Consider the following 72,089-nt stretch of genomic DNA (forward strand, 5'->3'; position numbering starts at 1 on the left):
CTCAGTTGATGTTGGAGCTGTCCAGAAGCACTCTTCTCTTCAACAGATATTAACAAACCTATCATCTCCCCTCCTTCTTAACTCTTCCAGAAATCTCTTCAACCCCTTATTTAATTCTCTGTTTCAATCATTAAATCTGTTTCAATCATTAAATACATAAATCATCATTTCACTTTTTTCTTCTTCTGGCAAAAAGGCCATAAAAGGTTTCCAGTCTTTTAAAAAAGCACATTGTTTTCTCCCTGACCAAACAGGTCAGTTTTGCCATTTCCACTAGTTCTGACATTTTTACAATCCCTTCCTCCATTGTGAGAATTTCAATACCCCTCCATCTTTGTGCATATAATAATCTTGCTGCCATTACCATGTACAAAACTAATCTTCTTTTAATTGTCTTTTCTAATTCAGTATCCATAAGTCCCAATTTGAAAAGTTCTGGTTTCTTTGCAATATTAATCTTTAAAATTCTTTGTATCATTGAATGAATTGTATCCACAATTTCTTGGCTTTTTCACAAATCCACCATGAATGGCAAAATATCCCTTCATGTTTTTCACATTTCCAACATTGACCTGAGGTACCTTTATACATTTTTGATACTTTTTCTGGTGTCATGTACCAACAATACATCATTTTATAAAAAAATTCTCTTCAATCATAACACAATATAAATTTTATGCAATTTACCTACATTCTTTCCCATGTGTCCATCTGTATATTTTAGTCAAAATTGATAGCCCATTTTAACATACAATCCTTAACTTGTTCCCCTTCAGTTTCAAATCTTAACAAAAGTTTATACATTTTTGCAATTACAAGTTCATCATTTGTACTTAACTCATTTTCAAATTCCATTTTATGTTTTTTTCAATTCCAGTTACCCTCTTGTCTATATTAAATATTTTAATTGTGCACATGAAAAACCAATGAAAATTATGTCCCTCTGCAGTCAATTGTTCTCTTGACTTCATCTTAAGTTCTCCATCCTTAAGGAAAGGAACGGAACATTTTAAAGTCCTGGTGTCTGTAGAGAATTAACAGGTTGTGTAGGTGCACAATTATCAATTTTCATTCTGGCTGATCAGTCAATTGTTCTCTTGAGTTCATCTTAAATTCTCCATCCTTAAGGAAAAGAATGGAACATTTTAAAGTCCTGGTATATGTAGAGCAGGGTTTCTCAACCAGGATTCCCTGGAACCCTAAGGTTCCATGAGAGGTCACTGGGGCTCCCTGGGAAATCACAATTTACTGTATTTTAAAAAATTATTTCAAATTCGGGCAACTTCACATTAAAGAGGTAAGTTTCATTCTTGTTTTTAGCTTAAGAACATTGTTAATGCATATAGTATAAGCAGGCCTACACGTGAAACGAATATAATAATTTTGTAACTTCTGGCCTATATTTGAGCCTGAATGTGCAGGGGTTCCCTGAGGCCTGAAAAATATTTCAAGGGTTCCTCCAGGGTCAAAAAGTTGAGAAAGGCTGCTGTAGAGAATTAACAGATTATGTAGGTGCATTATTATCAATTTTCGTTCTGGCTGATAACAGTGGATTTTTGTTAGTTTTTGAAAGGATTATAAATTGTTAATACTTTCACTGCCCAGCTATATACTTTAGAGGCTGAGATGCTGTCAGGTCCTGAAGTGTGTGTCCTGTCCCCGCCCTCCCCCTCCCAACTCCTGGAGTTTCTATATAAAGTGGGTCTGAATCAGCCTGGTCAATTAACGTTGAGATCAGTTTTGTCTGGCAGCACCAGGCGGCATAGTATGGTCCTTGTGTCATGAAATATGAATGTCACGAACAGCAGCCATCTCAGTGGTGAGAACAACACCCAAGGTGGCTGTTTCCCTTGCAGGATATTTGGGGGGAGCTGAGGAGAGACTACCACTGTGGAGCTATTATGTCTTTGCAATTAGGCGGGGCAATGCTTTTATTAATTCTCTTCCCAATACTTGTTTAATTATCATCCCTGCCATCACAGATGCTCCCCTCTGCTTGTGGCTGAGAGCTGGATTTGTTCACGACTTACATTGTCTCTTCTCATCTTGCTCTGTATGTGTTCAAGTGATACTGTAGGCTGAAGTGCTTCTGGTAACAATGATGATAGGAAAGTGCTAAAGCAGATGTGTGAACACTGGAGTGGAAAAAAGAGAAGGTGGGGCGGAAAAGGAGAAAAAGCCATGGAGGAGTAAATGGAAGGGTAAGAGGTTCAGAGGTGCCATATATTACCAACTGATCTATAAAAAATGAAAAGCTTTGCATCAAAAAGATAATCTGTCTGTGGTCTAAATTTTTTGTCAGATTGAAAAAAAAAATCTCAAAATAATTAGGACTGCCCCCCAAAGCATTTAGAAGAACATGAATATTTTTGGATTTATTTATTTGTTTGTTTGTTTGTTAGTTTGTTAGTTAGTTAGTTGGGTGTATATCCTACTTTTCCTTCAAGACTCAAGATGGCTTCCATGGGGATCTTCCTTCATTTTATTCCTCTAACGGTTATCTTATGAGGCAGGTTGGGCTGGGAGGAACTGGCCCAAAGGGTTTCCATAGCTAAGGGTAGACTTGAACTGAAGTCTCCTCAGCCCTAATCCAACAATTTGGCCCCTGGAACAGGAGCGTGCAGGGTCTTTTGGACCAAGGGCTGTACTTTACTTTTAATAGGCAGAACTGGAACAAACACTAGGTTTGATGTTATTTAATTTAAATTTAATTCATTATACAGTTAATGTGAGTAATTGTCATATATTTAAACATTAAATGAGTAATCGCCATATATTAAACACCAAATGTTCTTTTGGCTGCCAAATTTACCCTTTCCATCCCAACATGCTACGCTTCCAAAGATTCTCCCTTTCCCATCCAGATACGTCTTAGTCCACAGTCTACTACATTCACTCCTTTCCACCTATTCTGCCAGCCGCGTTTATAGTCTCTGGTTTGGTACCATCTCTGCAGCCCGGAAACAATCCAGAGATCTCTCTGCCTCACTGATGTCTCTGCAATTCCAAGGTGACTGATTTGATGTTATGCTCCATAGTATTCTCCAGCCTGGCCCTTCCTTGTGTGTAGACATGCAGAAACCCCTAGATATCTCTAGTGCCATTTCACAGATTCCTTTGGTTAGACTCACTGTAGGTGTTATGCTGATTACTCAGGAGTTAGACTCTCTGGGCCTTTCTGACTGTTCTTGGGCTATGTGCCTAGTACCATCAGAAACCCATCTCTTTTAGAAATTACATCGAGTTTAGATTCCATCTTCTTTGCTAGGCACATATGCCTGTTGTAGAGTTCATTCTGAATACCCTGATCCTCCAGTTTCTACAGCATACAAGCTCCTTCTACAGTCTTTTGGCTTGGTTAGTTATGTGAAGCTCACACTGCCTCTTCAGTTTTTGTGAGGATCTCGTCATGCCTGATCATAGCCTGTACACACAGGTTAGCTTGCTATACATATTCAGGCACCTTCCATCCCATTTATTGTAGTTTCCCTGGAAGAGAAACTTCTCATTCAACTAGAACTCTGTACAGAATAAACCCTATCTTATTTCATTCACTACTCCAATATGCTGTTATCTCAAAAGAGAACCACCTCCCTTTCCCAGTTCTGTTGTCTGTTCCATTGTTCCATCTGAGTATAGAGGAAAAGTTGTCATGAGTTTACTTAGGGTTTTGCTTAGAGTAAGTTTCACCTCATTTGAGAACCAAGAAGTTGCTCCTTGTATAAATCGATTTTCTTACAATGTAATAGGAAAAATAGGGACGTGGTGGCGCTGCAGGTTAAACCGCTGAGCTGCTGAGCTTGCTGATCGGAAGGTTGGCGGTTTGAATCCGCGTGACGGGGTGAGCTCCCGCTGCTAGTCCCAGCTCCTGCCAACCTAGCAGTTCGAAAACATGCAAACGTGAGTAGATTAATAGGTACCGCTTCGGCGGGCAGGTAATGGTGTTCCGTTTAGTCGTGCTGGCCACATGACCACAGAAGTGTCTACGGACAAACGCCGGCTCTTCGTCTTTGAAACGGAGATGAGCACCGCCCCCTACAGTTGGACACGACTGGACTTAATGTCAAGGGAAACCTTTACCTTTACCTAATAGGAAAAATACTCAGGACTTGGAAGCTGCTCACTCATAACTTGGCCTCATCACTTGGGGTGTCATGACTGATGTTCTGGAGGTAGTTCCTGTTGACTTCTTGGAACCACCTTCTTTTCTGTCAGCTCACCCAGTAACATCTGTTCCTCAGATGGTTCTTTTTCTCTAGCTTAGGCAGCCTCATATGGAGCTCTGGGATCATTAAGGTGCACCCTATATTTCTGTGAGAGATTTGCTCCCTCATCCTTTTCCCACTATCCCTAAAAAATGTGAAGCCATACATTTTAATGTTTCCCTATTCCAGAGTAACCTCTGGACTTGCTAGTCCTGCCATCTTCCCTCCCTTTAACAAGCTGAGTTCTCCTAATTTTCCAGCACCTTGGCCCAAGCATGCCTTGGCAATTTTTTTTTTTTTTTGCATCCCCATGACACTGTCTTCATCTCATCCTCAGTGAGACAGGCTTAAGCTGTCCTTAGTTGTCCTCATGTCAAAAGTTAGTTTCCCACATTCAGGCACAGCCTCAAGATGTAAGAATTTATTAGGCTTTCTCACTTATTAACTTGGATGGAAGTCAGGGGAGTGACAGGCAAGTGGGAATACAGGCAAGACAGGTAGGATGGGGTTGGCAAATGTGGTCAGCAAATTTTAAGCCAATATAGTTTTCTACCAATTCAAGATTAGTGGGGGGGGGGATAGCTTATGAATTATGGAGAGACCTTTAGTAGTATGGTATTGTTCACTCTGTATTGCTTGTCTTTCAACAGTATTATTTCCCTAAAGCATTAAACTCTGTGGCTGAGAGTCACCTGAAATTTCCTCCATGTGAATTCTGGTGTCAAATAGGTTCCAAGATATAAAGCTGTGTCCCAATATAAACTTGAGGGCTTTGAGATCATATTGGCTGCCACAACAGCTGTTATTATGCAAGGGTTTGCTAACAGGTTGCCAAATTAAGGTCTCAGCCTGAAAATTTGGCCACCCTTCCAAACTCTGTTTTCTTTCTGCAGTGGATATTCTTGCCAGATTTTCTTTGCAAACCTCTGAAATCTTGATGGAATAATTGTATCCTGGTCTACTGTGGCATCTCTCATGGCCAACTTGATGACAGGCTCCTAAGAAGAAACCTCCATTCCAAAAATTGGCAAGTTCTGGTTGCAAAGTTTGTTTTAGCCTGACCATAGACATCAATTCCTAACTATGACAATGCCAGAATGATAAAAGATGCATTGTGACTCTGTAAGCTGAGCTCTGCCTGGTTGTACTTGCAAACCAAAACTGCATGCAAGTATGAAACAGGCAGAATTTGCATCTTGATGTGGTGACACATTATTCACTGCTCGCCTCCCTCCGTGCATGCCTATGACCACCCTCTGCCACAGCTATTTCTCTCCCAGCATTTGTCCTCTCCGTATTGCTTTGTTTCCTGGGTTCCTTTCATATCCCCCCCCCCCCCGGTTTTTGACACCAACTTGTCACCCAGCTTCCAAAAGGTAGAAAAGACGGCAAAACTCTACTATTTTATTTGGGGGGGAAGAGGGTGGATCTTTGCAGAATTCTGTGTTAGCACTATTATGAAATGGCGTTAGTGGGGATCTGTACGTTTAAATGTAATAGCCCTGCTTTTCCTCATTGCAGTGCCCTGAAGATAATGAGGTATGTCAAACTGAACTTTAAGTAGCCCTACTTTTTCTCATTTCAGTGTCCTGAAAATAATGAGAAATGTTGAATTGTTTTTTTTTTAATTTGCCTGTTCCTCTGTATTTGTCAGTTCCAACCACTTCTCCACTTTCCCTAAAGTAAGAGATGTGGATGCTCAGTTTTGGTTCTTCTACTGTACAAGAAGTAGCTGGTTATACAATCATGGCAGGATCTGCCACCTGTCTTTCTGGGGTTATTTCTGCCCTGGTGTCTTCCAATAGATTTCTTTCTTTCACATTATTCTAGCTTGGGAGATGGCCAAATGGAGTGTGGAAGGAGGGCCTGATAAAGTAGCCTAGACAGGCTCCAGGCAGAATCCTGAAGTCATGTCCACCCCATTCATCTACACTGTCCCACTGGTGGCTTTTTGCCCCACTGGTTGGTGATATGTTAAATGGGGACAGAAGCAAAGCCAGAGGAGAATAATAGTCACCTTGCCTATAATAACTGACAACACAATTTGGCAGTATCTCAGAAATGATGCAGCAGAGACAGGATAGGGATTGGCAAGAGGGGATAGCGACTCCTATGGGTTCATTGTTTTGTGCCAACTCCAGGAGAAATAGAGGGCTCTTTCCCCACTATTGAGTCAAAGAGCTCTCTATCCCTCCTTGAGTTGACACAAAATAATGCCATCTTATGATTTGCTATCCCCTCTTGCCAGTGCCTATCCCTGCTATTTTGTTAAAGGTTCACAGAATTTCCTATGGAGAGCAGTACTCAGTGCATCGCAGAAAGTAGACTGTGATCCCTAAAAACTTATGTTTGTCTTGAAGAGGTCACAAGACACTTTGTTCCCTTGCTACAAGGAATTAACATAGCTTCCTTCTGGAGCTGGGAGAATTGAAGTCTGCAAGTGATTATGATAAAAGGTAAAGATGCCCTTGGCTCCTGGTGACTGCATTCATGCAGTCTTCTCGGCACACCTTGGTGTGTTGTTCTTTCTTCCAGGATGTTCTTTTTAAACTTCCTAGTCTAGCCAAGAATCTCAGGATTGTCAGATATCCCCCATCTATGGACCAACTTTGCAGAACTAAGATCAGCAGAGGTCAGATAGGTCCTCCTACCTGTGGAAGTTTTGCTTTCAAATTGAGCTCAGCACACTATGCTGTTTTCTTGACATTATACAGTTTGCCACTGTCTTCTTGCAGGATGTTTTTTGACCTCCCTGTTTAGCCCTCAGCCAACAGTTTCCTTCAAATACCTGGAGGGCTGCTAAATAGAAAAGGGCAAAGATCTTGCTGTCACAGAAGGTCCTATGGGATTCAGTTCTAGGAAGGCAGATACAGTTGAATGTTTGGAGAAATATCTTAATATGAACAGTTTGACCAACAAACTGGTTTTCTGGGGTGGTGGGTTCTCGCTAGCTTTATGCAAAAGAATTGGATTACATGTTTTACAAGGCTTGCATGAAAGTTCCAACTCTATGTATTATGTATGCAAAATAGGGACTGTGTTTTATCAAGGGAAAGTGCCCAAATATCTCCATTAGAAATAGAGGCAATTGGAGCTTACAGGATGAGTGAATGAAAGAGTCACTGAATATGAATATTGAAAAACAAGATACTTTTTTTTTCTGCATGACTGGCATATAATAGGGAAAGCATGAGTAGGTAGATGTGAGATACTGAAGAACAATATGCAAGTGAATGAGACACTCAAAGAGACTCTGACAGAATAATGGGTGCATTATTCCTAGAAATGTGGTGGAGAGATAAACAATGCATGACTATTGAGGATGAAATGGTACATGCATTTTCAAGCATTTTAATTATCATTCAGCAATCTTCACTGTAATGATACAGTCTGTAAAGACATGCGTTACCACACCTGAAATTTGTATATTTCCCACTTTAAATGTTATCATACCTTCCTTTAATAACTGATGCAGCGGAAGACTTTGCCACTTGTCTGACCAAGATTCTGGCCCATCGTGCATTGAAAGTAGACTCAGCTCCAATCTATCGAGATGAGCTTGGTGACAATTTGACCCGTTGCCAGTGTTACCATCCTGATCTCTGTATCTTCACCTTGGACTGGTAAAGCGGAAGGGAAATGCAGAGGAATACAATTCCAGAACTCTTTTTGAAAGCAGAAGTTGTGATATCATCTGCTTCTTGCAAGCCAGTTAAATTGGTAACAAAATTTATTGTCGTTTGTGACAGATCAACAGATGGACTTTCCATGAGGTGTCATGCTGGTCACCAGGAGTTAGAACCAAAAGGAAAAGATTAACTCTACCCTTTCCAGTCATAAAACATGGCTACCTATTGTTGTAGGTAGGTCAATGTTTTATAATACTTTCTGCAATATTGTACATCCAAAGGCAACTTCCGTGGAGGTGAGTTTAGCTTGATGGATCCTTCAGACAAAGTTATTTAGAGAAAGTGTCTGCTACCAATGCTATGTATTACTGACTTCTTGGATATTGGTGATGACAAAACCCTGTTGTAATAGATGTGAACTCCAAAACGTATTCCTACTTGATTGAGTTGAGCACTTACTAGTCTCTGTAAGACCATTCCAAGATCTATACTATACCTGTTGACCCCAACAACTACTTCCTTGACTGCTTCCAAAATGAAAAAGATCTGAGGACTGTTCTGTGGCTTGGTTTCCTACAGTATCTGGTAGATATTGTCTTATTTCTTGAAAATAAGTATTTCTTCTTATTCTTACCGTCTACTAGCACCACATCAACAGATTCACTAAGCAACTTGTCCATGAAGTCTATGAACGCTAGATTGACCCTAGATTGCTGATTGGCTCACTGGTGCCTAAGCCACAGCCTTCAATAAGCAGCCATTCTGCTGCCATAGAGCAAGCTGCAAACTGAAGAATGCCCATGGTACTATCAGCAAACAACTCTAATGCCTTGGCAAATTTACTCACATGCATCAAAATGTTTCAGGCAATCTCAAAACCTCTCAACAAACCCAAAGGATTTTTAACATGTTCTAATTGTTAATTTATGAGGTATTTGTAATCTGTCTCACTTGTAACCTGCATCTGCATAGCCAATCTCTCTCCCCCTCCCTTTCCCCCATACTACCCCCCTCACCCCATTTAAATTCTACATCAGTCTAGCCACTTTATAAGCTCACGAAAGCTTATGACTCTTAATAAAATTTGTTGGTCAGAAAAGGTGCTATAGATTCCTGATTTTTTGCCATCATAGAGTAACACAGCTCTCCTCTTACAATGTCTAACATCTGAAGGTGGATCTTTAAGGGATTTGTGAACCTGGATTATCAGGCCTCTTGAAGGAACAGAGGCAATTTCTGATGCTCTAATCCTCAAGATGTTTCCATGAACTCTTTTCAACACCCCATCTGCCTTACATTCCACAGGGTTTGCAAGACCCTTACTCCATTCTTTATCGACTACAATCTAGAAATGAGGACCACCACAGGTTCATCCAACTACAGGGTTCCAAGCCAATCCATGTTCTTTTGTGGCAGTGTATACAGTTTATAGCCATGGAAGAAGGTGGGTTATGATAAAATAATCACAGCAGTTCAAATATATTGATGTATTTGACTTCTGGGGAAGACTTTGAGTGAATGGAAATCAAGTTTATTTTGGGGTAGCTCAACACTAAGTCTTGACTAATTTGCAAACTGGATAGCAAGGTCTTAACTCAAAGACTGTACACGCTTTAAAGGCTTTGCTCATACTGTAAAAGTGGCAATTTATTTGTGCTTCAGAATAAGGCAAATATACATGTCTGTTTGAACGCTCAAATCCATACTTCTTAAGTCTGGCTAATATGTACATACAATGACATTCTTATCATGCGCCAAGACCTGTACTGTATTTGGAAGTCCTTAAGTGGGCTGGTCATGTGGATAAACACTTATAATCTGAGTTTACTTTAAGTCTAGAGAAAAATGCTCAAGATTTCTTCATGAGCTTCTGTAAGAGTTTGCAATGTCAGCTTTAATGCAGTGGAACAAAGAGTTCAAGACCATGTAATTAAGACTGAGCTATTTGCTTTCTATTCCAAGGCTTAATAACAAGAACATTAAGTCTGCAAATCTTTCAATTTAGAGAATTTAACATCTATTACTATTTACTTATTTTTGTTTATTTATCATTTAATAGTTTTGATAGCTTTCCCAACTCAAAAGACTCTGGGTGAGTTACAACCCTCCCCCAAGATGGATGCCAATAAAACTTAGGGTTGAAGTCCTGGTGAAATAAAACTGTCTTTAAAGATCTTCTAAAAAACATGAGAGTGGGTGCTTTTTGGACCTCTGGGGGCCAGCACAAAGAAGACCTGCTGTCCCCCTCACTTCAGAAAAAAGGGGGACTCTCAACAGCCTTCCTGTGTTGTTTGCACTGAATGGATAGAAAACTTGGCATTAGCAGCAACATCTTGAGAAGCAGCAATTTCCAGTTCCATTTAATTCAGTAGGTGCATTTTTGTGACAAGGCACAGAAATCTTTGAGCTGAAGCACCTAATGTTGGACCTCGCCCTTAATCCCTTCCATGTGTAGGTTTGTTCATGTATACAGGAGAGAGATCAGTGACCATTAGGGGCTGCTGCTTCTTATCCTGGAGAAACTGAACCCTGTGTTTAAGAATGTGTTCGTGACCTTCACTTCTGCACAGCAGTGGCAGGCTCTAAAGCATTTCGGTGTGTGAAATATGCCAAGTTGTGTGTGTGTGCACGCATGCATGTGTCAAAGAGAGGAAGGCCTGTGTGTCTGTGTGTGCCTGTGGAACCTAAACATGTCTAAAATCCAGATGGATTAAGAACGATCAGGCTTGGGAGGTGAAGGGCTGCATGGCCATGGATGGGCATAGCTGGGACTGTGAAAGTGTTGTGGAGGTAACACATTATGAGAGGTGGGATGTGCATGTGTGTATCGTTAGCTGGTAGGTTTGGTAAAGTCTGTGAGTTTTGCTTTGTTTTTTCCCTACGCGGCTGGTGTGTTATCTGTACGTGTGCCTGCGTATTCGCGTGGCGAGCCAGGGGAGAAACTTGCGCCGCGTCTGGGGTGGGCGTGCGGCGCCAGAAAGAGTTGCCCTCCCTCGGTCCTTCCTCCCTTTCTCCTCCACCCCCTATCGGCGCTCTCCAATCCACTGCAGCCCGCCCTTTATTAAAGTGGCGGGAACGGGCGGCGAGTAACTCTTGCTGCCGACTTTGGGCTTCGCCTCCAGCGTGGTTGCTGCCGCTCCTGCACGCGAGGGACGCCGAACCCTTCGCCCGGGAGCCAGAAGGTGCGGGGAGAGCCTCTTCCCTGCCCATCTCAGCGGAGCAGCCGGCACGGAGACAGCCCGCCGAGGCCGCTCTCCCTCCTTCACCAGGTGGGCGTCTCTTCCTAGCTTGCAGCAGCCGCGGTGGCCGGGTGCGATTCTGGCGGGAGTGGAAATGCTAGGGAGGTGGGGCGGGAGCGGAGGGATATGTGAAAGTTTCGTCTAACTTGATAGAGGATGGTGGTGTATTCATTGCGGAAGTCTTGCCCACCTGCCCGGCCGGCACTCTTCCGGTCTGTCCTATCCATTTGGGGTCTTGCAGAAGAGTTCCATAGGTGCATTTTGTTTACCATTTTGTCACATCGTCCATCACCGAGACTAATGGAAAGTGAATGATGGGGCAGGCCGTTTAGAATAGACTAAAGAAAGCACTTCTTCACACACCACATAAATAACCTAGGGAATTTGTTACCAGAAGATGTGGTCATGGCCCCTAACGTGGATGGTTTAAAAAGAGATTGGATGAATTCATGAAGGATACGTCTATCCAGGGCTATCGGTCTCGGAGATTCAATATTACCTGTGGGGCTGGGGCTAAATATCAGCTGGAAGGGAATAACAGCGGGAGGGGAGTATGTCTCTGTCTCTTGCCTACTTAAAGTGTAAAACTAACATTAGGAGCATCTTGTTGGCCATTACCAGAAAATGCCTGAGATGGGCCTTGGCCTGATTCAGCAGGGCTATTATGTCCTTAATGGCTAAAAGTATAAAAGCATTCTAATTTGTATTTAGGGCAATACGTTTCTTTTCATACATGCTGGACTGTAGTTTGGAACTGTACCCGAAAAGAAGAGATGCATGAAGTTATGATATGGTAACAGTCTTTAACTATTTGAATAGCTGAAATGCAGAAGACAGTGCAGGACTGAAATGACAGGGAAGCAGACTTTGCTGAATATGTGGAGAAATTGCTTAACAATATGAGTTATTTCACAGTGGAACAAACTGCCTCCAAAGGTGGTAGATTCTCCTTCTCTGGAGGTGCTGAAGCAATGTCAGAATGGTCATCTGTCAAGGTTTTAATATTTCTTCCCTTGTCAGGGGATTGGACCAGATGATCTCAAAAATCTATTCCAACTCTAACATTACATGATTTTTCTATGTAATGCTCAATAATTGCACACTTGGTCTGATACTTTGGTCCAGATTAAAGATGGTAGCAATGGTCCCTCTGCTTTTATAGTGCAAGAGACAAACATTTAGATAGACTGGCAGTGAGCACTGATGTGCTTGTCTGTTCTTGATCAGTCCCTTCTTGACCATACTTAGGATTTAGTCATGCTGAGTCCGCAGGAAGAGGCCCACATAGGATTAAGAGTTGATAGACATTTCACACCATTTGCAAAGATTCTGAGTATGCATCCCACAGAAAGCTGTAAGAAGGCCTGGCATCTTGAGAACTGGCATGTGGATGACACAAATGTTTACATGCATGTTTTGATGGCCTTCACACTTGTGGAGTAGAACAGAGGAAAGAGAGTAGCTACTGTGATGAGGCAAACTCCATCCTAGGATACGGAAGGCTGCTTCACATATGAAGACTTTGTATGCACAGACCACATGTTAAGGTTTTCAGATAAACCAAGAGGATCAAACAAAAATTAAAAAAGGATAAGACCAAGAGCACCAAGTACTGTAGTCTGTTCATTACTAATCTGGTCCTGCTGGCTACTAGGATTTCTCATCTGAAGAAACCTTTTGATAGGCGGGAACAAGGACTGCTGGCTGCTCAAATATTGTTATGTATATTTAAGTGGTTGCATGAATGGTGGTGGATGGGTGATCAAATTTGAATGAATGTATGACTGAGGTGCATGTATATGAGCAGTTAAATGTTGAAATGTGAATATGAACAAGCAAAAGCTTAGATGTGGGAAAGTATGTGCATGAAAAACTAATAGCTTGCTTGTTTTATATGACAATATAAAGTCTTAATATAAGCAAATGTGTGTCTGTCTATGTATGTATTCCTCAGCATGAATTAAAATGCAGGAGTTTTGCCAAAGTAAGTGTAAGTGAACTTCATCGGGTTTTGCTATATATTATTTGAATTCATACAAGTCATGCAGATATAAAGCTTACATGCATATTAAAAAAAGTCATGCATATATGATTTTGTATTTTCTAACTTAGAACTGTAGGTTACAAATGTGTTGCTTTACTTATTCATCTAACCTATGAGCTTCCTATTAGAATTCAAGAATACTGTACATATGTAAAACACGTGAAAGTGATTAAAATGAAGTTCAATACACTAAAGCCCTGTAAGAAATTTAGATACAATTTGAAAAGTGCAGACTTAATACAAACATCCAAGAAACACTATAAAACAAGCTTAAAAAGCTAGCTATGGAGATTAGGAATTCTAAAACACAACTTTACAGTACATCTGAGCAGAAAAGTGTACCAGAAGTTAAAAGACCAGAGAGAATGACAAATTCTTTGTTTGCAGAATGCATCAGATGAACCTGAGGTGTGCATTCCATTGACTGTATGTAGGGAACTTGGTGACCTTCTGTGTGGAAAGTTGTGTTTGTGTTTATTCCCTCCCCCAAGGCTTGCAATGCAAATCTAATAGTTTCCTAGGATTCCCCACCAACCAAATAGCATGTTTGAATGCATTTATTGTGTACATTTATTAAAACTGGAAATACAGAAATATACCTGAATCATAAAAAAGGATATCTGGATTATCCGCACATCCACGTCTGTGAATGAGCCTAAATTTAGTATGAAAAAGGGAAGTTTATTTTTCCATGAATATAAATTAGCAGTAACCTTGGTTATAAATCTATAGTATAAAGTTTATAAGGATTATAATTGAACTCAAAATCATGCCATTAGTTTAAAATATTGCACAGCTGAGTACAAAATCAGTGTGAGTTAAAATTTCAGGTTACACATAAGTGCATTAAATAAACAAGGATGAAAAAAGGTTTAGCTATGCAGATTATAATTAACTAAAGAGAAATGAATCACAGTAGCAGTCCTGATTATCAATTTTGAGCAGTCCAGTTACTTTATTGTTTATTAAAATGCAATAGGATTCTATCATTGTACAGTGAACTGAAATACAGAAAGATTGCAGACCTGCTTATTAGCTGCTTAAAGCCCATTGAGCAGAACCGCGGCCAAAATGAATAGTTCTTCACATATAGCCTGCAAGTCAGTGAGTGATCCCATCAACTGAGTTTTGTTGATTGGGAATGAATTAACTCTTTATAAGAGATTGCTTATATAATCTTTTCACATGTTCCCAGTGTTGGAAATCGTTATGATAACATTTACATATAAGACATCTTCATCTTGAACAAAGAAAGAAAAAGAAGTCAGTTTTTAAATGTGTGTACCTGATTAAAAAATGAAGCTGTAGAATTAAAACAAAACAGAATAAAATAAAAACCCTGAACTTAGAAGAAGAAAGCAAAAACATTTATCTATTATGAATCTGCTGCATGCATAGAAGTACTTAAAAATAAGTGTAAAGTCCTGGATATTTGCCGTTAAAAATATTTGTGTTCACTGATGTACATTTAATAAACATGTTGACCAAATAGAGAATAGAAGTATATTTTCTTAAGACTTAGGGAGAATTTGCTTTCCTATTTTCAGAAAGTAAGTGATCTAGTTTTATTCTGTAGTTGAAATCTCATGACAGGAGATGTATTAATTCCCTAAAAAAATGAAAACGGTGGTTTCATTTTTGTACCATCAAAAAAGATAGGCTTGTTGATATTTCTGTGCACCTGGCAGTTTTCTTTTCCACGCTGATTCCCCCCCCCCTATTTATTTCTGAATTCCCCTGCACCCTTTAATTATGTTTCTCCCCTTTCCAAGCTGTTCCTCAGGAAAAAAAAAATGAAGTGTTCCCTTGTGCTGACAGTGCTGCTGTCCTTACTAGTGGCAAAGCTATGTCGTGGTTATTGTATTGAGTCTCCGGAGCAACAGATGCCCAGTGGAATCCAAACAAAGGTGAGCTGGACTGAAATGTTATTGAAGACGTGGTGTGGGAGTTTGCTGGAGAACAAAAGGGTTCCTGTACTGGGTGCCCATCTGCTTTACATCTGCACATGCAGTTGTACTGGTGTGATATTTAGGGAGGACGTTTTGGAGGGGCTATAGGATGGAACTTGTCTGCAGATGGAGAAAGACATATGGAGATGAATACTTCCTTGTTGCAACAATGGTTAGCTCTGTTACCATCTACCATTCCTGCTGAAGTTACAGCAATGGGTGAAAGGGCATGCCAGTGTGGAGTGCAAAAGACCTTACTTTTCCCCTACGGAGGGGGAAGAATGATCTGGAGCTGGCCTAGTGCTTTACCTCCCATTGAATTAGGCGTGAAGAAGTTAATTGAAAACAAAACTGTTTCTACTTTTTCACATTTTCAGTTCTGCAAAAACAAAAGACGTACTGTAGAGTTTGGACATGTTTTTGATATTTCTCCTTACTTTCAGGGTTTACTTTTTAATGTATTTTTTTCTTTCAAAAAGAAACTAGACTGACAAGTTTGAAGAACAGAAGCAACTGCCAATCTTTTAATTGCTAAAGAACAATGGAGGAAAAGTAGTCTAAATTCCCCTTTAGTAAGGCTAGTTTCAATGTAATGATTTTATATGCACAGGAAACCGTAATAATGCTCTATAAAGCACCCCATCTGTGGCCCTTCTAGTTCCCCAAGATTACATCACTCAACACCCCCACATCCCCCCAAATGTCTCAAATTGCCAGTTTTGGGCTGATTTTGGTATTTTCCCCCAGGTGTTTTGTTCAGGGTGTTAAGAGAGTAGGAAGTCTTGAGGAAGCAGTAAAATCTTGGGATCAATGGTACTTAAAACTGTAGGAAATAGCACTTTGAGAAATTAGCATAATAGCTAAGAACCTTGAAGTTAAGGATTATTTTACTCACATTTCACTTCTATTCTTTTAGTCCTATTAACGAAGTAATTCCTAATATCTCTGTCTATAAATGTCTTTTGGGGACAGAAATACTTCATACGGTTTTTAAAAGGTTATCTGTTCATAGAAATATATATTTCCCCAAATGCTTCTGTATAATTTTTCTGGGAGAGGGCTTTTTGATTTTTTAAAATTATGCTATAGCCCTGTTTAATTTCAATGTACTTTTATTTCAATAATATTTTAAAGTGCATTTAAGAAAGTCAGATTTTTTCATTAAGCAGGAAGGAATGGTGACATGGCTGTTAATGCAAATGTGCAAAACACAAAATATGGCATAGCAAGTGAATCTGTCAGCTTTGAGTATTAACAGGACAAGAAGAGATACGATTGCTTTTGGTAGTTACAGCTTGTATGCCTACTACCTAAAATGATGGGCTTATTCCTGTGTCTGTCTTGTTGTCCATCATTGGCAAGTCAGTTAATCTTTTGCCTCTTAATAAATTATATCATATTACACACTCCTCACTGGGGACCCCTTTGCTTGTTGTTTTTAATAAATTGACCGTTGCTGTTTTGCTTGTGTTTTTCCTGTTCATCTGAAACTAAATTAACTGAGAAAGTCAAATGTGTTAATGCCATCAAGTAACAATATCTAAGCTTGCTTTCTCTCAGGTCTTCCTCAAGTCATAGCTATATTTTATTTAACTATTTTTTAAATACAGGACTCTGATAATCCTCAGCAATTTAACAAGGGGGCTCCCTTGGGTCCCTCTGAGCCTTCTCCACACACCCTCGAAATGCTCCTCCTGTATGTCCAAATACCAAAAAGTATACAGATAGCTCATCAAGCAGAGATTGGGGCCTCTATTTTAATATTTATTTTAGCAAGAGGAGGATTTTTTTTAAAAAAATGGTGCCTCTCTCATCGTGTATAATCTGGTGGTGCAGTCCACTCTGAAATTTCTGCATTCTACTACCTTGTACGACATTCACAAAGTTTAAGGGCTGCCATACCTTTATAGGATACAATACTGTACTCCTTACAGAATAAGCTAAAACTCATATCAACTTTCTGTGTTCCAAATCAACTGAAGAGACTGTCATCTTGCAGGTGGGCCAGAATCTAATCTGATACAAAAGGGACGTTCATTCATAGGTATAAAAAAAGGAAGTTCAGTGGAGGATGAGGTACATTTTCCCCCTTCCTCCCATTTCAGTTAAAAAAGGGGCTTTATGCAGTGCAAATTGTTTTTGGGACAAAGGCCTGGCAGGAGTCTTAAGTGGCTTCTTTTGTCAGATCCCTTCTGAATTAGATCTGTTAGAGATAAAAAGCTTTGAGAAATTCCAATTCTATCCTCAGGTACCATAATCTCCTCTTGCTACTTCTGTGCAGTCCAAAATATGACTCAAATTACCATAACTTTACTGCTCTTATAAAGCAATCCCCTATTTTTGGATGTTCTTGAAATTTGGACACACTCTGATCTCCCCCCTCCCTCAAATTGCTTTACTTCCAGCAGCAGCAGGAGCAGTAGCCGCCACAACCAAAATAAAGTGCTGTTCTCTCTTTTCTTCCTCTTCAAGGCTGATTAAAATATTGTATGAGGAGAGGTAATTGACAGCTTTTTAGGTAAAAATCTGCTCTGATTTCCTGGAATTAGAATGGAATTGGCATCAGAAGGGAGGGATTCCATTAGAGCTTGGAGACACTCTAGCATTACTTGCCTAGCTAGCATTGTCAGTATCCTGGTAGCAACTCCTCACAAAGAAGACAGATGAAGGGTCTTAACAGCCGCATGAAGATTTCTAGGTCTGGAGTTTGAGAAAGGGGTTTAGCTGAGGGGATTGGTGTTCTATCCTCAGAACATTCGGTTGTTGTTGTTAGTTGCCATTGAGTCGTTTATGACTCATGGCGACCCTATGTATAACAGAACGAAATGCTGTTCAGTCTTGCGCCATATGCCTGGCCGTTCCAATGTTTGCATCCATTGTTGCTGTAATTGTATCAATCCATCACATTGAAGGTCTTCCTCTTTTCCGCTGGCTCTCGACTTTACCAGACATGATATCCTTTTCAAGCAATTGGTCTTTCCTGACGATGTGCCCAAAGTATGAGAGTCTAAACCTAGTTATCTTCACCTCTAGGGAACATTCTGGTTGTATTTCTTCTAAAACTGATTTGTTTGTTCTTCTGACAGCCCATGGTATTTTCAACAATTTTCGCCAACACCACATTTCAAATGCATGAATTTTTCTTCTATCTTCCTTTTTCAATGTCCAACTTTCACAGGCACATGTGGCAATTGAGAAGACCATGGTGTGAGTCAGACACACTTTGTTTTTAAACTGACAACTTTACTTCTGAAAACTTTAGATAGGCCTTTGATGGCAGATTTTCCCAGCACAATACGTCATTTGATTTCTTGATTACTACTTCCCTTGGGATTGATAGTTGATCTGAGTAGAATGAAATAGTTGACGGCTTCAATTTCTTCTCCATTTATTGTGACATTGTTTATTGGTCCATTTGTGAGAATCTTCGTTTTCTTCACATTCAGGTGTAGTCTGTATTGCTGACTACAATCTTTGATCTTCATCAGCAAGTACTTCAAGTCTTCTTTATTTCCAGCAAGCAAAGTTGTATCATGTGCATATTGCAGGTTGTTAATGAGTCTTCCACCAATTCTGATACCCCGTTCTTCTTCGTACATTTCTGCTTCTTGAATTATTTGTTCAGCGTACACAATGAATAGGTAAGGAGCCAGAATTCCTGGAAGCTGTGGCCATTGGAAAGGGATTCCCTGCCAGCAGGCTACAGAGAAAAGTCCTTTCAGGTACACTTCCAATTAAACTAGGGACAAGCCAGTCAGTTGCAGAGTTTTGTACTCCCTAGGTTGACCAATTAACCCACTTAAAAACATGGCTGTGGAAGCCTGGGTTCTGGTCTTCCTCATAGCCAAACAGAGATAAAGGGCAGTTTCCTGGTTGCACTGGGACTGACAGAACCAGCTGGAGCCACAGTTTCCCCGCATGCAGCATGTCATTTCAGGTCACCTCTCCCATGTGCATCAACATACTGTGTATCACCTGTACAGAACATCTGGAGGTGGGATAGAGAAAAAACTTTCAGAGCTGCAGGTGGACAATGAGATATAGGAAGTAACATGAAGAAAAGTCCTCTGGAAATGTCTAGTGGGGCATCTTTATGCTGGGGCAAGGAGGTGATGATGGTTTACCCTGAGTGGCTATATCTTCGATGCATAGTACTTGTGTGGAATTTGATTTTTGTAGCATCTGCTGTCAACGCTACTAGGTAAACCAGACTAGACCGGGAAATCAATTCCACAGGAAGGTTAAAACTATTTTTGCTGAAATTGGCTATAATAATATTGCAGGTCTGATTGTGCTGTACCTCCTCCTCATTGTTCAGTGAGTTAGGGAGGCTGCTGACTGAACAGCTTCCAAATGTTAACCCTTTGTTCTGAAACATGTTAAAAATTTCTTCAGCACCTTTTGTCTAGGTAACGATTCCTGTATATCCCTGTCAAGATCATTGTCCTTACTCTCTATACCTGCTGATGAATCTCAGTCTTTCTCCCGCTTCTCATTTTGAAACATTTTCCCCATAGTCCAACACACAGTTCTCCAGGATGTGAGAGAACAGGGTATTTAGAACTGCAAACAATAGCAGTGCTTTATCATTATGGGGATTCTGGAGCAGAATTGCCTTCTAATCCAAGACTATATCTCCAAAATGGAAGACTCCTAAGAGTGTTGCACTAAATAACCCTCATCTCCAACCTTTTTTAGTTGGTGGTGGTGAATTACAAATTTCAACGTATCTGAAGAACTTTTAAGTGCAGAGAAGGCTACCTAAGGGCATGTTTCCTTGGAGATTTGAACTATACAAATAAAATACAATTTGTAATCCATGGTGGGTATTATTATTTTGGGGCTCAACCAAAGTGAGACACAAAAGTGTGTGCAAAGTCATCTTCATGCATGATGTGACAAAGCATAAGGAATGGGGTGGAAATAAAACCCATTTTATAACCTTAGACTAGATCTTACAGCCATGTGGTCTGAAGCTCCAGATCAAACCAAGACTTCTTAGTGGGAGATGAGATGGGGTCATTTTATACCTTTCATTCAGGGACAAGAAATAGTGTACATAGAAATTTGGATGCTGGAAAAGTTTGGGGGATAGGCTGGAGAGAAGCCAATTGAAGAGTAGAAGCCTGTAATTTGCTGGCATGAGGATGAGTTTGTTTGTTTAGTAACTGTTGTTGTTTATTCGTTCAGTCGCTTCCGACTCTTCGTGACTTCATGGACCAGCCCACGCCAGAGCTTCCTGTCGGTCGTCAACACCCCCAGCTCCCCCAGGGATGAATCCGTCACCTCTAGAATATCATCTATCCATCTTGCCCTTGGTTGGCCCCTCTTCCTTTTGCCTTCCACTTTCCCTAGCATCGTCATCTTCTCCAGGGTGTCCTGTCTTCTCATTATGTGGCCAAAGTATTTCAGTTTTGCTTTTAATATCATTCCCTCAAGTGAGCAGTCTGGCTTTATTTCCTGGAGTATGGACTGGTTTGAGGTTTAGCTGCAAGCCAGCTTTTGCACTTTCTTCTTTCACCTTCATCATAAGGCTCCTCAGTTCCTCTTCGCTTTCAGCCATCAAAGTGGTCTCATCTGATGATACCACTTCGATGGCTGAAAGCGAAGAGGAACTGAGGAGCCTTATGATGAAGGTGAAAGAAGAAAGTGCAAAAGCTGGCTTGCAGCTAAACCTCAAAAAAACCAAGATTATGGCAACCAGCTTGATTGATAACTGGCAAATAGAGGGAGAAAATGTAGAAGCAGTGAAAGACTTTGTATTTTTGGGATGAAGATTACTGCAGATGCTGACTGCAGTCAGGAAATCAGAAGACGCTTAATCCTTGGGAGAAGAGCAATGACAAATCTCGATAAAATAGTTAAGAGCAGAGACATCACACTGACAACAAAGGTCCGCATAGTTAAAGCAATGGTGTTCCCCGTAGTAACATATGGCTGTGAGAGCTGGACCATAAGGAAGGCTGAGCGAAGGAAGATCGATGCTTTTGAACTGTGGTGTTGGAGGAAAATTCTGAGAGTGCCTTGGACTGCAAGAAGATCCAACCAGTCCATCCTCCAGGAAATAAAGCCAGACTGCTCACTTGAGGGAATGATATTAAAGGCCAAACTGAAATACTTTGGCCACATAATGAGAAGACAGGACACCCTGGAGAAGATGCTGATGCTGGGGAGAGTGGAGGGCAAAAGGAAGAGGGGCCGACCAAGGGCAAGGTGGATGGATGATATTCTAGAGGTGACAGACTCGTCCCTGGGGGAGCTGGGGGTGTTGACGACCGACAGGAAGCTCTGGTGTGGGCTGGTCCATGAAGTCACGAAGAGTCGGAAGCGACTAAACAAATAAACAACATGGACTGGTTTGATCTTCTTGCAGTCCAAGGCACTCAGAATTTTCCTCCAACACCACAGTTCCAAAGCATCTATCTTCCTTCTCTCAGCCTTCCTACGGTCCAGTTGTTTAGTAACTACACATTGCATTAATGAAGTTTACTATATATTTTAGTGCACAAGAGAAGTGAGGTAGCATTTTAAATTTTTGTTTATGCCCTATATTGGACTGACATTCAAATAATCTAGAGGAGTAGAGAGGTCACAGTAGGCATTGTTCAACTATTATTCTGCTACCTGTGCGGTACAGATTATGAGGAATTATATTTTAAAAAATTACTTCCATGATGAAAATGGATGTGCCTGCATAAGAGAGAGGGTTAAGATAGAAATGGAATGTTGAAGGGCAGGGGAAATATTAATTTATGTATTGCCTTATCAACTTTGGTTGATGTCATGTTATTTGTTCTTTCATTTCAACAGAAGAACTCAGATCTCTATAAGCTGCCTCTATCCTTGCTGCGACGATTGTATGATGGCCAAGGGATATCCTATGAGGCACTGCTCAGGCTGTCAGGCAAAGAAGAAATCAGTAAGTAAATACTAAGAAATCAGCCTGAAAACAATTCAAGAATGTTTGATAACTTGAAATGTTCTCTTCTATGTTTTGTGTGTTAATTCAGCCTTATAATAGCATTTAATATTCCAGCAAGAAGATAGGCCATACATGTTATTGAATGGAGACCCACATGAATATTCCCTTCACACCTTCAGATTAAATGAGGGAGAGATTTTCAGTGAAATACAGAAATGTACAACCAGGCATTCAACAAGTCACAACAGAAACAGGTTACAGTGGTATGAATTTTCTCTGAGGTGGGAAAATTCCCCAAAGGATTTGTGAATATTTCTAACACTATAAAATGCAATGGGTATGACTTCATAATATTGTTCCCCTTCTTAAAATATTTAAAGTAGTGTCAACATTTTAATTCCTCAAATTTGCAACCCATTTATTTTAGTATATTCTTGCTGAAGTCACAGGCTGAGCAGCAGTTTAAATACACTATGGGCTGTAATACAAATAACACAGAGACAGAGAAATGATAAAACAAAAATAACATAAAAGCATAAAGAGGCAAATGTGTGGAAAAGGAATCGTTATTCATTATTATTTCTAAAGGCTTAGTGTCCATCATATTAGTACTTTGACAAACGAATCTCATTACTTTTAACACATGTATTTCATCTCTTGTGAACTCCCAAGGACATACCAAAGAAAAAAGAAAAAAAAGAAAAATCTGGGAAGTAAATGTCTTAAAATATGTAAGATTTTAATAAGGTTTTTCCCTGCAACTTTGAATATAACTTTATATAACGTGTATATAATAGTACATGTTAACCCAGGATGGGTGGGATTAAAGAATGGAACAAGTTTTGAGCTGCAGGTCATGTTCTCTAAGGACTAGATTTAATTTAGAAATTGTTTCCACTACCTTAAATATGCTAAACCTGTTTTATTTCTGAGATTAGATAAGGTTTGTCAGTTCAAGTCTATTCAAAAGTAGTAAATGGAATAGGAAAATGGAAAAACTGTAGAAGGGGAGAAGAATAGAATATTGCTATTACTAGATATTTTGATTATATCTGGCCTTAGGGCTGTAATAAACTTGTTGTTGTAGAAGAGGAGAGATTTAGAGTGGGAACAGAGATTGGGAAGAAAGGAAAAACGTTGGAGAATTTGGAGATAGGGACAGCAGGGAGAGTGAAAAATTATGTGAAAGTGGGAGGAGATTATATGTCTCTGTATGGTTGTGTGTAAAGTTTGTAATGAGAACATGTGAATTAGAAAAAAATATATAATTCCATCCATGTTAGATTTTGGTGATTGGTGGAGGCATAACATTTTCAAGCAGAAAACCTGAATGTAGTAATATATTTTCACAATAAATTGCAGTGTGCATCTATGTTCCATTCTAAATAAAATGGGATCTGGAAATGCATATGGTAGTGGTACATTTGGGCCTTCTATCACCTGCTTTTTATTTTTACTTTTTTCCAGGTCCCCAGACCATTGCCTCTTCCCAGAAGCGTAAGTTGATCAGTTGATCTTTGCAATAACTACTGCTTTCTCTGTTACTGTTTCCTCTAGAGGCAGCTGGTCATTGACTGGATAAACATTACTAGTACAGGCCCATCGCTAGAAAGAAGGATGAGGTTAAAGGATACTTTCAGCCATGTAGTAAGGTGAAGGCACAATTTGAATTGAAAAGAGTGTCAGTTTAGCACTATTTTTAAATCCCCCCCAAGATAAACTAGCTTTGTGCTGCTATCTCCAGCCACCTATGAGTTTAGGGGTTTCCTGTTTCACCTGTTTCCCTTCTATATTTACTGTAGCGTTTGCAGTAGTTGTTCACTGAGTTTAGAATTTCCAACAACACTACAGTTAGAGTGAAGAGTTCAAGTCTTAGAATGACAGATGCAAGAATTCTTTCTAATGTTTAGTTAGGTCCAGTGGAGGACAACGTAGAGTATGTAGGGGTGAAAAAAGAAGATAGTAAGTCTGCATAGTAAGTCTTCAGTTCAGTGGGATTTTTAGATCATCAAATGCATTTCTGGCCTCCCAGTATATGGAAGAGACTTGTGTGCACAGAAAAATCCGTATTTGCCAGAATTTTTTGTATGTGTATGTCACAATTTAATATACACACACAAAAATGCATATCTTAAGAAAAAAATACACATGATAATATCTACTGAGTATACACATGGATCTGAGTTTTACTGTGCAAATTATGAAACAGTTGCTTGGAAAAAGTATGTTTAACAAGAAAATAGTATAAAAATTAACATGAATATTTGAATAGACTTTTTCTGAGAAATGTGTGGATTATGGGACTAAAGGCAATTTTCAGTTTGAGTGGAATTCCAAATCCCCCTTTGGGTCCTTTGTCTCCCCATCTACACCTCTTACTTGGAAGATGGAATTTAGGCTAACCACATGGCTGGTGGAACCTTTTCTCTCCCATTTGCAATGAGAAGTAATATTATATAAAGTGGGAAGAAGTTCAGGAAAGGAGATGGAAAAACAGCCTGGGTGAGCTGCAGCCAGCATGGCACCTGGATGAGTTGGAATGTTTTGACATCAGAATGTGCCAACCAGGAGTAAGGATTGTTCTGTAACTAAGTTACATTGAGTTCTATTCAGCTTATTTGCCTCTTAATATGCGTAGGTTTACAGTGTAAAGAAACAACAACAACCACCACCCCAATATAAAACAACTCTCTTCTGGATTAAATGATTGAAACAATCTGTGTTTATTTTGTCAGTCCCAGGTATTTAATAGATTGCATCACCACAGAAGCTAGGGTAGGATAGTGAACAGCCGTGAGCCAAAAACTGGTGTCTCTGCTATGAGTTCACCAAGCAAGCCATTATCTCCCACCACTCCTTTCCTCATCTTCAATTTGGGAATATCCCAAAGATTGTTATTGAGATAGATTTTGTATCGATTTTGAACATCTTAAAATAGAAATTGGGGACCTTGGCTTTTTCAGATATGACTGCCATAGAATTCCCACTGCCTGAGGTTGATGGGACTTTAACAATATTGGAGGAACAAAGATTCCCAGTATTGTTCTAAAATATTATGCTATTTTATTGTGGTACGGATTGCTTCTCCTATTTCATTAGTTCCAGGTATGTAAATGGCACATTTTCCAAGATGCTCTAGGAAAAAGGTGTGCCTGGGTTACATGGATTTTAGAGAATATCACACTAATCCTGCTTCTATGACATTTTGTACTTCCTTAGAATGAATTGAGTTTAGGATATACACTTGATACTCAGGAGTAGGAAAAAACCTTGTGCAGACTCCCCTTAGAGGTAACTCCCTCAGAAAAGGATGGTGAGTCCTAGTAAATGTGTTTGTAGAGGGCACAGGAGGCTTTAATAATGTGCAACTTCGTAGAAGCATGACAGGGTCCTGACTTAATGGCCCCTGAATGACACTTTTATTCAGCCTCAATACTTTGCAACGAAATCAATACCTTAGCTTATTAATCAACAGTCCATTATAGAAACCTAGTTTAATATAGGTAAAGGTGGTCTATTATATACAGAAATTTATTTACTACCATTGTGCCATATTCAGAATTATCTCTGAAATTCAGAATGCAGTAAATAAACCTACCAGATGATTAAACTACCAGATTTGCAAGTGCTGTATTAAACCAAGAATGTTGTTTTTTTCCCCAGTTGGTTGAAAACTCTTTTGTCTAATGCATTTAATGTTTCTGTAGGAGACATGCATGATTTCTTTGTTGGACTGATGGGCAAAAGGACCACAGAGCCTGGTAGGTGTGTTCGTGAACTGAGGATGCATAGGCTTCCTTAAGTGCCCTTTGTGAGTAGAAAGGTGAGGCGTGAGCAGTTCCCAGCATATCTTCTGCCTGCTCAGCCCTGCTGTGTTCGTTCTCTAGTTTTAGTGGTAGTTGTTTCTATACACTGGTTGTTGATAAGCAGAGGAGGGGCTGTGGCCCTCATTTATGGACTTACCAGTGCTGCCTGGTGGAAAACAGGATGCTGGGCCAGACAGATTTTTGGTCTGATCTATGACAGGGCCCTTCTCATATTCCAAATTAAATTCAGGATATCAGAAGAAAGTCCATGTGCCTGTGATGGTTATTTATGATAGCCTGAAATAGAAATACTGCTGAATCACATTATAATTCAAAAGAAGCATAAGAAATTAAGCTGTACCCTGTTACGTATTTCCAGAATGGGGGGGCAGCTTGTGTCCCCAAAGGCATATGTAGTCTCCCCAGCACTTCCATATAGTTCCTGGAGTCCCCTTCAACTGCTGAATTTAATTTCCTATCACTTTGAGGTGATGGGAAACACAGACACTGTACAGTAATGTAATACAATGTAATGTTTATTTCAGCCAGAAGACTATAAAATACTGTATAATAGAGCTTCAATAAGCATAATATTTTTTTAAAAAAGGAGACCACCTATATGAGGGAGTTCCACCACTTTACATTGTCATCTTATTAAAGCTTTCATCCACCCAAAATCTTTTAAGTGCAGCTTACAACAACCAAAGGCATCTGCAGAGGAAAGGGGAACAAGTGATGAAAAGTGAATTGCAATGTTGTGATTCAAATTCTGCTGCTTATGTACTTGTGTGTGACATTGCAGTGCAAGCATGAAAGGATGAAGCTTGCACAGTTATATCATTATGCATTTTTTTTTGTCATTTTGATGTCCTCCTGATTAGGAATGGATATTGCTGCCAACCACCACAAGATTACTGTAATGGAAATGTGATATTCCTACATCTTTTCTCTGTTACATTTTATACTGTACTGTAAGAAGAAAAGCCTCTTCTCATTTCTCCTTTCACTCATGGTGATCTCTGGATGTTAGAAAAGGACAACCTACCTCTGTATTGTCTTCCTTCTTGTTCCTTCACCTTTGAATTTCCCTTGCTTTAACATAACCTCTGCCTTTTATCAAGGTTGAGAAATCAGGCAGTGAACCCTTTGCTTGCATCCTCTCTCAGCCACAGGAAAACAGAAAGGAGAATAGGGTATCTATCAAACTAATGGAAGCAAAATGCTTCAGCTAGAAACCAACTTTCTTTATACTCTAATTCTAGATAATTCCATTGAACTCAGTAAGGAATCATTCACTGGTTTGGGCGATGCAAAGTACTCACCAAATGCAGAATGAGGTAAGGAAAGAGGGTCAAAACTCGATTCTGTTTTAAATGGGGTGAAGAGAGAAATTCTTCAACAGATTTCTCCTCCATAGATTTTTACTATTTACAATTTACTATTTTAGATATACGAGCAACTTCACATATGGTAAAAGCATACACAAGCATGCTCACAAATTCTTATACATATTTCTTTGTATGATTAAACTGAAGCAGATACGAGCAGAGTGTGGTTGTGACATTAGTGATCTACAGTCATTTTTAGGGTAGGTTAGACGAACATAGCAGATGCAGTAAATTTGGTAAGTAACCTGCCAGCGAGTAAAGTCTAGATGCTGTGGATTCTCTGGCACTGAAATAGGCAAATTTGTAAATAGAAATGCTTGTAAAATGTGAAACTGCATTTAATGGTTGCTGCATTAAGACCTAGAGTCAATTACAAGGTTAATTCTGATGTACTCCTTCAAATATCCCTATGACCACAAGGTGGCACCACATTCATGCAGTTTTCTCTACATCTTTGCTGTTGTCTAGAGGCTGTCTGGATTTTTGCAGCCCAAATAGGGTAAGCCTAATTACTCAGTATTCACAAGATGTATTTTGGGTAAAATTTGTATGCACATTCTTCTGTCAAAAGTCCAGACACTTTTGGAAGAAACATGGAACTATGTCCAGAAATCTGGACAGTATCCAATTCCATTATATTGTGCTCTTTATGCTTCCTTGAGCAATGAGTAGTTCCAGGAGACTCTTCAGCCTTGATGAGAAAGCGCTAGAGATGTATAAGGTCTTTGAAAAAGCCACTTAATTTTTTAAAAGATAGTAACAGGGAATAGAGGCAAACAGACATCCCTCCAAGGCCGAAGACAACTTGGGTAGTCTATAGGCTGCATTCCCTATCAGTTCCAACTCTTTCTTCCTGCAAATTTTTCTATTTCCTTCCGTACTGAAGTGTATATCATGTTCTGCAAGCTGTATTAAATATCTGCTGGAATATAATAAATATCTGCTGTGTATATAGATATCTGCTGGAATGGCTCTTGCACTGATTTTTTTTTTTTTTTTTTGCACATCCCAACTGTCTTAACTTTATATGTGAATGCAACCTTGTTCCTTTTGGTCTGGTTATTATGTCAAAAGAACCTCAGCGTCTACCTAATTTTCTGGGCCTAGGTGTTTCTAACAACACACAACTGCACTGTGTATTGTACTCAGCTTAGCAGTTTTTGCTTATCTTTTCTTGTACAGGCTTCATGCAAGAGTGAAGACAAGCACAATGTCTGCAAGACTTCAAGAAACCAACAGAAATCTGATTTCATCCACCAAAGCCCAGTATACTTTCAGCCAAACCAGAAACTTCGATGTACCATGGAGCTTCTTTATCTTGTCCCATGCCTCTTCCCATTTCTTTTTCCTTAATTATGCTCTTAATTCCAGCAAATAACTTATTGTAATGCTTTAGTGTTCACTGTTTGAACATTTGACAGTTATCCCTACTCCTCATGGTGCTTTGTCCCTCTGTATATACATGTGACTTATTTGCAGAATCTTTCGTGCAAAACCATCCTTCTGCACATCCTTTTGTGGCACAGATTAAGAACACCTCAGTCTTCTATAATAACAGGGTTTTTACTTATGACCTGCCACTGTGTGTGTCTCATTCTTTGTTATTTCAGATGATTGTTGTTATTGGGGGGGAGGGGACATTGTTTTAACAAAATCAGTAGGTCAACACATTTGCAAGATGGTATAAGTTACTGGCACCTTGTACAGTAAATACCAAAATCTGCCCGCTATTTAGGAGATCATAGTTTAGGATTGGGCTACATTCTTGCATTGAAGGCTTTATGGCATTGCTTGTGCCATGCATGTACAAAACTCCACATTCATCTGTGGCACAAAAGCATCCTACAATAGATTCCAAGGAAGTTGCTGATTTGCAGAATAAGGGCCAAACTAGATTAAATGGAATATTGGGCTGGCAGAGCATAACGCAGGTTCACACATTTGTCTGATAATACACAGGCAGTCTGGGCAACACCAAAGAAGAGTCACCTTTTAAAATTTGGGTGTTCTAAATTGGAAACAACTACAGATTTACAAATGTGTAAAACGTACCAAGTAGTCCAGATAGAGCCCAGCGGCGGCATTCTGTGCTAGTTGAACTTTCAAATCAACAACTAAGGACAGTTCCACATAGAGCTCATTAGAGTTGTGAAATCCAGTGGTTTTATACATAAAGTGAAAGCATAAACTTGGTATCTCTGAACAATGGTGGCATACCTTCTATACTGTAAATTAGATCTTATCTATCTATCTGAAGAGGGACGCGGTGGCGCTGCGGGTTAAACCGCTGAGCTGTCGATCGGAAGGTCGGCGGTTCGAAACCGCGCGGCGGGGTGAGCTCCCGTTGCTCGTCCCAGCTTCTGCACACCAAGCAGTTCGAAAACATGCAAATGTGAGTAGATTAATTGGTACCGCTTCGGCGGGAAGGTAACGGCGTTCCGTGAGTCATGCTGGCCACATGACCCGGAAGTGTCCTATGGACAACGCCGGCTCCAAGGCTTTGAAACGGAGATGAGCACCGCCCCCTAGAGTCGGACACGACTGGACTTTACGTCAAGGGAAACCTTTACCTTTACCTATCTATCTGAAGAAGTGCATGTGTCTTACTGGGCAAACCAAGGCCTAGGTAATCTACCTCTTAGCAAGAAGCCAAACAACTAGAAACCATTAGTTGATCCGTCAGACTTTGCAAGGGAACACCTATATCTCTAAGTTTGCCACTCAGCATCTTTGAGCAGGCTCCTGGCCACCTGAAGAAAGCCATATGGTGGTACTAAGGAAGAGATGTGTCCAGTTTTTTTCAGTCCACTTTTGGGACATGGAGTTTTAAGGGTAACAATGGAGTAGAAGGCCTTTTGGACACCTTCTATCATTCCCATTTGCAACTCTACCTAAATCTGGGGAAAAACTTTGGACACTAGGAAGGTTTAAAAGTGGAAATGGGGGACTTTGTGGGAGGCAATCTTGCTACTTAAACTCCTTTCTCAAGACCCCCTAAACTGCCTGAAATGCCACTGAAATTTGCCAGAACAATCTGAATGCTGAAGAGTCCATGAGCAGCCCTTCCCTGGCTTAATGTAACAATACAGAAGCAGTACTGATTTCTGCTGCTAACGGAGATGAATTGCTCTGCTCTAAGTACATTTGTTTGGCTTTCAGAGGGATTTATCCCAAGTAAACGTGCTTTGTCATTTTAAATGCCAAAATTAGTATAACCCAGCTAAATTAAATGAAATAAAGAGAGCCAGTTTGGTATAGTGGTTAAGGCACCAGCTAGAAACTAAGAGACTGGGCGTTCTAGTCCTGCCTTAAGGATGAAGCCAGCTGGGTGACACTCTCAGCCCTAGGAGGCAGGCAAGGGCAAATTACTTCCAAAAATGCTGCAAAGGAAACTGCAGGCACTTCTCCAGGCAGTCACCAGGAGTCAAGACTGACTTGAAGTCACAGAAAGAAAGACTATCCTCCCTAAACAGATTATATACGATGAAAGAGGTATTTCTTTTAATCAATGAAATAGCTTCACTTCTAACAGTGAAGAAACAAGTAGAAAGTAGAAACAACTGCAGAGTGATCTCTAGGCAGTCAAGCTTGCAATTATGTAATTTGATTCGCGTAATTTTCCAGATTTTGTTCATCCTGGAGTGTCAAATCTGTGTGCCACCACTGAGCTCTTACCAGAGGTCTGTATGAAATAGAGAAGGAATTAAGTAGATAGAGAAAACAAGATGAAGACTTTCCTGCAAAAAACCTTCTTTGGTTAGAAACTTGCATATAAGGCTATATGAATTCTTCAAAAGAGCCATGCCTTTTTCCTTTAAAGCCATAGTGTCTTTTTGGAGGCTCATGGAGCCAATTCAAAAAACATTCCTGGTTGTCTCTGTAGCTACGTGCAGTGAAGTGGATGTGCATGCAACGGCAGTCAAGAACACCTTCTGAAGCAGTCCTGGGAGCTTGCAAAAAGGCCCAGTCGCTTTATTGCTTTCAAGAGGGGCTCCTCCACAACCATACTTGAAAGCTCCATATGAAGCCCATCATAAATCTCCAGTAACTTATAATGAAACAGCTTGAGTTGCTCAGTGAAGAACTGACACTTTCCCACTCTTATGGACAGCGTAGGCTTGAATACAAGCTCTTAACAGTATTTGTGCCACCCTCTGGGTTTCTGCTACTATTGTTCTCAGTTGCTTCATTTTCCTCAGCAACTTGGGATGGTAAGAGCAATCACATCCAGTGCCTGGCTACCTGCAAATCTCAGATAGGTTACCTCATTTTGAGGTACAGAAATTTCTAGAAAAAAGCCAACTGAAGTTGAATATGTCATGAGTATGTTCCATTGAGAAAAACAATGGTAGTCAAGGGTGTCCATTTTTTGGAGGAGGAGGAGGAGGACAAAAACTAGTCATTTGAACCCTCAGGTTTAAATCAGAAGGTATTTATTAAAGAAGTGTAACAAGGGAGTACAAGAGAAATTCAGTGTCACTTGAAAGTAATAATGGTGTAGAGTAATTATTATATACAGTCAGAACAAATGGTCCCTAATGCTACCACACCATGCAAAATAACTTCTGTTTGTGAAGTTAGTTAGTTAGTTAGCCTTTTTCTGTAGAGATACTACAGAAGACTACTGTCACTGAATAATTTCATCTCAATCCAGTTCATGCCCCTTGCCATCTTAAAAAATCAAATTTGGAGTAAGAATGGCTGGAAATTCTCTTCACAGTTTCCCATTCTCTGTGCAGCTCTTCATATCAGTATTTATAATGGTTCTGAAATAACACTGCCAAAGAAAGTAAACGGAGTCAGGATGGTGCCTTTGAGACAATTAATTCAGTTCAAATGGTAAATAACCAGGAGTTTCACAGAAGAGACTGCTGATTAATTGGAGGAGGATTTTCTGTCCTTTGGGCATCAGAAGCAGTGGGCCCCACAGGAATTTCTGCATTTATTTATTGATACCCTGCTGCAGTACAAAAGCCACCTTCAGAAAGAATAAATAATCCCAGTTTGGATAAGCAGCAAGAGTAATTTAACAAGACAAATGGCCTTAGGCTCTGCCTACTTGAGGCCTCAGCTATCTGAACAGTACATTACTTTTTAAAATCCAAGTGACCTCCTAGGGAGACCAAAGGCTTTCTACAGCATTTATGCTAAACTTTGTAAGAAAACTATTTTTTTTTTGGTTCCTGCTTCGCTGCCAAGTAGTGGCTAGGTAAAGACTGCCATCTTGTGAATTGTGTTTTATAGTGCAGTGAAGTGATAATAGAGGCAAAATTAAGAAGTAGGCGGCATATGCTATGATTGTCTGCCCTGATTTATAATTATTGAAATATCTCTGAACAGCTAGGGCTTATTATGTTATCTAAACTGAGAACTACTTCTTAAATGATAAAAAGCACTTTTGATGGCAACCGTGATGTTTTTAAAGGACCTCATAGTACATCATTGCTTAGAACATTGGCTGAAGGGGGATTTTAATTAAAGCACTTCTGTATGGAAACTGATCATTTATGCAATCCAAAGTGAGAATCTAAATGTTTTACCTTTCTGGGGTGTGGGAAGTGAGCAGATAGGAATGACTGTATTACTTTATGATCAGCTAGGAGCATTGGTCATGTTTTCAGAAATTCAATCTAGGAGCTGAATCTTTTCTGAGGTTCAGATTTCCCTAAAGCTGGAAGGAGCTATTAAGGCCACCAAGTCTAACTCCTTGCTCACTGCAGGAATCCAAATTAAAGCATCCCTAACAGATAGTCATCTAGCTTCTGCTTAAAGACATTGAGTGAAAGGGAACCCTCCAGCTTTCCAAGCAATTGGTTTTACAGCCCAGCTATTGATCCAGTTAGGATTTTTTTTAGTGATCAAGAGGAATCTGCCTTCTGTGTCTTCCTGTATGAAATGGAGAATAGGTCTTGACCTTCTCCATGTGGCATCCTTTCAGGTAATTGAATACTGCCATCATAAACTCCCCGAGTCTTCTCTTTCCATGATTAACCATACTCCCTTCTTTGGTCTTAATTTCTAGACCCTGATCATCCTTCTCAGTCTACTCTGGACTTCTTCCAGTCTGTCTGAATCATTAAAGTATAATGCCCAGAACTGGGCACAGTACTGGAAGTTGGGTCTGACTAATACAGAATAAATTGCAACTATTAGCTTCCTGTGTTATAGAACTTATACTGCTACCTGGGCACCAATTTTGTAGCTATAACCCACTGCTGATTCCTAGTTCGAATATATTAATTTACTATTGAATATCTGATTATTCCAAGCCAATTAGCTCACATCCTACACCTGTACACTGATTTTGCTTCCTAAGTAAAGAACTTTGCATTTGCCTCTGTTAAATTTCATTTTATTATTTTTAGCTCATTTTATTAATCTATCAAGTTCAGTTTGAAATTTGTCTTTTATAGCACTATTAGCTATCCCACTCAGTTTTGTATCATTTGCATATTTGTTAAGCATTCTCTCTACTCTTCATCTAAGTCTTTAATAAAAATATTGAAGAGTAGAGGCCACAGAATTGAATCCTATACTATTTGAACTGCTCTCCGTTTTGATAAGAGATGATTGATGAGCACACTTTGCATGATTTTTGGCCCAACTATCTTGATCACACTTATCTAGTTTGTTAATTGTGGAAAGAAATTATTCCGTCTTTGTAATCATTAGAAACATGAACTGCCTTGCTTCTGAATCTGATTATAAATCTATTGCTGCAAATTTATACCCACTTAATATAGAATAATTCCCCCTGAACTTAATGAGATGCCAGAATAGACATGTCTTGCATATATATGAAGAGAAGAGACAAAAGCAGTAGCTTACTATTTTAACAAACCCAAGAATTTTCTTTAAACCCAGTCTGAAAGTTTGGAACCTACTTCCCACCTCCTCGCCCTTTTGCATTTCTCACATACAGATTCTCTGCCTATTGACAAGGTTTGTCTCTGACAGTTTTGTGAGCATGAGCTTGAGATCATCTCCTGGAAGGATGGATGGATACAACCATAGAGTTTTCTCGGCATCTGTACAAAGGGGACCATTGCCTTCAGTTTTTTTCAACTACTCAGTCTAGCCTATAGCCCTAGGATTCCCTAGTGGTCTCCCATCCAAATATTAATCAGGTTCAGTGCTGCTTATCTTCCAAGGTCAGCCAGGTGTTGCCATCTGTAGTAACAACCTAAATAAAAGCCTTTCTTTCACATAAGACTACAGAAGGGCATTATGTGAAAGTCTCATTCGGCATTCCCTGCTGACAGCAAAGACAGTTCCAGTCAATGGCGGCTCATTTCAACCTGTATGCTACAAGCACAACAAAACTTAGTTTTACCCAAAGCAAGTTCACACTGTTCTATGCGAGTTAGGATGTCTAATCTAGAGATTATAAATCATCATACTGTTGCCTCCATCCCACAAATCCTGCACTCTAATTTCTTTTGCTTACTGTATTATTTTTTATTACCTTTCTGCACTTCACATACCTCAAAAGAGAAAATGATGGCTATGTATATATGTAAATCCCTTGCTACATCCAACAAAAGATTTATCTAATCCAGCATCTTGTTTCTTGCAATGGCCATCCAAAAGTAAAATGTGAGGGCAAAAGTATTGTTTGTTTCTATTTTTTGATGCCTTCAAGTCATTGTTGACTCCTGGCGACTGCCTGGACAAGTCCCTGCAGTTTTCTTGGCAAGATTTCAGAAGTGGTTTGCCCTTGCCTGCTTCTGAGGGCTGAGAGGGAGGGACTGGCCCAAGGTCACCCAGCTGGCTTTGTGCCTAAGTCAGGTCTAGAACTCATGGTCTCCCATTAACCTAGAAACAGTGCAGAGCTAACATAATGTTTCAAACAGATGTTACAGTAATTATCTTTCTATAGTGCCTGATAGGTTTTCAGTGCTTTAGAAATAAATTAGAAACAAAAATAATAATAAATGTACATCCCACTCAAAACAGCATTTTGCATCTGAATTAGTGTTATGGGGAGGAGGGGGGAAATCACACACACATACATAAACACAAAACTGAAAATTGTAGTGATCCTCTTCTATGTGGGAAGTTCTCAATTGCTAAGACATATACTTTCACACACTGATGCAGAACCTTGCTCACTTTACTTAAAAATTATTGTTCACCAGTTTGTGTGTTACAGTTACACGCCACTTTATGTATACAGAGGCAAACACATATTTGGGGTGTGTCCAGGTAGGGGAGAAGTTACAGCCAACTTGCACAGCTGCAAATCAGGCCACACTAGCCACTATCATGACAAAGAAATAAGTGGGCACCTCAGGCAGATGATTTTACCCATTTTGAAAAAATGATAGAAAATGGTTATGTCATTCATTATCATTGCATTTTTACTGCCATGTAGTGGGGAAAGGTCCATATGGTTATGGGATTGTATTGTATGTCTTGGCTACCAAAATAACTTAATCAATTTTAAATACTGACTGTGTACCTTGCAGGGTAGGGTAGGAAGAGAATTTGCTGTTTTGCTTCAGACAATAAAATCCTTGAGCTTAACTTTTATACCTATCTGCACAGTAGTCAAGTGTGCTTTATGTATGTTGTTCTTCCCTGAATATTATCTCTCTTTCAAGCACCTCTTTATTGCTCCAATTTGTAGCAAGCTACTATCTCTACAGTCCTCCTATGTGTGCATTTATCACAGAGGCTTCCACGTTTTATTTATTTGTATCTTGCCTCTCACTAGGAGAGTTCCAAGCAGTTAGGCTTGAACCACCTTGGATTAGATGCCTTCAGGTGAAATTTTCAGGCAAGGACAAGGAATCTGATTTAGACGGAAGCTTTCATCCTTAGACTACAGAATTTTTGGAAGGCATTATCCAGCTTTTCTTGAGTCCCAGATTTGTCAGATCGATGTGATATATATTTCAGGTATACCCAAAAAAATGTTTCAGGGACCTACACGTTTAAAACTGATGCATGGACACAAGCAGGCTTTAATGTTTAGTGGGAGTATGTGGCATCCAAAGCGTGCACATTTATGAAATGCCAAAACAATATTCTTGTAGATTGAGATGGGAGAGCCATATATCCATATAGTCTGCGTTATGCTCGTATGATCTGTGCACTGCCGGGCTCATTTAGGGGGCTGCGCTACCGAAGCGGAGACCCTAAAAGTATTACAAGCCCCCGACTAGAGCGGATGATGCAGAGGGAGGCAGAGCCCTGGGCTGGAGGGCCAGGTTCCCCGCAGCTGTGCACCACGCCGCGAGCCCTTCTCCTTCTCCTTCCCGCCAGCGCAGCGCCGCCTCTCGTGCGCCTCGTTCCGTGGGCGCGCGCGGCTCTCGAGCTCTGTCCTCGGCGCCCAGTGGGCGCTTTCCGTGCCTCCCCGCCGAGCTGCTGCTGCCATACCCGGCAGGGCTGCCCTTCCAGTCCCCCCAGCCTCCCGCCTCCCCGGCGGCGGCTCCATCCTCCTCAGCCAGACAACTCCCTTCCCCCAGCCCCGCCACCAGCAGTTGCTGTCTTCCCGCGCGAATCCCCTGAAGCCGGGGCTGCTGCAGTGCCCCCTCCGGGGCTGGGGGCGGCGCTGGGCCCGGCCGTCTCGGGGCCGGATGGAGCCTCTTGGCCGGGGCCGGAGCAGCACCTCTTCGGCGAGGCCGGGCTGGCGGGTAGGGGAGGCCGGAGCCCTTTGTGTATGCGAAAGCGGGGATGCTGCCCACCGCCTCCCGGGTAAGGGGCCACCTTCCCTTCCCTTCCCTCCGGGGGACACAGCTCCTTTCTGCCGCCTACGAAGGTGTGAGACTCCCCCCTTCTTCAGCATCAGGGACTCCCGCTCGGGGCCGCCCTTCCTCCGTGCCTTGCAGCCCCCTTGCCTTCACCCCACTCCCTGCGCCCGCATCGCCGCCCTCCTCCCACCTTGCCCGAAAGGGCTGGGAATTGGCTGGGCTCCCCGAAAGATTTCCCGGCCCTTTGTCCCCATTTATGGGTCGGCCCAGAGAAGCCCCATCCCCCTGGCGACCCTCCGCCGCTTCCTCGAGGACTGGTTCTGACTCTCCCCATCCCACGTCGCCTCGCCTGACATCCCCTCCACACCACAAATGCCTGCATTTTTAGACTCCTCCCCATCTTCTCTAAATCAAAACTGCTCGTCTGCCTCTTTTTTTGCTCTTCTTTCTTCCTCATTATTCCAGGATTCACTGTGGATAGCGAACCTCCCTCCCTTGCCCCATCTCACCTCAGACTCCAGAGGAGGAACAACTTCTAGGGATCTCCTTCCCCACCCCTGACCTATTGGCATTCTCTTTTAACACTGCCTCCATTTCCGTTTTCTTTAAGCAATAAAAACCATTGATAAATAACTTGCTTTTTTTACCTATGTGCCATCCGCTCTCTGAAGTAATACATTTGTTCTGAAAGAAAAAGAAAAGGGGGGGGGGGAGTCACTTTTCTTAAGGTATCAGAAATCTATGACTTCAGGTTCTTTGAAGGGTTTTTGCATAGGGTGTCCTTTATTAATGTCAGTCTTTCCAGCCTATTTGGATAGCAGGCATGGTCCCTGATGAAATTTTCAAGTGGGACATGTGGGTTAAGATGGTATCTTTGGCTGTTGCTTTAGAAACTTTAAGAAAGCACAAACATGAGCACTCTTCTGGGCATATTTTATTTTACTATTAGCCAATTGAGCTCATAAAGATGCACAAGTTGTGATTGAAGTTGAAAGTATGAAGGGAGAACCTCAAATTTCTTGTCACTTGTCCTGTGACCAATTTCGTTTTCAGGCTTTCTGTTCTGCCATCTGTTAAAAGGAGTCAGTAGAACTTTTGCAGAGAACATGCATTTTAAGTAAGGTTTTCAGAGGAAAAACAAGCATTTTGGATACTATAGTTATGAAACCCCCTCGAAAGATATATTGGATTGGCAGACCCAGTTTTCTTATTTACAAAACTGTATATCTCTGAAGTAGAAATATCTGGTCAACTGGTTGTGAATAAGAAGAGATGAAAATGGAAGTAGGATGATAATATTATAGCACTTTAATAATATTGCTTTAAAACATGAGAGGATGCTTCTTGGGCTTTGTGATTTGTAATTTCTGCTTGTCACGTACATGCATTCATTCTTTCCTTCCTCAGAAAGAACTGGTGGACCAAAGCAGCTATGTTTTTTGTTCTGTAGTAAACAATACACTTGTTTATATCCTACAATCATTTTTATCCTTGCTTTTTCATTGACAGTGTGTCCAAGGTGGAGTATAATGTAATAAAAATTATGTCTTAGATTTCACTCCAAATCAGTAAGAATCAAAACTGTGAACTTTATTTTTTTCTCTCTAGAGCTTCTTGCCCAATCACCTCCCCTTCGGCGCAGCTGAAAAATGTGGCAGTAGAAGCCAAAAGTGAGCAGAAGGAGATTTTGCGGAACAGTCAAGATGGGCATGAGGATCAAGCTGCATAGCACTGACCACCCCAATAACCTGTTGAAGGAACTTAACAAATCCCGACTGACAGAGTCTATGTGTGATGTCACCATTGTGGTGGGTAGCCGTTCCTTCCCGGCACACAAAGCAGTGCTGGCATGTGCAGCAGGCTATTTCCAGAACCTTTTCCTGAATACAGGATTGGATGCTGCCCGCACTTACGTAGTGGATTTCATTACTCCAGCCAACTTTGAAAAGATTCTGAACTTTGTCTATACTTCGGAGCTCTTCACAGACCTTATTAATGTGGGCGTCATTTATGAGGTTGCTGAAAAATTGGGCATGGATGATTTGCTGAAGGCTTGCCATTCTACTTTCCCAGACTTGGAAAACGCCGCTGTCACTAAACAGCCTTCTGCCTCAAATGAAAGCCGCCCCAGCGGTGCTTTGGCTGAACCAAACCATTCTCTGGGTGACGTCCGGAATAACGGGGAACAACTGGGGCCAGATCGGAATTGCAATATGCATGGTGAAGCAGCCATAGGCTATAAAGAAGATCCCACAAATGAAGCTAGTCACAATTTAATACATCCACACACTCCCAAAACTGAAGAGCAAGAGTCAACAGCACCGTTCACTGGTGCCATGAGTATGATGACCCAGGCTGGTCTCGGTGACATTAGCATGGCAATTCAAACCACTGTGAATTCCTGTCAGCAGTATAAAGTCCAGAGCAATGGGGATTATAACAAAGGCCATCTCTTTGCCTCCGATGTCTCACTAGATATATCAACAAGTAGCAATTCCTGCCCCAGCAATAGTGACCACTCCAAAGACCATGGCTTTGGGCAGATGGATGAGTTGCAGCTGGAAGACCTGGGGGAAGAAGAGCTGCATTTTGAAGATCCCAGTGAAGAGCTAGGTGCGGCAGAGGAAGTGATAGAGCTGAGTGATGATAGTGAGGAGGAGCTGTCCTTTGAGAATGACAGCCGGGATAACAAGGCCATGCCCTGTCAAGTGTGCAAAAAGGTTTTAGAACCCAACATTCAGTTGATCCGTCAGCATGCCAGGGATCATGTAGACCTTCTGACTGGCAACTGCAAGGTTTGTGAGACCCATTTTCAAGACAGGAACTCTAGAGTCACTCACGTCCTGTCACACATTGGGATATTCCTCTTTTCCTGTGATATGTGTGAGACTAAATTTTTCACCCAGTGGCAGCTGAACCTCCATCGCCGAGAAGGGGTATTTGACAACAATGTTATTGTCCATCCCAGTGACCCTCTGATAGGGAAGGTCAACTTGTTCAATGGGGATTTGGCATGTGCTGCCTGCAGGAAACCACTGGCCAAAGATTTTCATGTGGTTCGTGGCCACATCCTGGACCATGTGAACTTGAAAGGCCAAATATGTGGTGTATGTGACCAGCAACATCTCAGTCTCTGCAGCTTGATGTGGCATACGCTTTCCCACTTGGGAATTTCTGTTTTTTCTTGCTCTATCTGTGCCAGTAGTTTTGTGGATAGACACCTTTTGGAGAAACATGTGGCTGTCCATCAAAGTATGGAAGAAGCTCTCTTCCAGTGTCATTACTGTGGTCAGGCTTTCAAACTTGAAGCTGCTTATCGCTACCATGTTAGTCAGCACAAGTGTAACTCTACCTTGGACCTCGTCCGGCCGAACTTTGGCGACCGTCTTCATCAGCAAGCATTGCAAAAGAGGAAGCTGACGGAGAAGTTCCTAAATGAAGATGTGGCTCTCCAAAACCAACCTGGGAATAGTAAATATAGCTGTAAGGTTTGTGGGAAAAGATTTGCTCACACCAGTGAATTCAACTACCACCGGCGGATCCACACAGGGGAGAAGCCCTATCAGTGCAAAGTGTGTCACAAGTTCTTCCGTGGACGTTCCACCATAAAGTGTCATTTGAAGACACATTCTGGGGCCCTCATGTACCGGTGCACCGTTTGTGGCCACTACAGCTCCACCCTTAACCTTATGAGCAAGCATATAGGTGTGCACAAAGGGAGCCTCCCACCAGACTTCACCATTGAGCAAACTTTCATGTACATCATCCATTCCAAAGATACAGAAAAAAACACAGAGAGCTGATGCAGCTATACTGGGGAAGTACCTGAGATAGCGGTGAAACTTGTTTCAGAATTTTTTTAAAAAAAATACTTTCAAAGGTCTGCATACTTCATTTCCTTATGTTTCTTGAAGACTTTTTTCTTAAACCACTGTCTGTGAAAACAACATCACATTACATGTATTGCTGTTCTCAAGAAACCGTTGTGTTTACCTCCTGCTGAGTTGTTTCAAATGTAAGAAATGAGATCTTTTGTTCTTCATCTAATATATTTCCCACCTCATGACTCTTTCCCTCCCCCCACAGGTTTTATCTGACATCACTAGAAGATGGATGCTGCTAAGATGTATCAATGTTCGACATCAGTAGGGCTAGCAGAGGAGAAAGTGGAAATTACGAAAAAACGCTTCTGGGTTATTGATGGCAGGGTGTAATTTCCAAAAATTAAAAATGCAATCCTGTTTACTCAGAAATAAGGCTGTCTTTGTTTCAAGGGATTTATTTCCTCTTTGTACGTGTATTGTAGACACACCTGTGTACTCTCCCTTTCAAAAGGATTGCCATTTCTTATATAGTAAATTTAACTGTCACGCCATCTACAGATATTAAGGAGTGACGAGGCTTATCTCTATACACTACAGTGAAAAACTGATTTCTGTGAATGAAGCTGACATTAAAGGTACAAGAGCAAGCTGCGTTTGGAGGTTTAATCAGTTGTCAAGTCTATCTTGCACCCAGCCTTAATTTATATTTGGCCTTTTCCTAAGGATCCATTATTTTTTTAAAATAAAAATACCTAGTTTATAGCAGAGAGATCAAAATAAAAAGAGAATACACAGTTTTTAGGAAGCCAGAGGAAGTGGACGTTTGCCTCTTCAATGGAGTTGAAGGGACTTTCAGTGGAGAGGAGAGGAGAATATTACGAGAAACAACTCTCAGTTTTGACAAGGCACAAACATGCTAGTTGTTTAAACAACAAGGTTCAGTGTGAAGTGCCTCTTTCAAAAATTCTTAGGGCATCCCAAAAAAGCAAGAGGTAAGGTTGCTTTCTTTCTCATACAGTGCTGTCTTAATGCCGATATACAGTTCTGTTGCTTACAATATTGGTCTTGAGCAATGAGTTGTGTTCAGAGGCTAAACATTTTAGAACAATATATTATGCTAGTACTGGGAGTCCTCCTCTTGGCTTACAATATTTGCCTGATAAAACTTAGAGGGCCTTATTTCTGAGTAAAGATGGATAGGAGTGCACAGTTGTGTTTGAAAAGACATTGTTGCCTTAAGAAAATATCTCTGTAAGGGGGAATGAAAGGATTAGGGTTGATGACCTGTGAACAGGACAGTAAATACACTGTTTTTACTTTTTGTTTGAAGCGAGTCAGGTGTTTTCTCAACAGCGGCACTGTACAGATTATAGCATTTGTCATACTGAAAATACAAATCCTCCTTGCCCCTGCTATTATATCAGATTGTGACATGAGGAGTATGGTTGCATTGGTGTCACAAAGACAGATGTAACTTCTCTAGAGAATCAAGGCCAGCTTGAATGTGTTTGCATCACTTTTAGTTACCTTCATAACTTTTTTCTCTCCAGAATTGAGTTTTATTAACAGCAAAACAAACGACTACTTGTTAAAATTCCCAGAGGAAAGATCCAGTTTGGGATGGCACTGATTGGCTTATGTTGATTGCATCACCAGAAGGCATCCTGAGTCACTCCTGGAACATTGGCAGTTTTGAAAATACTCCCAATATTTGCATAGCTGAAGGTGATGAAAGTTGTAGTTCAGCCTACATGGAGGACACCATTGGTAGAATTAAGTGTTGGTGCTCAAATGAAGAACCTGTCGAAACATAGGAGCAAGGGCAAGGCTAGTAACTAATCCGCATTTGTCTTGATGAATGCTTGTTGGATGTGCACATTGCTAGGCGGGGATGAGGGTGAGAAGAACCTTCTGTGACTTATTTATAGGGTTGCCATAGTTGGGTTGCAGAAATTACCAGTAGATGGCAGCAAAGAGCTCCATAAAACTCTAATGATTGGATTTTTACAGCCCAGATACCCACCCCTACTTATTAATGAATAATATGTCTCTTGTTGTTGCCCTCATATAGTGCCTATGACATCACAACCACTCAACTTTAAAATGTTTCATTATCAGTGCTAGAAAACTAATTTAGTTTTGTATTTAAAAGAAAAAGAAGAAAAACAAAGTTATCTTGTCTCTCTCCCCTTGTAACGATACAAGGTGCAAGCTTTATGGTTTTCAGGATACTCTGATCATGTGCAGCTTTCTTCTGCTGCCAGCATGCCTCTTTTTTCTCTTTTAAAAAGCAAAATATGATACATCCTGTTGTTCCCTTATGTTGTTACTTTTTTTTTCAGGAGTGCAGGCTGTAAGTACTGTCTTTGTGCTCATGTAGGAATATGCTAGCAGAAAGTGCAGATTTTTTATCAACTGAAAAGGCCAAGGATCTTTGCCCTGTAATAATGAAAAGTCGAGGTTGAAATTGGAGCTTTCTTCCTTTTTGAGGGGCTAAAAGATTGAAAGTGGAATGAGGTGTAACTAACATACTTACTTAGAGAGAGAGAGCAGAAGACAAAGGCCTCGACTTGGATTACAGTTTGGCTTCATTTTGTGGACTCTGTTTGATGCCGCAAAGAAACGTCGTTCTGTGATTTCCGTTCAATGCGGAATCAGTAAGAAAGGTGATTACTGAGAGATGGAACAGCTGGCTTGAAAACTGGCATAGGTATAATGCGAACTACCTCATAAGGAGACAGCTCGAGAGTCTTCACAGCTCCTGTTGTGTACAAATGGACTCTTGGGCTTCTATATATAAACACACTTATTCAAGAGAACAGAAAGGTAACCCTGGCCTATGGGTGTGTGTGTGTGTATGTATGTAAAAACTGCAGCTCCATGAATCTCAGCTCTGAAACAGTCTAGTAAGGCAGCCTTTGGGTGGGTTTGCTTTGTCTTTGCTTATAGTACCTACCTCTAAAGGATGTTGTGAAGATTAAATGTTTTGATATGTGTTCAGGAGAAAAGCACTTATTTTTCTGTCTTGTTTTCACATCCTAGGAAACTAAGAATGTTTCCATAATACATGAGTTGTGTGCCGCAGATATTCAGATGTATTTTTTTGTTCCTTTCCCTTTTGCGGCCTCAGACACCAACAAGATATGCTAAGGAATTGAACAATGTGTATGGCAGATGGAATAGCCCCAGGAAACATTCAAATGTCGAGAGAGTTATTTGTAAGGATCTAAAAGCTGCCTTGGGACTTAACCACTATTCTTATTCTACTGTTACATTAATGGCAAGGGCTTAACCAGGAAGGTGGAACCAAAAATATACCAAGCCAAAGGGTCTTGCTTGCTGTTGAGTAAATATTAAAGAAATCACCTCCTGGTATTGGCTAATCAAGAAGCTTCATGCTACCTATTAATCTGGATGAAGTAGGTATCCCTCTTCCTTTTCTATGTTAAAGATGGTTCTGGCCTGGGGCCTTAGCTGTGTCCTAACCAGGCAATGCATCCAGCGCTGAATCATGCTTCCTGGATAAAAATGTGGCCTTCAGTAGAAGTGGTGGAGAAGGAGTTATATTGCTTGTATCTAGTAAGAATTAATTGGTTACCTTTAAATCAAAGCTGAATTCTACAGCTGCTTTCCTCTGGTTCTCCAGTGCCAAACCTGTCCTACTGCTCCACAGGAGAAACCATAGCAGCTTGAGAAATTTCTTTATGAAGAGAAATTTCTTTTATGAACGCTTTCTAGCAAAGTCATGAATAATTGGGCTTCATAGTTAGAGGGTGTTTGGAACTGGAGGATTGGGGTTTGGCTTCTGGTTCTGAACATCTGCTTGAGTGTAGCTTTGGCCAAATAACATCACCTGCCTGCCTCATACATTTATCCACTCACTTCAGATGGAGGTGGGGAGGAGGAATAGTTAAAAATACCTACCTCGCAGGAGACAAGTTGTGAGGTGTAATAAATGTCTGTAAAGTGCTTTGGAACCCTTAGGCTTGTAGAAGGACTAAGTATTGTAATTAAATAGCTTCACTCTATTTGACATGCTATCATTTGTGAAGAATCTCTTCCTACCATTATCACCCTAGCAGGGAAGGATTTAGGCATGGAACAGGTATTCCAATCTCATGTAGAACACTTTGAAATAATGAAAAAATATTTTGGAGATGAATGCATTATTATTATTATTATTATTATTATTATTATTATTATTTTCTGTAAACTCAAACCCTGCCCTCCCCTTCCTTTTCCTCCAAAGATCCAGATGTCTTGAAATGAAACAGCAAAAACAGAACAAAACCGAGCATTGTGATTGCTGTCGAACCTCTTGGTTAAGTGAATTGTAGGTACTGACCTCTCAGTTATTTAAGTGTTTACTATCTATTTGCTGTAAAGTTTGTATATTTTGTAAAACCTTTTTCTCCTTCCTAAAGAAAAGATAGTAGATGTCTAAAATGGTTGTACATCGGATTCTTTTATACTCCATTGTTTGGCACAAAAGTGTGTTTTTTATTTAGAATAATAAAAGTAAAAACCGAAAGAGTCTCCTGCACTGTTGTTTTTCTTGTTTGTAAATTGTGATAAATTCTAACCAAGTGCTTCCTTTTAGCCTTGTGTGAGGCTGAGCATGTTCTTTGCCTGCAGGACATCACTAATTCCTTCCCTGGCATTTCCAAGGACATAGGAAAAGCTGTTGTGTAGAGAGCTATCACAGTCAGTCAGTAGTTTAAGCCAGACTGAGCAATGCTGGGTCTTCCCATCGAAGAAAATATAGGTAAAGCAGAAACCTTTGTGCCTTTCCTATAAAAGCAGAAACCTTTGTGCTAAGGACTGGGGGAAAGAGTAGCTGGCAGAGGAGTCCAGCCATTTCTTCTGTAGTCTGTACTATAAAATGCAGGAGCAATTCCTCTCTGCAGCTCTCTATGTATGATAGGAGGTCAGCTATGGTCTTTTCTGCTTTGGGAATGGCAGCCTATCCCACCATTCTTGGAAATATTGAGCATAAAGAGAGTGAGTGAATGACAGAGAGAGGGAGAGCCCATGTATCTTGAGTCATTTCTGGTTTGTTTCTTGGATAATAGCGTTGGCTTTATTTCACCATTAGAATAAATGCAATGAGTATAAACAAGCATATGAAGACCTGGAAGAATGTCCTGCCATTTTCTAGTAACTGATGACTTCATGGCTGTTTAACAGTTTTTCCCCTTAACCTCTGTCCATATCTTGAACTTTGCCAGAAACCTTGCTTTTCATAGAGATCAGAATCGGATAAAAAAGTGCTGAGTGCATTTTGGTTAGCACATCCTGTTTTATTTGGCTTTGGTCTCTTGGATGTTCCTTAGAGTAACACTCAACCATCATGGTACATGATGAGAAATCTTGAAATCACATGATCCATACGCCACGTATTTATGAAGGACTGTATGGTAGAAAGGTCGAAGCCTGTTGACTCTCCTGGCATATGGCTTTCCAAAAAACAAATCCCAAGTGTCAGCTCCTGGTCTGTGAATATGCTTATTTGGTTACATCTACCATCACGGGTGAGGATTCAACTTTAGACATTTGATTGCATTCCAAACTTTCTGAGTTACGAAATCCTGGGTTCTGCAATTGTCTCTGAGAGACATCATTTTGCTTTACAGATTTACATGACACTATCAGAACAGCAGCATTAGCCCTCACTTTTATTTGAAGTAAGTGCACATCCCTGCCACTGGTCTAGCTTAGAAACTAAGCATTATAAATTCTCAGCGAGGTCCTGTGAGAATACTCCAGAAATCTAAGGAAGCTGCAAATTATATAGAGTTGGTGGGGGAGGGGGGGTAAATGGGGGCATTCCCATAGAGGCAATCACCATATTATGTCTTGGCACTTAAGTACTCACAGGGCCACCTACTTCAACTGGATTCAACACCACTGAGGAAGTGGCTGCTTGTAATATTCCACTTCTGTGAGGTGAAAGAGCTGAGGCTAGAAGGCAATATAGCCGGCCTCTAGAAACTGGGCTGTCCCTCTGCTGATGGCATTCCTGAGGCTTCTAAAGACTGAGGTGCTCCAGAGACTTTTTAGGGAACTATTGTGGTTGTTGCTATATGGATGTCTCTCTTTCTTTCATTATTTGGTACTCAAATTATTTTTAACTATTGTGTTTTAATGGTTTATTATTTGCTGGATGTTTCTACTTTGGTTTAGTGTATTAGAGGCTGCCATGAAAGCCTCTAATACACTAATAAGGACTTGGCAGCATACAAACCTGATAATATAATATGTAGCCATACGTGCACATACTGGCTTGTTCCAAAAGAGGAACCAGTGATTATCTTAAAAAAGAGAGCAGTGGTGTTTTTGGAAGAGGGTGGGGGTCAGAATATACAAGATGGTAGGCACAATACTGTGATCCAGGTTTTATCTCTTTTGTACAGACTTGCAACGTCAATGCATGTTCGAAAGGGGCAGGGCTTGGAATGTGATGCCATGCCTGTTGTCTTGCAGATTTTAACCCCCCCTCCGCAGACACCGCTGAGAAACGGTATGGGATGGTGGTGGTCCTAAGATTCCTCCCTCCCTCCCTCCCTCTTCTGACTCTGTAAGACACATACATAAGTGTATCTTCAACCAAATCTGTACATTCAAAGTAGTCTTCCCTGAACTGATAGAGAATATCTGTTTCTCTACATTTGAGTAGAGAAAGATTTCCCAAGCTTATTTCTGATTAGTGCTACCTTTTCAAATGACCCTTCTTCCTGGTTTGGGCCAAGGGAGGCCATTTCCCTCCCAGCTGGGCAAGGTACACTTTGAAATGAGCCTGCTTGCCATAAAATGCCATGGATTATTGGTTGCCTGCTCCTTTTCCTCAAAAGTAGTGAATAAAGTCATTATGAACATTAACATGGGAGAGAGACAGAAAAATGGGATATATATATAAGCTAGCTAGCTCTCTTATTCCTTCTCCAGCCACCCCTTTGATAGGTGCAAAGGGATAGCTAACTGCAGCCAAAACCGTTGACAATTAAATGGAAGGAATTAGTGTCTTCAGTGGATTAATCAATCAATCACTATGCCACTTTATTGAGTGCAAGTTTGATTCAGCCCATTTTTACATCACTTTTGCAAATTTGGTAAAAGATAAAAAGTGCTTGAAAATTCATATACATTATCTTGCACATTTCTGCTAAAGCAAGAGCTGGACCATAAGGAAGGCTGAGCGAAGGAAGATCGATGCTTTGGAACTGGGGTGTTGGAGGAAAATCCTGAGAGTGCCTTGGACTGCAAGAAGATCAAACCAGTCCATCCTCCAGGAAATAAAGCCAGACTGCTCACTTGAGGGAATGATATTAAAGGCAAAACTGAAATACTTTGGCCACATACTGAGAAGACAGGACACCCTGGAGAAGATGCTGATGCTGGGGAGAGTGGAGGGCAAAAGGAAGAGGGGCCGACCAAGGGCAAGGTGGATGGATGATATTCTAGAGGTGACGGACTCGTCCCTGGGGGAGCTGGGGGTGTTGACGACCGACAGGAAGCTCTGGCGTGGGCTGGTCCATGAAGTCACGAAGAGTCGGAAGCGACTGAACGAATAAACAACAAGGATTTTTACAACTATTTTTTACTGGTGTCTACACTATACTACACTACACTACACTACTCCTCCATCACTGTATTAGGCTAAATACTGATTCTATGCATCCCTTGGATGGTGTTTGGATGCAACAATCATAGCTACATTTCCTTACATTGTTTTTCATTTAAGAAACAGCTTGTGAAATATAAAATCTGATACAAATCGATTATTGGAACATGTGAGCTAAAGTTCAAACATTTTAAGGCTCTTTGATAAACTCAAGAGGAATTTTACCATGATATAATTCAGATAGTTCCACAACCTTATATGATAGATAGATGGATAGATAGGTAGGTAGATGATAGATAGATGGATAGATAGATAGAGAAGAGAGAAAGAATTTATCCCCAGCATTCCATTCAGTTCATTTATGAACTCCTCCTCCTTCAAACCAGTTATGTCCACTTCCTCCACACAATTCTTTACAAACATGACCCTTGGCCAGTATTAGTATTTAGTAGCATTACTTTGTGAGCATTGAACACTGAAGTAGTTTTCTCTTAAAGGTATTTCCATAAAAGGTAAAAAATGGAATGGCAGAACTCAGGGAGGAAGAAAAGCCAAGGACAGACAACCATTTCAGCTACAGAAGGAGGCTAAGGAGAAAAAAAAGACACCTCAGAATCTAGTTTGGGATTTTTAATACAGTGGAAGAAGTCAGAGTGATGTGCATTCTCTCAGGAGAGAGAAACTCTAGAATTACCTGTGGTATAATCTAGAAATACTCTTCACATTTTCCCAAATTTACATTCTCACTGGGTATAATTTTCTATTATGACGTTAGGTACATGTTAGTGTTTTGGACTAAAAAGATCTATATAGGGACTGCTAGGATTGAGTTGTTAGTATCCTGATTCCCCAGCTCCAAGAAGTAACTAATTGAATGTTCACCATAAATCTGGGCTAGTGCCTGTTTTCTCTTCATCGACCTCTTCAGTTCTTTAGATTCTTATAGGTTGGAGCTATATATCCAACTGCTTTGGGTATAAGTTATTCTGCCCAGCTGTCTAGATGCAATTCTGTTTAACCAGTTTTCAGAATGTTATTTTCATGCAAAATTGCACAAATTAGAAGAAGTTCAGAGAAATACATCTCTTCTCCTCAGTAAAATGTCAAGGCGGCAGAAAAAAGATTTTTCTTTGCAAGTTTCAAGGTGAAGGAAGTTGATGAGGACTAATAGCAAACTTATATTTTGGTTGGTTAATGCCAGTCAGTTTGACACTGCTGCATATAACCCCTCCCCTTTTTTTACCCTATATGGCCCTTCTTTTTAGATTGCAAAAGGCACTGGCAGCAATAACAACATCAGGCATCTTAATTAAGCCTCTCCTTTGCTGATAAGAAAAAAATGCCAATACATTCTTGTGGCAATGAACCAAATATCAGAAAAGCTGCTTAAATTGGCGAGGTCTTGTCGTGCGTGATGACTACAGAGTGTTGGGTGCTGGAAGAAGAGCCATCCCCTCCCTTCTGATCCAGCTGGTCTTTGGGAATGTATCTGACCACAGCAGAGATGAGCTTTCCTCGGAAGTTCTTACTCAGGAAGTTGTACAGGATGGGGTTGACCACACAATGGACAAGGGTGAAACAGTCTATGATATCATAGAAGAAGTACAGGAACTCAAGCACGTAGCAGTGGAGGAAGATGCTTGTCCCTTCAAGGGTGAGGAGCAGCAAAACTAGGTGGAATGGCAGCCAACTGATCAAGAAGACAATTATGTAAGCATAGATGAGGCGACAGTTTTTTCTGCCCTCTGGCTTGTTACAATGCTTGATGTGTCTGGCAGTCAGTATGTTGAAGACTGCCATGATGGAGAATGGGATAAGGAACCCAATTAAGGCAGTAAGGATGATGAGACCGAGGGCCCACTCACTGTAGGTCTCCATGGGGGCCATAAAGAAACACACAGGCTCAATGGTATCAGTTAACTCGATGTGTGCCACCTCTGGCAAAGGCATGACGGCAGCAAAGGCCCATATGCAGCAGCAGGTGATCCGTCGTACAAGATGTTGGTGTTGGTGCCAGAAGTGGGAGGAAGTTGTCAAGGATACATACCGATCAATGCTGAGGCAGGTAAGAAAGAAAATACTACTGTACATGTTGGCAAAGTAAAAGTAGTGGGTGAAGCGACAGAGGAAATCTCCCCAAAGCCAAGTGTAATCAAGCATAACTTCTAACATCCAGACTGGTAAGGAAAGGGTCACGCCTAAGTCTGCAAGGGCCATGTTGAAGATGTACAGGTTGACCAGGTTCTGGTGGCTTCGGGTCTGCCAGTTGACCCATATAACCAAGAGGTTCTCCACCAATCCCACCACAAAGATGACGAGATAGAGGACAAAGAGAAATACCCGCTTAATGTTCTCATCTAGTCCCAAATCACAGTAGACGAATGTGTGGTTGAGCAGATGGAAGAGCTCTGTCAAGTTGTGGTATTCTTCACTGAAAGGTGGGAGGGTCTCTGGCTCTCCCATTTTGAGGGGAAAAGGTGAACTGCAAAAAGAAGGAGAGGAAAGATGAATGCTAAAAGTTGGAATGAATTCTTCCCCTGAACCAAGATCACATATACAGTAATCTGATATTTTAATAGCTATGGGTTCTAAATCTGTGCAGATGTAATTTTAGGAAAATATTGCTCAACAGGACTCCCAATTTTTTGTTTTGTAATTTGGCCACTACTGCATATAGTATGATGGTGAGTATTTATCAGATACACTGATCAGCCTGTAGTCCGACTGCGTGCCCTGGTCTTATCCCTTCTCTGATGTTTCTTCAACTCCCAGTCTTGACCAAAAGCTCAATCCCAGTGGCCACATTTTGTTCACAGGAGAATCTGACACAAAGAGTCAGAATGGAGGGAACAAACATACTGGCTGTTTTTAAGTGCTGCAAGACTAGAACGTTGTGCTGCAATCTAAGTAACAGGAAAAGGCAAATATCTGAGAGGCCTGTCAGGAGTCTCAGTGGACTCAGTGTGGCCTACAGAATGCTGTGGAGTTACCATAGGTCAGTGAGAGAGCCTATGCTCATGTACCTTAATGTATCTGCTCCCATCCTTGGAATCTCTGGTGAAAGGATTTCTTTGGAAATGATAGAATCACCTGTAGTAAAATGTTATGTTCTTAGAACTGGCATTGTGTCAGATAGAGTTGCCACTTTGTTTTCCTGCTTAGGTTCCTGTATCTTTACCTTTGCAATTATGCACACATTTAAGGAACGCAGGTTCCTTTACCAGTCTACTCCAGATGAGGAACAGTTCTACATACCTGTAATCAACTGCTCAAATTTCAGAAAGACAAACACATTTTGTTTTGTTCTAGGAAGTCTCTCCCTGCCCCCTTAAGTGTCCTTGGTTACAACATTAAAAATGCAGTTGGATGTCAGGCTGCTCAACATATCCAATGGCAATGTGGAGTTGCCTGGCATGGCCTTGCTTCCCCCTCCCATATTCATTTAATACGAGAAAAGTTCTACCAACAGAGCTTTAGAAATGAGCAGATTCCATTTTTCTGTTGTGGAAAGGAGAAACACAAAGACCATACTCTAGGTTCCCATTAACAGAACTATTCAAAGAAACCCTAAGTAAGACCAGCTCTGCAGGAGAATTTTGTAGGAAGAGTTCACCTAAGGAAGGATAGACACTACATCACACTGTCCATATAAAAGCCAACCCCCAATATTCCCATTTACCACTTCCTGTCCCACTCCACTGACCAAGTGAGAGATGTCACCTTGTCGGGAGGAGACTATGCAAATAATAACAAGCTGAATTCGCTCAGTACAGGCTGTGGTAATATGCTCAAAAGAACAAAGCTCGTTTGCCCCCAAGCAGTGGATTAGCTCTTAATCTAGTCCTAAAGTCAAGAATATTTACTGCCTGTTGCTACAGCCAAGCTACAGATGATTTGGGATTCACTGGGTGCAGAATGCATTAGAAATACTTTACAAAAAGAAGGGCAGTTAGTGAGTGGATTTAGGTAGATGCATCCTGAGTCCTGGGTTAATTCAGGCTTTATTTCTGGATATCTGCCACATTCTCTTGTATTCAAAGGCACTATTAATGGAATATATAAATGTAACCTCTTCATTAAAAAAATCCTTTCCATTATGCATTTTTCCACTCCTAATGGCTAAAATGCATGTTTGACATTTGGGTTGGATCTAGGTGAATGGGGCAGTTTCAGACAAACACATACAACACAAAGTAAGGTCATGCAGAGGATTCTGTACACGTGCATGCAAGCAATTGATTTTTTTTTCATTTTTGTGTGAAATGGAGATGACAAGGTTTTTGTTACTGTAGGATTTGTGGCTCAAGGGAAGACAGTGATTTTTTGATCCTTGTTCTTAGCATTCCAAAGGTGACAATTTTGAAGCCATGGATTTTCTTCAAACTGTTTTTGAAGGATTGGAGAGTGAAAATATTGGACATCTGAAAATGCGCTAACTTAGCCTTGATTATGAAGTACTATATATTAAAATAAAACTGAACTCTGTTGAAATGCCATCTTTTCTATGAAGGAACAGTATGAAATGTAGTATGGTGAAAAGCCTATAGGTTTCTATCAAGGAATGTCCACCTCATTCACAAAGCTATAGCTCTTCAAATGTGCTGGGAGAAGCTGTAACATTTCAGCCAGAAGCAGCACAAAAGCAACTCCAGTTTCTGTAGTGTAGATGTGCCTTTAATGTTTTAAAATCTTAGTTCTGTATGTGCCTTGAATTGTATGTTCAAGGTGGTTTTTATTTCAAATTAAATTTCTAGATGACTTGCATCTGTAGGGGATGGGACCAGATGAGCTCCGAGGTACCTTCATATACTGGGGCTGAGAATATATTTTCTTAGTGTAGTCTTGGGAAACAGTGCTGCACACACTCTTAGAGTGTTAGACTGGAAAGTCCTTGGTTAAAATCCTCCACGAGCCACTAAAAGATCACAGGGTGGGCTCGTGTCAGGGACAACTCTTAGCCAAGGCTGATGCAAAAATAACCTGGAGGCAGAGAGAGGTTTTATCCGCCCAGTTCACCTTGAAGAATTCAGGGAAAAGGGTGCCAAGAAACAAATATAGTCAATAAAATGTGTCTCATGGTTGCTGTGTGTGCCTCACAAAGTAATGGGAATTGGGTTAATATTGTTTAAATTGGCCCTGTGTGCTAGTTTTGGATATAAGCTGCATTTGTATCATGATGCTAGTTTTGGAGATGTGTGGAAGCTAAAGGGATGAGACTATAAAGTGGCCCAATTATTTAACTGAATGTTTAATAAGACTGATATCCCCTGGCAAACATTGACATCATACTGATATAGTACTCAGGCAGCCAGGATGGTTCTAGAGGGATCTGATGGCAGTTGTGTCTTTGCTGCTTCTAAATGAGCTGATGTATTGATGAAAACCCTGGACAGATTCTGGGAAGAGAAATAATTGGCAAGGGGGACATAAACTGGATAGACAAGGAAAGATAAAGGCTGAAAATGGAGGTAGATGAAATAATAGGAGAAACTTCTGATCTAGATGCAGAGACATCTCTCAGAGATGCAGACAGAATGAGGGATGATCAAATGTCATACATACAGACTCCAGTCCACTGTTCAGTTTTAAAATGTTTGCTCCTTCCTTCCTTCCTTCCTTCCTTCCTTCCTTCCTTCCTTCCTTCCTTCCTTCCTTCCTTCCTTCCTCCTTCCTCCTTCCTCCTTCCTCCTTTTTTCATTGCTTACCTTTCACTCCATCTAATGATGTAAGAACTCCTCTAACTGAAGCAGGTTTGCCGAAGTTTTAGTCTCTTACTATATTGGCCAGAATGCATAGGACACTTCAAAATGGTTTAGAGGATATATAGAACTGTTTCAGACTAAGTCAGAGTAGTAACTTATTTTACCGAGAACAATCTACTGGGTTTTCAGAGCTTTCCAGCTCTGCAACATGTGATTCTTCATGCCACTTTTCCCCAACTGGATGTATTCCAAATATACTGGGGCTACCTTGCCTCTCATTGCCATTTGGAACAGCCATTGAGTTGTTTGGCGGCGGATGGTAAGCGTTGTAATCCAATGCATCTGGGGGAAATTGCTTTAGGTGGAGGTAACAGGAGTTGCTACTAGAACCTAATGCATAGAAAATGCTACAGATGGCTTTTCCTGCTCCGTCTTAAGGAAAGCTCAGAGTCATTCTTCGCACTCTAGACAGATGTTCTCTTTTGACCTTTTTTTCTGTTCCTGTTTCCTCAGATCTTTTAAGTAAAGGTATCACTGAGGATCTTACACTTGCAAAGAATGTGCTTTGCCAAGGTATTATGATTCTCTAAATATTTTCTTTGGGTTTCTAAAAAGCTGGAGGTAAGACACTGACAAAGCTATCGGATTGGCCTAACAATAGGCAATATCTTAAAATTATTCAAGGAGGGATATTTATGAGACCAGATGTGTGGTGAGTGCTGGCTGGTTTCTGTGTTCCACAGAATTCTTCCTTCCAGACAGAAAAAGTGCAAAAGCAGGGGAGAATGGGATATATCTGAAAGCTTGGCATATGCCATCAATTATCAAAACTTAGGCTTTAAAGAATCAGTTGTTCAAAAGAAACTAGTGCCTCAGAAGAGGTTTTGCTATTCATGTTATGCAGATATTACTTTGCTCCTTAAATTTCCAGATTTAAAAACAACCACCACCTTGACATACTTTCTTAACAGGTGAAAGTAGGATGGATGTACAATGATGGATGCAGCAATTCCCTTCTCAAATTGCCTTCAACTCTGTTTAAACAGACAAATAAAACATTTGCTTGTCTGCAAGCTGGGTGGAGAAAAACCATGATTTCTCCTGAATTATTATTATTGTTATTATTATTATTATTATTATTATTATTATTATTATTATTATTATCGATGATGATAGGTAGAAAACACAGTTCCTTCAGGACACTTGAAGGAAGAGAAAGTACTTCTTCTTAATCCAAATGAAATCTGTTCTTTTCCTAAAATACAAATTAAGCTGCTGGTAACAAAAAATGATTTCTGGAGAACAGGTCAATCTATTGCTTACCTTATTAGAAACCAGAAAGGATTCTGGTGATGTTGCGATAAAGAGATCCTTCTTTTCAGTCCCTCCAATTCAGATGTGAGGTGCAGCCTTTCCAGGAATGTGAGTTTGTTGGCTACTCACAGATTTGCTGGTGTTTTTCCTCCCTCCTGTCTCTCTCACACAGGAAATGAGCATCACAGCCTGTTACTCTGAAAGCAAGGCCCCATCCAAGGATTTTGCCCAAATGAACACAGCTTTGGTTCCAGGAACGGGCAGCACGCATCGTTCTCAGCCCAACCAGAGAGGCTCAGCAAACACTTTTGAAGAAATCTAGAGGATGTATGCTTTCCTGAGACAAATTTCCTTTTTCCGCCCTGCATTTTTGAAACCAGCTTCCCTGCTTTCAGATAACACAGAGTGCACTGTCAAAAGAACAGGAGAGAGAGAAAGAGGCTGCCCTGGCCAGCCCCACCAATAGGTAGAGTGAGGCAGCTGCCTCAGGTAGCAGGTGCTGGGGAGAAGAAGAGGAGCAGGGCCTTGGAAGAAGGAACCTGGTGGCTTGCTCCGCACTCTCTTCAATTAGCCAGTTGTCCTCACGTGAAGAGAACATTTCCCCATTGCTGGTCTTGAAACAAGGCCCAACTCTCAGCTCTCTTCTGCGTGTGAAACAGAGAAGGAGCGCTCCCTGCTCTTCACCTCCACAGCAAAACAACCTTTCCTGGAGACTTCTTAAACACCTGTTTTGACATGTCCAGAGCACACTAGGCATTTCCAAACAGCCACCGGAGGGGTCCTGGGGATTCCATAGGTAGCCATTGCCCATCACCTCTTTTCCCTTTGCTTCAGTTTCCTCCTCTGCAAAATGGGGGATAAATAATGAACTTTTGCATGTTTCGTTTCTTTCAACTGCCGACTGTTAGGTCTCCCAACTTGTCTCCACAGCAAGGCTTAATTCTTTTGTTGTAAGTTGCCAGTCCTGTGTGGGGCCGCCTAATGCTGGCATGAGGATGTAGAAACCCTGTGAAAGAAGTAGCATCAGGGCCGCAACTAGGGTCTGTGTCACCTGGGGCAAACATGGATTCCACGCCCATTTTGGCGCCCCCCCGGGCTCATTTTGGTGCCCCACCAGTGCGGCACCCGGGGCACATGCCCCTGTTGCCCCCCCCCGCTGGTTGCGGCCCTGAGTAGCATTGAATGGGAATTAAGGCATGCTGCTGGGCCCTTTCCACCATGATTGCTATATTTCTCCTTTGCCGCAGAACTGCAAGATAAAGGCGGACAAGGCTGCTCCCGTAATCTAATCACCACGTAGATGACTTTTAGGGAAAGGTACTGTATAAAGAAAATTAATAAATAATAATTAATTAATAATAAAGGTGCTGCATAAAGAAAATAATAAATAAAAATTAATAAACCGCCCAGAGTCGTTATTACGAGAAGGGTGGTAAAGACATATGACAACTAAATACATACATAAATAAATAACATAATACATATTGTTGCAAGAGAGTAGAAGGAGGGGGAAGAAATTCACTTGGTTGCTATTAGAATGTGAGTTTATCTAATTCCTTGCATTTTGGAATCAGTAGGCAACCCTCAGCTATGATTTCAAATTCACCCTTCTTTGAATTTTGCCACATACTTTGCCATTAGCATAATATTGGTAAAATTAATTATGCATAATAAGGAAACATCTGTACCGGAATGCATACAGCCATGAAAACAGTATCTAAAATATGTTGGTGTGTGTGTGAAACTTTTACACCACTTTATAGAATCATAGCACTTGAAGGCCAATCTCACCATTGCAGGAATCTAAATTAAAGCATCCCTGATGTATCCCTGTCCAGCCTTTGCTTGAACATATTCAGTGAAGAAGGGGTTTATAATAGAGGAAAATGTTTGCAAAAACAGTACTTTAGGAAAAATTGCAGACTGGGATATACTGTAGCACTGAGATGATATTGATCGCTCTTTTTGATCACTTATGGTGAGCTCAGGGTATGGGTGGTACATCTCTTCTGGTTCTTGTTGATCTCTCTATGCCAGTATTTCTCGACCTTAGCAACTTTCAGATATGTGGACTTATGGTTCTCCTCTTTTCTCCAGGGTTTGTTCCAATCAATAGTGGTGGTGAGGGCCTGCTTTGTGAGGTGCCTCTGGGCCCCACTCTCTCACTACCTTTATTTTACATGAAGCCTCTGGGTAAAGTAATCTGTCAGGACATGATTTAGTACCATCAGTGTGTTGACGATTCTGTGTTGCACATCTCTGCCCTGGGCCAGCCCAGTTACGCTGTTTTGATTCTTTCCCAGTGATTGGAGACTGGGGGGTGGGGTGGGTGTTGGATGGAGAACAGGCTTCAGCTTAAACCTAGGAAGACCAAATATCTGTGGGTTTTGGCTGCTTCTAAACAAACAACAGAAGGTTTCTCCTATAGATTCTAGTTCTTCATCTACTCATTCTGCACAAGGAAGTAACTTACAGGCAGAAGATGTGGTTTTTGACAGTAACCTATGATTTCTCAGGAGGAATAATGAACAGGATCATTGATTTGGGGGTTTCCACTTGGGACAAGCACTCAAAGTTGTTTTCAACTAGGTAACAAAGCTGATGATCCTAACCAAGAACAGGACAGCAAGAGTCTCAAGTGTCGCATAAGTATGAGTGGACACATAATACAAGTTGTCTATTTTAATTTAGGAATTACTGCACTCTGACCAAACAACAGTTTAGTAACAATAAAATATTATTAAAGGAATGAAAGGTCTGCAGGTAGAAATCCCAGAGTTTTCTGATTTAGATTTTATCAAAAAGTAGGTCTTGATTAGCCTTGCGATTTGCAAGAAGTATCAATATCCAATTTACAATATATTGTAAATGGCGAAGCTATTGTATGGTGAAGCTATTGTGTTGAAACTATTTTTGTGGGCTTCCTGGAAGCCCACTGCTATATAACAGGCCACTGCTCTACAGCACAAATGAATCCATGAATGTTTCCTCCCCATCCTTAGCAAGCCGTCTTAGCATGACCCAATAGATTATTGAAAATCTATAATGTGGTTTCTTGCCATTTTGAGGCATGAGACATACAGACACTGCAAGGAATAGGTTGACATACTTTTAAAAGAGAAAGGGAATTTCCTACCCCCACCTCTGGAAAAGAAGACAAGGAAAAGAATGGAAATTGAAGCATTGCCCATTTCTATACCTCTATATCTCTATCTCTAGATCCACCTCTACCTCTATCTGATATGGATCAACCACCTTGTATTGTTTCCCATCCTTGGCCTCCACAAAACATTTTGGGTGCAGCTTTTGGCCACCCAAACGTAGTCTACCTCTCGACTAGGCAACCAGGTACACCGATCGATTAATTGATTTCAATATTTTGTGCCCCCTTTCTGGGGCACTACTTCCCAAATAGATTCACAGAAATATGATAAGGCATTGTAGGGGAAGCTCTCCACAGGAGGCTTTATATTTTGTTTATTAGTAGGCTTCATGTTCTATGGTTCTTACTGACTTAAGTTTCACTGGGCTTGAGCTTAACAATAGCTATGAAAAAAAATGTATTGGCCAGCCTTAACAAAGTTTTCGTTAGAGTTGATTTTGGGGAATAAGGATGAGCCTGATTCAGGAGGGAAGGTTGCCTGGCAAACCTGGGAGTGTAGTCTGACTTCACCATGATGACCTTACCATCTCTGTAATGCTAAGTTTGGAATTATTTACTGCACAAAAAACACTGGTGTAATCTTTATGTTTTATTCCAGCAATCTGGCATTTCTTCTACCATAGACACCCATTAGATTATGATAATGACTTATTTGTCTTTTAGCCTGCAGGCAATGCCATTTTGGAACTGTCTAGGCAAGTGGTTCTCAAACATTTTGGTTTCAGGACCCCTTTACATTCTACAAAATGATTGAGGACCCCAAAGAGCTTTAGTTTATGTGGGTTATATTTATCGATACGTACTGTATTAGAAATGAAACCTGAGAAATGTTAAAATATTTATTTACCGGACTTTGCAGACCCCCTAAAAGGGTCCACACTTTAAGAACCACTGGTCCACGCAGTGGCCAGCCTACTATGAAGGCTAGATGATAACCCCAAGGATCCAAGGCCAGAACAGATGGACTTCACCCAACACAGAAATGCCCCAACTCTGCTTGGGGGTTGCCTGAAGCCATTCTGCTGCAGTTAGACAGATTGGAGATTACTGGTAGGGAGCCCCACAGCAGCCTCCAAGAGCATCTTTTACTTATCACATCTTCTGACCCTTTCTGGAGCATCCCTAAAACCTTTTCTTTCTGGAAAGAAATAATCCTGAATTGAGTATTTGCATGCAGAGTATAACTCATTCTAGATTCAACATCGAAGACTTTTTAACTGCCTGATTGTACTTTCTAGGCTCCTCAAAATAGCCTAGACAGAGTTACAGGGAAGAAAAAGTGTGAATTAAATGAGTGACATAAACAATTCAACCTCAGTTTTGTACTCTGAAGAAAATGGAACACTGTGTTATATTTATTTACATATTGTAATTATGATTTCCTTTATTCCCCCCCCCCCGAGCTCTCTCCTTGCATTTTATCTCCACAACAATCTTATAAGGTGGGTTCAGCAGAATGGTAGTCACCAGCCCAAAGTCTTCCAGTTGCAGGAGCATGGCCACCTTCTCTGTTCCTCCACAGTGGCTGCCACAGAAGGCTATTTAGAGGTGTCTCTTCTATGAATTCTGAATAATCCCCTTCAGAAGCATCCCCCTGATTTTGGAAATCCAGAATTGTGGGAGATGAAATTGAGAGGCAGTTCCAGAAAACAAACCCCAGTTATTAGATGAAAACAAAGTTGAAGCCCAGAGCCTTTGGGATTGTGATAAACCTTATCAGTAAAGGATGATGGCTCAGCACTCGCCAAAGGGAAGTGAGTGAGGAGGGGCCGCTGGCTTGATTCCAGCAAAGGGGCCAAAAGTCTTTACATTCAAAACAATTGCTGGAAAGGCCTGGCTGGAACAGGGAAGTGCAGTAGCACAGATAAATCAGAAGTTTTCAACAACAACAAACCGGATCAAGTATCCTCGGCTTGGGACAGAACAATTGTCCCGTGATGTGCTGCTAACTCATCTTGTCTATATCATGGCTTGTGTTTTCTCACTCCTAGATTATAATGGGATGCAGAGAATAATGCTGCTGTGATGATGGCCAGCTCACGAAGTCAGGGTATCAATGGATTTCTTGTTCCGTGCATGTTTCCAGCCAGAGGCCAGATGATTCCCAAGGGGAATGGTGCAGAGCAGAACCCCGCAAAAGTAAATAGACTGTACCACTGTGGTCTGAAGTGTGGGGGGAGGAATTCCATTTTTAATGCATGAAATTACATCAACAGGGTATTAGAAGACCAGCTCCAAATGGTACAAACTTGATTTTTCTCTTTCACTCTGTTTTCTCCTGGAAAGGAGTGTTGTTTTGGTTCTTTTAAATGTAAAAAGTATTTAAAAAGGCAACACGCCTCCTCCCCACTGCAAATTGAAGTGATGCACCTAATTAAGCTTCTCAGTATTTTATAGCTAACGCTGGCTTCTTTCAACTGCAAGTGTTGATCTAGTTTGACCCTCTGCAAGCGGGGGCCCTCATACATGTTATGACTACTGCTCCTAGACAGCAGAGCCAGTGGGAATTCTGCAAACTGCAGCATGAGCACACCTGAATGCCGTCAGATCGGGGGAGGCCGGTGTAGCCTAAGAATGGATTTATACATAGATGCCCCCTCTTAATGAGGAATGCCATCTTGCCTGACAAAAATGGTCCTGGGAAAGATTCTACAGCATGACTACAGTGACCATGTTTTCTTGGAAAAAACAAAGGAGAAACCTGAAAAAGGGACAAATCTGAAAGAGGTTCATAAGGATAAAAAAAAAGGTTTATAACGTTGCTTTACAAAGGAAAATTTAAGAGTAACATCAAGAAAATAAGTAATTAAATTAAATAACTCTAGAGGACAGCTTTGTGAAATAAAGGACTGTCCTTTATAATAAAGAAGGTGTGGTCACTGTAAGCATGATAGAACATACAGTGTTTTCACCACAAATGGAAGTCTTTCAGGTTGCTGAAAGTAGCTAAGCTGTTTCCCCCTTAGCCCACTGCTTTTAAAAGTAATGAAATTGGCCATCAAGCTAATAATTAGGACATCGTTTCTCAACTTTGGCAACTTGAAGATGTGTGGACTTCGACTCCCAGAATTCCCCAGTCAGCTGGCTGGGGAATTCTGGGAGTTGAAGTCCACACATCTTCAAGTTGCCAAGGCTGAGAAACACTGCATTAGCATGTGCCTGCCATCCTCGCTGCAGTATTCGCTCCCTTCTTTTGCAATGGAGAGATGATTCTATCAAAGGTTGTAAGCGTATACTGTATGTGAACAGTGGTATGTGGACCAGCCTTCATTCATATCCGCATTCAGCAATAACTCTTGCTGTGGGAAATTGCCCCAAGACCCTCCTTCTTAGCCTCATCTGCTTCATGGGGCTGTTGCAGGCTAATATAAGCCATGTGAGTGCATACATGTTCTCTGACTTTCAAATTTAAGGTACAAAGGGACACCCCCAGTACCCCCAAAACATGGAGTGTTCATGATTATAATAATACATGAACACCTGTTACATCCCTTTTAAAATATGCATGGAAGTCTGTTGCTCCGGAAGTAACTCTATGGCGTTTTACTAACTCAGCAATACATGACTGAGCTTCTGTTATTGTTAGAAATGCAGGCAAGACTGTGGAGAATACAGAAGTGTGTGCTTTTCCTTTCCTAGAAATAATTCATCAAAGAACTGTGGGTCTGTATGTGTGACAATTTCCTGTGTCTGAAGCAGTAGGTTAGTTAGGGGGGGGGGGAAATCCACCAGCATGCTATCAAAAAAGTTCATTTCTTGGGGATCTATGATACAGTTTGAGATGTTCAAAAGCTTAGCTTTGGGTGTCCTCTGATAATTCCTGATCCATTTTTTATTTATTTGAGCTGGTATTGCATGTCTTGGCCAGATGTGATGGTTTATGTCTACCTGTAGAGAACACCTTCCTGAAAGTTTGCCCCTCCACTATGCGCCTCCAATGCTACATTTGTTAGAGAACTTTGTTCAGAACTACATCCTGTATTCAGTGATGTGCCTATAATGGCTGTTATTGTCACAGACGAAAAGATAGGAAGCCACATTTGTCAGTCTCCTGCATGCTCAGGGGACATTGCTTACTGGGATTCATACAAAAATGTTAAATATGAATCAATGTACCCAGTGCCATGTTTTTAATCTCAAGGGCCAAATGTTAAGCTTGCCTGTTCTTCTGAACTCCCTGATCCATTACAGCAGTAATTCCTAAACTTTCCACGCTCAGGAAAGAAGTACGGGTATGCTGCACGAAATAAGTTAATAAAAACGTTGGCCTCCTGCAACTCTAGACTCTCCTCTAGATCTCTGCACAATTTACTGCTCTAATGAGCTCTGATCATTTCCAGGAGGCCTGCACTACAGCTGGGCAATTCCACTAAAATACTCCAGTGGTTGTGAATGAATGATTCAGCCTCTCTAGAACTAAGAAAAGATCTAACAATTCCTTGGGTGAATTTATGACATCCAGTTCCCTGATACATAGCCTTCTTAGTTGCTCCTGGATCCTGAGAATAAGTTTCATTTTTATTTTTTAGCTGGAGTACAGAGAGAAAGCTTTTTCCATCATGGAAAGCCTACTTGAGATTTTTTTTTTTTAAAGTCCTTGACAGATAGGAGGTTATAAAAACTATCTTCCGGAAAAGAGAAAGGAAAGGCTGATAAGAAAGGCTCAAGCGGATGGCTTCATTTCTTTCCCTCGCTTTACTAAACTTTGTCAGCATTTTGATTCTTCATGAATTCTTGGAAAAGTGTAGCATCTCTGGCATTCTCTTAGAGGTGACTTTAATATGAGAAATGTTACCTTTTTTCTGATATTATTGCCATTTAAAAGGGTCCTACCAAGTTTTGTCAATTAATCATTATTTCACTGGGCTGACAAGAAAGCTATATTTTATCATGCAATTAATAATTAGTTTTTTTTTCAAAATCCAATAAATGAAATAGTCTGCCAGGGCTGACACCTTCTAATGTCATGTGCCACCAAGTGTCAAATTCTGCCCTCAGCTACAGGGTTTTGCACATTCTGAATGCCTTCCATGACACCCAACTTTGCTGATGTTGCTCCAACGATGTTGGCTTCCTGTAGGCACTTGTGGGTTAGGGAGGAAGGTCTTTGTCAGCAGAACAATGTACGTATTAGTTTCTCGGTGACCTCAAACACTGCAGAAAATGTCAGGCATGGAAGGAAGATCAGTGTCCTCCAGGATGTTAAATTTCTACCTTCTGAGCCCCTTCTTTGTCTGATTGTGGCTCAGCCCCAATACTGAGGGCTGGTTATTTTATTTCTTAATCAAAATGTGATAGCTAAGGTGGTGTGATTACTTCAGGCTTAGGCCAGGTGAGTGAGATGGCTGAACCAAAGAACGTGGATAACATCTCATTGGATGATGCTATCTTAGCGAGACAGTGCTAAGCATGGTAGAGGCCAGAAGGATGGGTCAGTGGGAGGATCCTAGAAGTCCCTTCACTTTGGGAGAGATCATCATCATCATCATCACCATCACCATCACCATCACCATCACCATCACCATCACCATCACCATCACCATCACCATCACCGTCATCAAATTCATATTGGGGTAATAAAAAGATTAATAACCCAAACAGCAAGAACACAAACAAACCAGAGTCATAAAATGACACCCAGAACAAATGTTATAATGAATGTGTGCTGGATACATCACTGCCACTGTCAAATCTAGCCCTAAACAGTGAACGGAAGGGTAGCACTAAAGGCATATTTTGCAGAGATGGCACTTCCCTTTTCATGCAAGAAGGCAGATTTTGGGATTGCTTCCAGAGGAGGCTTTTAATGTGCAATTGCCTTGTTTCAAATGCAACACTTTACTACCAAGAAACCAGATGTTATTCTTTTCTTCCCAGGTTCAAATTGCCACTTAGCATGAAGTTCACTAGGGGACTTGGGGGCAGCCATTCTTCCTCAGCTTTACCCAACTCACAGGGATGTTGTTGTTGTTTGGGTAAATTGTGGAGATCTGCTGTGTACGCTGTCTTGATGTCTCAGAAGATCTGAATAGAAATGCAATAACAAACCTGCCATCAAACAAGAAGAGAAAGTCAGAACAGCTGCATTATTTTTGCTATAAATCTATGGTCTGAGAAGATTCTGTGCTGAGAAAAGACAGCAGCGTTTTAAGATCTGAGAGGCCTAGCAGTATGTCTCCTTTTTCCTATGATTATTTGATGATTACATTTTTTTTAATATTATTGTTTCTTCTCCAGTAAGTCAGGGGCCCAGTAAGTAGCAATCATTCGAAACAAGTATTGAAATTATATTTTAATGGATGAGTGATGAACAATGAGGGATGGGGGAAACTTTTTTCAATGCACTTCCCTGCCATATCATTTCATTTTTTGTACTTTTTGCATTTTGATTATCTGTTTTTACTGAGCTTTTAATGTATGCTGCCTTGAGCCTCTCCAATTTGGTGGCCATGTAAGTCAAATTAACTATGATTATGATTTTATCCAACAAATATCACAGACTTAGACTGGATATTTTCTGATGATTCGGGTTCTAAGCAGGTGGCTTTCTGCAAGGTCAATGGTGTAAAGTTCAAGGCATTTAAAACTTCCAAATATTCGCTGGATCCCTGTGGTATAATTCCAAGAGGTATTGGTATTATAGTTGACTTCTTCTTCCAAAGCCTTTCAACTTCAATTTGCAAACCTTTTTTTTGTTTTTCAATTTAGTTTTGGCCAATAATTCCTAGTATTGCTACATCTAAGCACCACACTTTTTTCTTTTCAACATAGCAGTGTTTGGTGTGTTGTGTTTCAGCTATCTGTTGGTCTGCATTTTACAATCCCACAAGATCTTGGTCTCTTGATTTTCTATGACTTTGTCGGTTTGTGTTAACAGTAAAGCTAAACTTTCTCCATAAATTCCAATGCACGGTTTTTGTAACACTATCATGGCATTGCTTGTACTCAGTTTGGCAATTTTGCTATAGCCACTAATGAGATGAAGTACAATTTCTTATTTTATCCTACACAGATGACATTTGATATTATATGGAATATGTTCAGTTTTGGCCTTGATGGTGTTTGTTTGCACAGCCTCTTCCTGAACTGCCATGACTGTTCCTTCCATTTCTTTTTCAAGAATTCCAGTTTTCAGCCATTGCTAAGTAAAATTTTGATCTGATTTTCCTTCAGTATCATATATATATATATATATTGTCTGTGAAAAGGTTTCGATTTCCAGGGATTAATCTGGTTTTTAATTGCTTCTTTTTTGTAATTTTCTTTTGAATTTTGTAGTCTTCAATAGTTTTTCTTTACAAGCTTCCACCAGTAGTAGTCCCTTACTCTGCCTGATATTCAAGCTATGTCTCTCCTTTTCCACTATTTGCTTCACTTGCAGTAATCTCCTCCCACCTTTACTTCTGGCAAAATAGAGCTTGTCTATATTGCTTCTTGGATGAAAAGCATGAAGCGTGGTCATTCATTTCCTCATTTTCCAATGTCTAATTCAGCTCATGTCCAATCAAATTGCTGTTTATTCGTTTAGTCGCTTCCGACTCTTCGTGACTTCATGGACCAGCCCACGCCAGAGCTTCCTGTCGGTCGTCAACACCCCCAGCTCCCCCAGGGACGATTCCGTCACCTCTAGAATATCATCCATCCATCTTGCCCTTGGTCGGCCCCTCTTCCTTTTGCCTTCCACTCTCCCTAGCATCAGCATCTTCTCCAGGGTGTCCTGTCTTCTCATTATGTGGCCAAAGTATTTCAGTTTTGCCTTTAATATCATTCCCTCAAGTGAGCAGTCTGGCTTTATTTCCTGGAGGATGGACTGGTTTGATCTTCTGGCAGTCCAAGGCACTCTCAGAATTTTCGTCCAGCACCACAGTTCAAAAGCATCGATCTTCCTTCTCTCAGCCTTCCTTATGGTCCAGCTCTCGCAGCCATATGTTACTATGGGGAACACCATTGCTTTAACTATGCGGACCTTTGTTGTCAGTGTGATGTCTCTGCTCTTAACTATTTTATCGAGATTTGTCATTGCTCTTCTCCCAAGGATTAAGCGTCTTCTGATTTCCTGACTGCAGTCAGCATCTGCAGTAATCTTCGCACCTAGAAATACAAACTCTTTCACTGCTTCTACATTTTCTCCCTCTATTTGCCAGTTATCAATCAAGCTGGTTGCCATAATCTTGGTTTTTTTGAGGTTTAGCTGCAAGCCAGCTTTTGCACTTTCTTCTTTCACCTTCATCATAAGGCTCCTCAGTTCCACTTCGCTTTCAGCCATCAAAGTGGTATCATCTGCATATCTGAGATTGTTAATGTTTCTTTCAGCAATTTTAACTCCAGCCTTGGATTCCTCAAGCCCAGCATGTCGCATGATGTGTTCTGCATACAAGTTGAATAGGTAGGGTGAGAGTATACAGCCCTGCCATACTCCTTTCCCAATCTTAAACCAGTCCGTTGTTCCGTGGTCTGTTCTTACTGTCGCTACCTGGTCGTTATACAGATTCTTCAGGAGGCATACAAGATGACTTGGTATCCCCATACCACTAAGAACTTGCCACAATTTGTTATGGTCCACACAGTCAAAGGCTTTAGAATAGTCAATAAAACAGAAACAGATGTTTTTCTGAAACTCCCTGGCTTTTTCCATTATCCAGCGGATATTGGCAATTTGGTCTCTAGTTCCTCTGCCTTTTCTAAACCCAGCTTGTACATCTGGCAATTCTCGCTCCATGAATTGCTGAAGTCTACCTTGCAGGATCTTGAGCATTACCTTACTGGCATGTGAAATGAGTGCCACTGTTTGATAGTTTGAACATTCTTTAGTGTTTCCCTTTTTTGGTATGGGGATGTAAGTTGATTTTTTCCAATCTGATGGCCATTCTTGTGTTTTCCAAATTTGCTGGCATATAGCATGCATTGTGGGACGCGGTGGCGCTGCGGGTTAAACCGCTGAGCTGTCGATCGGAAGGTCGGCGGTTCGAAACCGCGCGGCGGGGTGAGCGCCCGTTGCTCGTCCCAGCTCCTGCACACCAAGCAGTTCGAAAACATGCAAATGTGAGTAGATTAATTGGTACCGCTTCGGCGGGAAGGTAACGGCGTTCCGTGAGTCGTGCTGGCCACATGACCCGGAAGTGTCTATGACAACGCCGGCTCCAAGGCTTTGAAACGGAGATGAGCACCGCCCCCTAGAGTCGGACACGACTGGACTTTACGTCAAGGGAAACCTTTACCTTTACCTTATAGCATGCATTACCTTGACAGCATCATCTTGCAAGATTTTGAACAGTTCAGCTGGGATGCCGTCGTCTCCTGCTGCCTTGTTATTAGCAATGTTTCTTAAGGCCCATTCAACCTAACTCTTCAGGATGTCTGGCTCTAGCTCACTGACCACACTGTCAAAGCTATCCCCGATATTGTTATCCTTCCTATACAGGTCTTCCGTATATTCTTGCCACCTTTTCTTGATCTCTTCTTCTTCTGTTAGGTCCTTGCCATCTTTGTTTTTGATCATACCCATTTTTGCCTGGAATTTACCTCCAATGTTTCTAATTTTCTGGAAGAGGTCTCTTGTCCTTCCTATTCTATTGTCTTCTTCCACTTCCGCGCATTGCTTGTTTAAGAATAATTCCTTATCTCTTCTGGCTAACCTCTGGAATTTTGCATTTAATTGGGCATATCTCCTCCTATCACTGTTGCCTTTTGCTTTTCTTCTTTCTTGGGCTACTTCTAGTGTCTCAGCAGACAGCCATTTTGCCTTCTTGGTTTTCTCTTTCTTTGGGATGTATTTTGTTGCCACCTCTTGAACAATGTTGCGGACTTCTGTCCATAGTTCTTCTGGGACCCTATCTACTAAGTCCAGTCCCTTAAATCTATTCTTCACCTCCACTGCATATTCCTTAGGAATATTAGTGAGCTCATATCTAGCTGATCTGTGGGTCTTCCCTAATCTCTTTAGTCTGATCCTAAATTGTGCAAGAAGAAGTTCGTGATCTGAACTACAGTCAGCTCCAGGCCTTGTTTTTACCGACTGTATAGATGTCTGCCACCTTTGGCTGCAAAGGATGTAGTCAATCTGATTTCAGTGTTGTCCATCTGGTGAAGTCCATGTATAAAGCCATCTCTTAGGTTGCTGGAAGAGAGTGTTTGTTATGCAGAGTGAATTGTCTTGGCAAAATTCTATCAGCCTATGTCCTGCTTCGTTTTGTTCACCCAGGCCATGCTTACCTGTAATTCCAGGTGTCATTTGACTGCCCACCTTAGCATTCCAGTCTCCCGTGATGAAAATAACATCTCTTTTAGGCGTGTTGTCCAGTAGGTGCTGCAGATCCTCATAGAACTGCTCTACTTCAGCTTCTTCAGCATCTGTGGTTGGGGCGTATATTTGGATCACTGTGATGTTCGATGGCTTGCCCTGAATTTGAATTGAGATCATTCTATCATTTTTGGGATTGTATCCAAGCACTGCTTTAGCCACCTTACTATTAATTATGAAGGCTACTCCATTTCTTCTGTGGCCCTCTTGTCCACAGTAGTAGATCTGGTGGTCATTTGATGTGAAGTGGCCCATTCCAGTCCATTTAAGTTCACTGACGCCCAGAATGTCTATCTTTAATCTTGACATCTCACCAATAACCACATCCAATTTGCCCTGGCTCATAGATCTCACATTCCAGGTTCCAATGGTGTGTTGATCCTTAGAACATCGGATTCTCCGTTCACCGCCAGCACCGTCGGCCACTAGCCGTCCTTTCGGCTTTGAGCTAGCTGCGTCATCACGTCTGGGGCTAGTTGAACTCATCCTCTGTTCCTCCCCGGTAGCATTTTGACCATCTTCCGACCTGGGGGTCTCATCTTCCAATGGTATACCGACATACCTCTGGTTGTACTGATCCATTTAGTTTTCATGGCAAGAATACTGGGGTGGGTTGCCATTACCTTCCCCAGGAATCGCATTTAGTCTGACCTCTCTGTCATGACCTTCCCGTCTTGGGTGGCCCTTCATGGTTTAGCTCATGGCGTCATTGAGGTGCTCAAGCTCCAGCACCACAACAAGGTAACGATCCTTTGCTGAAGAATCAATTAAATTACACCGCAGTATATCTAATAATTTGGACAGTGTTTAGAGATTTAATTATGTTCCCTGCATTTAATTTTATTTTCAAAAATTTTCAGATTAGTTTTATTTAATTAGAGCTAGCATTCCTTCTAACTTGATCATGTAACAGAAGCGTCCATTAATCTTTCTTCTAGCGTATCTTTCTCCTAGTGCCACCTGTCTTATGCTATCTCCATTCATGAGGTGTAATCCATCTTCTTGAACAATTTTGCCTCCTTTAGTCATCAGTGTGGCACTGAATTTGTCTAGACTTAATTGCATTCCCATATCCTCACTGAATAATGTAGTGTTCAGTAGAGACTCAAGTTCTGCTTTTGATTTTGCAAATAATTTTAGAAGACCTATGTATAGCAAATGGATTATTTTTGAACCTGGCCTTGAGGGCTGGCAGCACAGTTGGTGTTGTTCAAATTATCTGTAAGTGATATTATCACTAAAATAAATAGGAAAGATGGCAATGAGCCACCTTGGAATATTCTTCTTCTAATTTTGACTCCACCATTTTTTTTCACCACTGGCTAGGAGATTTGTTTTCTTTGCAATCAGGTTTTTCTGATCACCAAAATTTCTAGGCATTTTCTGATCTAGCTATGTAGACGTGAATTCAGTGCATTTTTATCAAGCTATAAAAGATCTGTTTTTTCTTTTTCTTTAAGGACCATGTTGTCAATTAGTAGCTGATCTTTTCTAACCTGTGAATTTTTGAAAGTCCCTTTTTGCTCAACAGGAAAACATGTATTTTTCCCCCAAATACAAATATATTAGGTTTGCTATTATTCCTGTAAATAACTCATAAGAGAAGGCAAGTAATAGGTCTGCAGTGATCAGGATCAGCATCTTTTTTTTGGGGTATTAAAAGGGATCTTCCAGTTGTCATCCATCCTTCATTCTTTAGGGTTTGCAGAAGCCTAGCAGAGGGGATTGAGTTCTGTAGTCCACAACACTGGATGCCCAAGAGTTATAGTACCCAGGGTGGTCCTTGTTGGTCCAGGTGACAACCAATCAGGCATGGGAATCAATTTTTGTTTGTTATTACAGTTGCTAATGGATTTTGGAGGTATCTAATCTGGCTTCTTAACTGAGGACTTTCCGGCTTGCTTGATTTAGAGAGACACAGAAATGGCCTTGAAGGGAATGTTCAGAATGATGGAGTTTTTAAAGGTTAATAAAAGAACTCCAAGCAATTAACAGCAATCTTGCAGGGTAGAAGCATGAACTAAAAAAGGAACATGCACATTAAGCTTAATTGCATTCAAAAATAAATTCAGTCTTCACACTGTAGTTAGATGAAGAAAAATAGAGGTAGCTTACTTTTATTCAGTAGATCTGGATACAGGCAGGTTCATAGTAGAAAGCACTTAATCATCACTGGTTCTTTGTAGACACTTTCTATGTGGAATAGAAATGTCTGTGTGCAAGCGAGATGAAAGAGGACAAGAGCTGCATTCTGCAGCCCCCCCTGCTTGCATGTCTGCCCATGAGGTAATAGATATTGTTAATCCCCAAGCCCAAGGAGGAGGAGGAAGTGGAAATCAGATGACCCATGTGACATCTCACAAACACAATAGAGATGCGTTTAGTAGAGTGACCCCCTTATGCTTATGAGACAATGCTGAGTTGATCCCTGATAATTCCAACACAGAAGTCTTTACAGAAACAAGGACAGAAACACTCCTTAGACCCTGGGAAAGGAGACGGAAAAGGCTCAGGCTGCCTCCTCCCTCACTCAGTGGGGATATAAGGGGAGGGGAGGTAAAACACAAACAGAATCTCAATAAAGTATAGTTCTAATCCTTCCATAGAGTCAGTTTCCTGATCTGATCTACCTTGTAGGGCTAACACTTGAAGCTTCTTGTGACAAGGCTACTGTCAGCATACCTTCAGCATCACTGAAGCATGCCATACCCCCACTGTTGGAAGGTAACCCCTTGTGGGCATCATCATAATCTCACCATCTCCTGCTTTGAATGCAAACCAGATCCATCTGATCATTTCAAATACTGTACCATACATTAGATGGAAGTTCTCTTTGTGTATGAAATTTAGGATAATTATTCCCAATTCTGCTGCCACCAAAAGGAATAACCCTTGAAGAAGAAGAAATGAGATATTGATAGCAACACTGTGTAGATGCCCCATTAAAAATGGAAGGCTGAAACATGACCCTTCAGAAGTGCTGCTTTTCCAGTTTTGAAGAAATAAACCCATGGACTTTTCCTCTCACTCTTCCTTGATCCCTCCCCTTCATCACTGCAGTGAAATGTGATGATGATGATCAGGGAAGAGGAGGAGGAGGACAATAATTTATATGGCATGGAAAAGCCCCAAAAGACCAGGAGTTGATAATAATTTTGTTATTATACTAAGCTAAACTGTTGAGGAACTAAAAGTCTTAGATCAATAAAAAACAAACCTTGCACTGAAACTCTTCAAGCCTATGGAAACAAGAATGCTGGAGTTGCCCAGCCTGCCTTCTTTGTTACT

General features: G+C 40.9%; 3 protein-coding genes across 3 annotated transcripts; 2 read left to right on the forward strand and 1 right to left on the reverse strand.

Moving 5' to 3' along the window:
- The first annotated feature begins 14,886 nt into the window (after window positions 1-14,886).
- On the forward strand, window positions 14,887-28,755 carry TAC3 (tachykinin precursor 3). Its single transcript, XM_063296576.1, has 6 exons — window positions 14,887-15,024; window positions 21,877-21,985; window positions 23,456-23,485; window positions 25,696-25,749; window positions 27,057-27,131; window positions 28,365-28,755. The coding sequence occupies exons 1-5, from the start codon at window positions 14,911-14,913 to the stop codon at window positions 27,128-27,130; spliced, it is 381 nt and encodes a 126-aa protein (XP_063152646.1). The 5' UTR covers window positions 14,887-14,910; the 3' UTR covers window position 27,131; window positions 28,365-28,755.
- Window positions 28,756-36,812: 8,057 nt separating this feature from the next.
- Window positions 36,813-40,680, forward strand: ZBTB39 (zinc finger and BTB domain containing 39). Its single transcript, XM_063296577.1, has 2 exons — window positions 36,813-36,881; window positions 38,486-40,680. The coding sequence occupies exon 2, from the start codon at window positions 38,581-38,583 to the stop codon at window positions 40,678-40,680; it is 2,100 nt and encodes a 699-aa protein (XP_063152647.1). The 5' UTR covers window positions 36,813-36,881; window positions 38,486-38,580.
- Window positions 40,681-48,937: 8,257 nt separating this feature from the next.
- GPR182 (G protein-coupled receptor 182) lies at window positions 48,938-55,630 on the reverse strand. The gene is made up of 2 exons (XM_063293751.1): window positions 55,348-55,630; window positions 48,938-50,804 (listed from the first exon to the last, which is right to left on the reverse strand). Exon 2 carries the CDS (start codon window positions 50,783-50,785, stop codon window positions 49,709-49,711), a length of 1,077 nt encoding a protein of 358 aa, XP_063149821.1. The 5' UTR covers window positions 50,786-50,804; window positions 55,348-55,630; the 3' UTR covers window positions 48,938-49,708.
- Window positions 55,631-72,089: the final 16,459 nt, after the last annotated feature.

The sequence above is a fragment of the Candoia aspera genome, chromosome 2 (assembly GCF_035149785.1).
Source record: "Candoia aspera isolate rCanAsp1 chromosome 2, rCanAsp1.hap2, whole genome shotgun sequence".
In the NCBI taxonomy this organism is placed as follows: Eukaryota; Metazoa; Chordata; class Lepidosauria; order Squamata; family Boidae; genus Candoia; species Candoia aspera.

Coding starts and splice junctions, on each gene's coding strand:
- GPR182 (XM_063293751.1), bottom strand. CDS start 50,785: ATGGGAGAGCCAGAGACCCTCCCACCTTTCAGTGAAGAATACCACAAC.
- TAC3 (XM_063296576.1), top strand. CDS start 14,911: ATGAAGTGTTCCCTTGTGCTGACAGTGCTGCTGTCCTTACTAGTGGCA. Junction 23,486..25,695: donor CATTGCCTCTTCCCAGAAGC/GTAAGTTGATCA, acceptor ATGTTTCTGTAG/GAGACATGCATGATTTCTTT. Junction 25,750..27,056: donor CAAAAGGACCACAGAGCCTG/GTAGGTGTGTTC, acceptor CTCTAATTCTAG/ATAATTCCATTGAACTCAGT.
- ZBTB39 (XM_063296577.1), top strand. CDS start 38,581: ATGGGCATGAGGATCAAGCTGCATAGCACTGACCACCCCAATAACCTG.